Source organism: Leptodactylus fuscus, chromosome 5 (assembly GCF_031893055.1).
Source record: "Leptodactylus fuscus isolate aLepFus1 chromosome 5, aLepFus1.hap2, whole genome shotgun sequence".
Classification (NCBI taxonomy): Eukaryota; Metazoa; Chordata; class Amphibia; order Anura; family Leptodactylidae; genus Leptodactylus; species Leptodactylus fuscus.
This window is the reverse complement of record NC_134269.1, coordinates 63,716,558-63,787,462: the sequence shown is the minus strand read 5'-3', so window position 1 is coordinate 63,787,462 and position 70,905 is coordinate 63,716,558. Positions and strand designations below refer to the sequence as shown.

At 41.8% G+C, this 70,905-nt stretch overlaps 1 protein-coding gene across 4 annotated transcripts; it reads left to right on the top strand.

The window, feature by feature from the left end:
• Positions 1 to 35,655: 35,655 nt before the first annotated feature.
• On the top strand, positions 35,656 to 68,063 carry MFGE8 (milk fat globule EGF and factor V/VIII domain containing). Of its 4 annotated transcripts, none has more exons than XM_075273285.1 (10): positions 35,656 to 35,811; positions 47,765 to 47,887; positions 49,381 to 49,512; positions 53,804 to 53,917; positions 55,797 to 55,978; positions 58,868 to 59,023; positions 59,735 to 59,879; positions 62,219 to 62,403; positions 64,941 to 65,096; positions 66,756 to 68,063. In XM_075273285.1, exons 1-10 carry the CDS (start codon positions 35,748 to 35,750, stop codon positions 66,897 to 66,899), a joined length of 1,401 nt encoding a protein of 466 aa, XP_075129386.1. In that variant the 5' UTR covers positions 35,656 to 35,747; the 3' UTR covers positions 66,900 to 68,063. The 4 variants fall into 4 exon arrangements, with proteins under 4 accessions (XP_075129386.1, XP_075129385.1, XP_075129384.1 ...); XM_075273284.1 differs by having other exon boundaries at positions 62,219 to 62,407; positions 64,945 to 65,096; XM_075273283.1 differs by having other exon boundaries at positions 62,201 to 62,403.
• Positions 68,064 to 70,905: the final 2,842 nt, after the last annotated feature.

Sequence of the window (70,905 nt, the reverse complement as noted above, 5' to 3'; positions counted from 1 at the left end):
GGTCATAATACAATTGCTTAACTAGCCATTACCTATACAGTGTTACAAATGCTTAACTAGTTCTTCCCTCAAACAATGTATTGCTGCATTCCCGGTTATTCCTGTGGATAGAGGATGTGTCTTTAACACAACAACCCCCAATTATTAGTATCTTTTTTTGGCTACAATTGCTTAACTAGTTCTTACCTAAATAGCAACATAGTTATTAGACTAGTGCCTCCATACATTATGACATGAAAGTTCTCTCATGACCTAATTCCCTACATTAGTTATTAATACGAGCTCTTCCCTCATTCTGCAGATGATATTTATATTTTCCATAATAACAGATGACAAATATATTCAGGATATAGAACCACATGCATAAAGTGATACTGATATGAAGTTATTATGCTTATTTATACTGCACACTTATTTTTGTAGATACCTTTGCAGACTACAGTTGCTTAACTAGTTCCTGCCTTAATAATATTGTAAGTGTTTTGTTGGTTCTCCCCATAAACGGTTATAATATGGCTAAATTCACTTATTTTAGTCGTCGTTTCCACTATTTAGTCGGCACAGTACTTTCTTTTCCATGTGAAAAATAAAACAAAAAGACAGAATAAAGCTTTAGTCTTGTTTTTATCACTAAAGCTAATGATTTCGGATGGGACAGAATGTGCACCATGTGTATTCATCGTTTTATTGTTATTTCAGTTCATTGTCCTGATTCTACAACGTATCAGGGCTGCGGATTAAATAGCAGAACTTGGTCTAATATGAAAGGTCTCAGGAATTTTGATGCCGTTGTAGTAATATTGTTACTATTATGGTGTCCTACTTGTATGGCTACTATGGGAGAGATTTATCAGCAAAATGTGCCGGAATTCGTCCACAATTTGTGGTCAACATGCTATCTAACTGTCTAACATGCTGTGGCCTAAGTTGCGACATCATGCGCTAAATAAATGTCAACTAATAAGCATTTTGCCTCTGCGCACTCTCTATGATGTGTTTTTTGTATATTATATCCTTATTAAGTAATATGTTTTCTAGTTAGGGGCTCACAATGCAGGGGCGAACCTAGCTTTTTTGCCACCTGAGGCGGACGACAGAAAGCCGCCCCCCCCCCCCCCCGGGAGGAGGGGGCGGGGCGGAGGGGGTGGCATTAGCAGGCAGAGAGCAGGCAGGGAGAGGACCTGCTCTCTGCTAAGCGTGAGGGGAGGCCGCTGGAGCAGCGCTGTGTCCACAGGGCCTCCCCAATCCACCGCTCGCTTCCCGTGCCGGGCTGCCGAGACGGTGACGCTAAGCCAGTAGATCAGCAAAAATGCCGCCCCCCCAGGGCCCTGGCATAGCGCCGCCTGAAGCAGTCGCTTCAGGTCGCCTCATGAGAGGTGCGGCGCTGTCACAATGGCATGAGGAACCTTAACATTGGTTTGTGCGCTTGCATATTTTGACAAAAAAAATAAAATTGACAAATTCCTCATTGTTATTTAACTTTTTTGCAAGATGTGACCAGGCCCTGTTTTGTTTGCAGGGTGCTGGTACTAGTGGGGTGCACATATATTGGTGCTGGACAGCCCACCTGATCTAATTGTAAGCGGCCTGACCAATTGGCACTGTGCACCTCAGATTATCATATGACCAGCGCCTTATGTGAGTTTTCAGACACTTTGATAAATCTGGCCTAGTTTAGGAGTATCTAGTCTAAATAGCCATGTTATGTCACAGACCATATACTGTGCTATGTAAGGGTGCATTCACACTAAGTATAAGCTGAGCTGATTCTGAACGTAAAACACGTTCAGAATCAGCGCGTACAAAGCAGATCCCATTCATTTCAATGGGAGCCGGCATACGTGCGCTCCCCATAGAAATGAATGGGCTACTTTTTTCACTATTGGTTTCAATGTGATACGCGCAGGTACAATGACAAGACTTTACTCCTATCAGATAAAATGGCACCAAATGTTGACAGATATGAAAATTGTCTAAAAAAACCCATGTTACCCATAGCAACCAAACACCATGTAACTTTAATATCTCATAGTTTTCTTGTCAAACGAAGGCGGAATGGTGATTGGTTGCTATAGGCAACAATATTTTTTATTGTAGACAAAATCGAGAAGAGTTGATAGAATATACCATTCATATACCAGAGCTTTGTGTGCTGGCACAAGATGTTTCTTGAGGATTCCTGTGCACCAGAAATAGAATGTAGATTTCAGCTTTAACTTGCGCTTTTTTAGTCATAGCAAGGCCGGAGCTTTACATGGTGTAAATGCCGTGATTCGCCTGCAGCGGAAACGTCAAGGGAAAAAAATTGTGGCGTTTTACAGTCAGAGCAAAGTTAATTGGATTCTAGCGATGCGGACACGCCGCAATTTCAGACACAGTATTGGAAATAGCAGTATGTCAATTATACCTACGGAAACGGTTTCCCCATAGGTATGATTAAAACAGAAAGTCCACAGAAGAAACCTCTGTGAACTTTCTGTCTAAAGCACTGCGGGAAGAACCACAATGCTTTGCCGCCATGGTTTTTCCCGTAGCGCTTTTTTGCTGCGGGCCTTAGCGTAAAACTATTGAGCTGAGGGGTTCCCTTGATCTATCCAGTTTTAATAAAAAGTAGGGAATGGGGTGCAAAAGGCAAACATTTTTATGCAAACCCCCTATTGTACGGCAGACAACTGGCATACAAGGCACGAGAAACCAATAGTTATGAGTGTGGCGTATTCCTATGGCCAACGCTTCCTATCTCTTTCTGCAGTGACTGAAAAGGCTCCTGTTTTTCTGTACTTTTACATCAATCTCCTCAGAGAAGGGCAGGGGAGCAAGCTGCTCAGGAATACTCTGTAACCCTAGTAGCCAGATGGCAGAACATGTGACGTTTTAACTACTAGGGTACAATCTGTAGCTATACATCGGGCAACACACTAAGGCTGGGGCTCCACATGGCGGAAACGCCGCAGCAAAAAACGCAGCGTTTTACAGTCCCTGTAATCCCATCCACACATTGCAGAAAAATACGGGCAGCGTATATGCTGCAATTTTCAAAACCGTTGCTGTTTTGGAAATCGCAGCATGTCAATTATACGTATAGAAAAGCTGGCGGGTTTATCTATAGGTATAATGGAAGCAGAAACACTTTCTGTGAGAATCGCAGCAGGAACAACCACAATGCTTCAAAAGTCACTATGCAGCCTATAAGCAAGCAACATGTTTTTCTTTTGTTGTCATATTGGTGTATCAGGAGGCCAGGGCACAAGATGTGTTCTCTATGCATCATACTATTACTTAAGCTTGATATACTTGTTCTGCTACATGCTAGTATACACGATTAGAGATGAGCGAGTATTATTCGAAACGGCCGTTTCGAATAGCACGCTCCCGAGGAATGAATGGAAGCGGCTTTGCCGGTGACCAGCCACTTAACCGCCTGCGTGCCGGCTGCGTCCATTCATTCCTATGGGTGCGTGCTATTCGAAACTCCCGTTTCGAATAGTACTCGCTCGTCTCTATACACGATTCACTAGAAGGCTGAGTATATACACAAATTGTTTTTGTTGTCTTTTAGATCCAATTGTAACAGTTATCCAATTGTGCAGAGCTTGGGACACCAAGTGATATACAGGTATTTTCCCCTCCTTAGCACCTAACCCATCATGGCTTTTGAGAAACAGTTTAAGAATTAAAAGCTGTACATATATAGTTGATCTCTCAAATACAGTTTGGATATATATATATATATATATATATATATATATATATATATATATCACCCTAAATTATGGACTCCCAGAATGGCTCTGTTCTAATACTACTACTCTTACCAGGCTCCATCCCCTGGTAATCCTGGATTCTTCCCATGCAACTCTATGTAACCATATTCCTGCTGCTGATGCACCTCTGCACGCCTCCCTCTCATCAACTTCAGAGTTAACATGTACACCTGTGCACCTCCCAGCCTATCCCAGAATCCTCTGGTCTTCTTAGACCTGCTCAATTCTCTACAGAGCCTGAGCAACATGAGTTCTTAGATATCCATCAAGGGTTTTGTGTTTGTGCTCCCACTTGATCTACCAGTTAGGGAACTCGGCATGATTTCTGACTCAGTTCCTGATATCCTGCTACTCTGTGTATGACTTTTTGACTCCCCACGACCCTGAATTATTGCTACCTGCACCTGCTATTGGACTGAACTCAACTACTCTTTTGCTTGTGCTTTGCATCGGTATCTCTCTGTCCTTTGATTCATCTCTCACCTACTCCAGAAATACTCATAGTGCTAGTGACCTGGTGGTCCCCCTGCAGAAAAGACTAGAACCCTATATAAGGTTAAAGGATGAAAACTGGAGGACCGCTTAGACCAGGGGTGGGCAATTAATTTTCCCATGGGGCCGCATAAGAAATTGAAACTATTCTAGAGGGCCACGCGCGCCGTGGCAAATTTAGCTCCACCCACTCCTACATTGACTCCGTCCATTCTCAATCATCTTTTCATGTGCCCCCAAAAGTATAATCCTCCTACAGTCACCCGTACATTATATGCCCCCACATTATAATGTTACCTTCCAACTGCCCCATTGTATTAAGTCCCTCTCCTGGTGCTCCAGTTTAAACTGGTGGAAACTAGAGGGGACATGAAACTCGGGCAGCGGGAAGCAACAATTAAACCATAGGGGTAGCTGGAGGGTGACATTAAACTGGGGACAACTAGAGGCAGACAGGTCCCCCTCGCGCTACATGGATGGATTAATGCCCCCTCCAGTTGTCCCCAGTTTAACGTCCCCCCAGTTTAAGTTCCCCCTTCATCTACCCCCAGTTTCATGCCCCCCCATTTCTCTACCAGTTTCATATCCCCTTCATCTGCCCCATTTCATGTCCCCCCTCCATCTCTCCCCTAGTTAGTTTCATGTCCCCCCTCCATATCTGCCCCAGTATAACATTCCACCTCTATCTCTGCCCCCAATATAGCATTCCCCCTCCATATCTGCCCCCAGTATAACATTCCCCCTCCATATCTGCCCCCAGTATAACATTCCCCCTCCATATCTGCCCCCAGTATAACATTCCCCTTCCATCTCTGCCTCTAGGTTCCTGAGACACAGGCACACACTCTCTCCACCCTGCATATCACATCCCCTCTCCCTCCCCTCTCAGTACCTTAGGACACACACCACACGTCTCCATCTTCTTGCACTGTCCTGCCGACACTAAGACACGCCTCCCTAGACACGCCTCCCTAGTCAAGCTATGCAGGCTGGACTGAATCAGTCAGGAGGCTAGATATGGCCCACGGGGCGTACATTGCCCAGGTCTGACTTAGACAATGTCCTCATGAGTAGCCCTGTGTGGGTGATCCTGGCCTGGAGCAGATAGCCTGGGACTAGAGAAGAAAGTCTAATTAGCATATTTGGGTGCTGAAACTAACAGCACTGAATGCTTAGGCATGGTGAAGGCTACAGAAGAAAATTCCAACTGCGGCGAAATCAGTGGAATCGACCCCTATTGAAAGATGTAAAGATGTAAAGATGTAAAGGTTGAGGTGCCATGTTGCGGAAACATATTTTTTTTTTTTGTTGTTGCACTGTGTAAACACTGCTCTATTACCTATCCTTTAATTGAATTTCCACCACACCCATCTCCTGCACCTTGTTTCCCTCTGCCCATCAAATAGTTAATCTTAGCCTTGCTTGTGTGATTGACAGCCTGTCTACCAATCAAGTCTAGGGCTGGTCTTCTACTTCCTAGATACAGGTCATCAGCCCACACAGGTTTGCTGGCTATTGTGACTCTGTCCTTAGACTTTGTCTAAGGACAGAGATCCTCTTTCTGCTACTATTGTATTACTGACCTCTGACCTTTGGCTTTCCTTGGGATTACTCTTCGGATTACGATTTTGTACTGCGTTGTCTCTCTGATTTTGACCCTTGGCTTGCTGACCTCGCTCTTGTGTTGTTTTGTCCTGTCTTACTCTGTGTGACACCTATTTCAGAGAAGAGACCGTCGCCAAGTTGCTCCTGTCACTGGGACAGTGTGACAAGCAGGTAGGGACAGGGGCTGTGTCAAGTTTAGGGCTCACGTTCTTTGTCTTCCCTTTTTCCTGGTTTCAGCAGCAGCTCTAGAGAATTGCACAACTAACAATTCCCTTACAAAAATATCATACTCCCCTGTCCCCGGTGCTCCAGGGTCTTCAACAGTCTCAGCAGGCCTCAGGAGGAGACCCGTGATGTCACAGGTAGTCACATTGCATGCACTTTGCTGAAGCGGCTGATTGGCCTCAGTGGTCACGTGTGACTGGGACTTCCACCACATGTAATTACATTACTGAGAAGACAAGACAATGCTGGCAGGTACCAGAGCACTTTGGAAAGGAGAGTATGAATTGTTTTTATTTATTTTTTTCACTGCCCCTGGCTGATTTAAACATTAAATGGGTTGTCCATTTTTACCTGGACAACCCCTTTAATGATCGGCAGCATGTTTTTATTGTTCTGTTTTTTTGTCCTAAAGATGTGTCTGCAAAAGTATAGTCAAATACTAGCCAAATGCTTATCACACCTAGACTTATTATACACAACCTCATTTCCCACAAAGCAAACACGCAATGCTTATTGTTAGCACAAATGCTGAAGGCAAATACAAAGTCAACAACGACCTGATGAACTTGTACTTGTTTACTATGAAGAATAAGTACAATGTGTGCCATGTATCTGTCTTCTCTCTGGCTTGGACTCGTATACTTTGTTCTGGATATGTTACATCGCCATTTGTAATAACTAAATGCTCATATATATGTTGTGGTGGGACCCCAGATTGAAGAGGCTGTGTGGTCTTAAAGGGAACCTGTCACCTTGAAAATGCAGTGTAATCTGCAGGCAGTATGTTGTAAAGCAGGTGAAGCTGAACATACTGAATGTTTTATGGAAAAAGACACAGCATAACTTGTCATTTACTATTGATTTCTGTCTTTTCTATGATTACAAGGAGCAATAGAGTCCAGTGGGTGGTCTTAACAGTGATTGACAGTATGCACAGTCATAGAGGGCTGGCTTTCAATCACTATTAGGACCACCCAATGGACTCAATTACACCTTGGGGGTCCATTCACATGGAGGAAAATGCTGAGGAATTTGGTGTGGAATTTTCCACTCTGAAAATATACCCTCCCATTGATTTCAATGGGTTCCGCTAGCAGAATTTTCCAATAGTGTTTCAAGAGAAAACACCAATGGCCCCAGTCCGGAGTGTGGGTCTGCTGCAATTGGGAACACCCTGAGACAGCACATTAAGCACTATATTACTATGGTCAGTAATTGGCAGAAGTCACATATTGTAGATGCGGTTTCATTGCTAAAGCCAAGTAAACAAAGTCCACAGGGAAAACCAGATTTTACCAGGCAAGTAATAGCTTGTTGAAAAAAACCCCAAAAACAACCTTTAGCAATCACTGTCCCGAACCTAAAAATATCATAATAGTAACTGTCTTTAGATTGTCTTGTCTTTGGGTAGATTTACCTTTAACTAAACAAACAGCGTCTAGATCTGAACTTTTGACAAATATCTTGGGTATTGTCCTCACCATACTGTATATACTGATAGTACACTAAGGTTAAGCTCGCACATGAGTTTTTTTGGACCGGACTTTGATGTGGAGGCCGCCTCAGATACCGGTCCAAAAAATGGACCAGAGCACCAGCATCCAGTCACGGCATTCCGCTCTGGATTAGGCCCAAATGAATGGCCCTAGTCGGCAGGGAGGTGTCGCAAGGTGGACATCCGCGGCTGAATCAGGTCGCTTTGTTTTTCCGCGAGCCCAAAAAACCCTGTGTGAACCCAACCTTAGAATAGCTCACTAGATGTAATAATGAGGGAATTCTATGTGCTAAACTTTTATTCACAATTGAAGTCAAGGGTATTTGTATTAACAATAAGCATTGCATGTGTGTTTTATCAGAGTTAAGGTTGTATATAATAAGTCTAGTTGTAATAAGGATTTTACAAGTATTTGACTATACTTTGAGCAGGCACATCTTTTGGACATTGGACAAAAAATATGACAGAACAATAAAAAAAAAGTGATGTGGGTCATGAAATTATATCCTATCCCATTGGTAGCGGATAACTTCTAAAGTGTATGGTATACAACTGCAAACTTCTGGGTTATTCTTTTGGCATATACAATATATTGGGAGATTTTTCATATACACCAGATGTACATACCAAACGAGTTGTGAACAGAGACTAACCTTTCTGCATTCTGTTCTAATACACTTGAAACCAAGACACTCCCTCCTTGTTTGCTAAGGGCTCCTCGTGCCTCTCACCATTGCTGCCTTTTTGTTTTTTTACTAACAACAGAGGCATGCATGAAGGATATCAGGCCCCATTAAAAAAAAAAAAAAAAAAGGCGGTAAGGTTATCCAATTGTAAAAAAGTTTTATTGTTCTCAATAATAGAAAAAATCCTTATATCTAATACCTCACATGAGGAAGAGTTTAGTGTTTGCTGGGTATATTGTGAGGCAAATGGGATTGCTTCCAAATCTGTAGTACAACCAGAACTGCTAAGGGCAGTGAGTGTCACGTAAAAACAACAACTATGTCATGGCAAAACTAGAAAGTGATTTTTGGCATCCTGCTTCATCAAACCTTTGGCTACATGTATGATAACCTGACTATCTGGACAGAATCAGAGCAATAATTAATACCATTTCATGGAAGATTCAATTTAGTCAGTCCCACCATGAACCTGATATTGAATTATTCCCAAAGAGAAATCAACTTTTTGGACACCACCATAATAAAACCAACGTGGTTCACCTATTGAGTGGTTTTCATACCTGAGATGGGACAGCTCCTATTCCAAACAGATAAAAAACTCCACTGTATACAGCCAGGCCATCAATCAATTGTACTTGTTCCAGTCTAACAGACAAGGTTTAACAATTGAACCATCTTAGGCTCCACGTAAACTGTAAACCGCAGTAGCAATGCGTTGCTGTCTTTCCTACAGTGCTTTTCACGAAAAGTTCACAAAGATTTCCTCTGTGGACTTTCTGCTTCCATTAAAACTATAGGGAAACCACTAGCGTTCCCGTAGCTATAATTAACATGTTTTGATTACCAAAACTACAGCATAGGTGTGCATGGTATTCGCTCTAAAACACTGTGTTTTCCAACATTTCTGCCATGACTATATCATACCATATCTATTTAAACATTAAAACGTCTCATAACTGCAAGGCTGCTAATTTGTTTCTCCAAGGTTAGTACTGTGCATGTGCCAGGTCTGTGGTTAAACGACATAGACAATGGATGATATCAGTGAGCTCAGGTCACAGAAGTTTAGCTGCCAACACATCCACTGAGACTACATGTTTTGTGCCAACAACTCTTGACTTCATAGAAGAATGCTGGTGATCACTTAGATCAATGTTGTGTATACAATGATCAACAAGTCAGAAGGTTTTTTCAATACTGGTTCAATTGCTTAATACAAAAAAAGTCTAAACCTGCAGCAATTTATCAAGTTAATGTTCATCACTATTCAACAAGTTATATATAGAATTAACCTACATGAAAAGTTGAGTAACTATATAATCACACTGCATTATGTAACTGAAACTTCCATGTTCCAGGATACATTATAGTCTAGTGATGCATTCACAATTATATAACAAGGCACAGTACAGGAGGTGACAGGCGAACATTGCTATTGGAGGAATCTTACTATCTTTTTAACGTTATAAAAAACTTGCAGTTATGTGTTGAGAATAGCTTATTATTATGCAATGTTTCATTCCCCTTCTATATATTCAATGTATTTGATATATTGCTTATTCATGGGATGTCTAAAGGTTTGTGATCATGCTAGAGCCTACCAAAGTGCAGTCGAGCATGAAACTATCATTGTCTAGAATAACCAACGCCTGTATCAATGACCTCCAATAAAGGAAAGTAACTGACCCGTGGGTGAGCGCTACATTATCGCTTCTCACAAGTAGGCAGTCACAGTCATGCTGACTGTAATTGTAAAGAGTCGACAAACTTGTCATCAGATACACTCCTGACAGTCTGACTGAGCTCCTACAAAATATTGGGAGAGAGAGTTTTTCTTACAGATCAGCACAAAGTTCTGATATAAAGAAAAGGACACTAGAATACGGATCACCAGGGAAAGGTCCATCAGAAATAAAGCATTTCTGTACAGGCAGGATTCCAATGACAGATACCAACTTTATATACCGTCATGAGAAAAACAAGCACATTCTATTTCAATTCTATATTTTTATGTATCAGGATATAATTAAAAATATGGTCCTTAGAAAGTCTTAACAACATGTGACAAATTCCACCATGTCATTACCTAAAATAAACTAGGCCAAAATGCCAATGCGGAAAGACATCAGCAATAATCTTAGAGAAGCAATTGTCACTGCCCATCAACCTTAGAAGGTTTATAAGGCCGTTTCCAAACAAATGAAGTCCATCATTCTATGAGAAATAAAGAATGATTCACAAGGGAAGACAATCTTTCTAGGAGTGGACATCCCAGCAAGTTCACCCGAAGGTGAGGCCATGCTATGCTGAGAGAAAGTGCAGAAATCCAAGATCTACATCTAAGACTCTTCAGACCTTAGCACAATAAAGTGCTCATGTTCATGACAGTACAATTAGAAAAAGACTGAAAAAAGTGGCATCTTTGGAAGGGTTACCAGGAGATAAACTTTTCTTTCCAAAAAGAACATGTCAACACTTTTTGCAGAATTACATCTGAAAAACCAAAAGACTGGGGCAGATTCGCATGTTAGAATTAGCAAAGGGCCTAACACTCACAGGGAACGCACGATTTCTAAAGAGGCTCAGCCGCCAGAATGGAAGTCTACACTAGTCAGGAAATGGCGCAGGCACTAAGGCCCTCAGCAACCTGCTATTAATTCATTGTTACTAGCTAGGTTAATGGGCTCAATACATATCTATTTGTTGGCTGTATTCTTAGTTATTCTTTGGCTTGTTTTACTGGATATCCTCTTGTTTACTGATTTTGCTTTTTTGTGTACATTTGGACTTGACTTTGGCTTGGACACATTATTCTTTTGATTCTGATTATTCTGTAGTTTCATCATCCAGGTCAGTGTGAAATTTAGATAGCTTCTGCTGCTCTCTGATATCTGCCAGTTTCTGCAGTTTTGGGAGTTGCTTTAGCGGTAATTCGATAACAGATTTCACGCAAAGATTTTCCATTTTTGCTTATTTTTGCTAAATAAATAATGACATGATGGAATATGTTGTGCGTTGTTAATTTGAGTTTGTATTTACCTACTTTTCAGATCTTCTATGGATCAGATGGTTTTATTATGTGTTTTCTTTGATACATAAAAGAATATAATTCAAAGAGGATATACTGTTTTCCATACCTGTTACCGTATACTCTAACATGGACATCACAATTGGCAATGTACTAGTCATTTTTTAAAAGGATGTCACATGATCAATATGACCGTTTTGATGAATCATCAAAAAATAGGTTCTATTTCTGTCTGTTTTCACAGATCCATCCATACAGCCAAATGTATGGGGGATCTGTGCAAACGCGTACATTTTTTACGTCCATTTGCACAACATTTGTGTGAATGTAGCCTTAATAAGATGGGAGGTTCTGTGTGATATTCCTGGTGTAGCTGTTTAAGTATTATTAATAATGAGCATTTAGGTGCTTCACGCAGTATAGAATACTGTATGAGCTCAGTATTTACTAATTTTACATTGCAATCCTACGGATTCACCTTTCGTATTGAAGGATACATGTATAGTCATAAAATCACACTGACCGTTGAACTGAAATGTGTTGTGGCCTGAGCTTTAGCCTGTGACAATGTTTTCAGATAATAAAGTTATGAATCACTGCCAACTGCATTGCATCATGTATTCTATGAAATAAAAGAAGTTTCCTGTAGTCAGCATACCTATGACCCACATCTGATCACCAGATTCAGCAGGGAAGAGTGATACAGTAGTGCCACCTACCAGGTGACTTTATGCAGGTGATAGAAAGTACATCTAAAAGTAAAATGTAACATCATGCCAGTATTAAATACAATAGTAACTAAAACTTGTTCTAACTATAGTGTACCAAGCAGATTTCCTGCACAAGAATGTGCTATAAATCTGCATCAAAATATGCAAGAAATGTCTGGAAAATAATTATTAGCAATGTGATGTGGACGTTCTTTATCTTTACCGATTTCACAAAATTATGAATTTATTCAAAATTCCAATTCCTGGACAACCCTTTTAATGAAAAAATTCCAGTAATCTAAGAATATACAGTGCTGTAAAGAGCAATTGACTAAAGGGGCGTTCACACTACCTTTGCTTTTGTCCATTGCTGTCTTCTAATGTAAATAACATGATTTATAAGCGAAGATAAAGTCGTGCATGCGGGACTTTATCTTCCATTACAACAACCTCACAACAGCTGCGTATGGGACGCTTTTTCTTTTGGAGAAGTTTTGCTGGCTTGGCTATTATTCCCAGATTATGCCTTAGGTTTCTTTGAAAACCAGGTATTAATCTATAGGGAGCTATCTTCCAAAAAGTGGTGGTGAAGCTTATTATTTTTTCCTACCAATTAGGCTTTATTTGCATATTCCTTACCTAGATTTATTAGCAGGGCATCCATGATCTAATACGTGCATGTATTGTCTCTCCTAAGGCTGGTCTTACACGGCCGTAATGTAAGTCCGCAAATGGCCCGCCATTGAGGGTTTTCAATTGCGAACCATTTGTGGACACATTATATTCATTGTGGCCTCTTACACCACCAGATATTTTATGCGTGTTGTGGCCGGGCCGCAACCGTGGTCCGCAATTTGTAGAACATGTCTGTAATGGCCGTGAATTGCGGCACTGCATGGACTCGGCCATAGAACTCTATGGGTGAGTGCGTCAGGACACGGACATCTGCGGAGTCTATGTTGCCGATCAGCAACTAGTGTTGCTGATCGGCAACTTGCGGACCATGCATTCAATACAGTCATGTAAGACCAGCCTTAGTGAAACACATTACTCCCTACTGATTAACTAAAAATTAGTATGCACTGTAAAGCAGATAATGTTAATATTACTTTAGGATACTGTGAGGGACAGAATATCTGTATAAGACAGACATTGGTTCATTCAGCCAGCTTGTTCTGTATCGTCCATGTTTAACCTTTGTATAAACTTTCTTGGCATGTAGAGGTAGAATTTTCTGAAAATGTTGATGAGTGCAGTTTCCCATCAGAATATCTTGAGAAATCTTGAAGCCTTTGAGAATCTTCCAATGCTCCCTATTCCTGGGAGGGCATGGAGATAAGAGCTTGTCCTAATTAAAATTGTTGTGTGGAGCATCCTTGGAGACTACTGGCTATAATGAGTAGAATGATTTAATGTTGAAAGGTGTTCAAGATGGTGGACGCGGGAATTCATGTGTTAACTCATGGGTGCACGTGCTCGTCATCTGTAAACGCCCATTATATTCTCTGACCAACTATAATACATATTTTTATGTGATGTATTCGGTGATACTTAAGCTGGCATAAAGCCATTATTTTCCTTTATAATCCTTATCTTTACTGTCTTTATCTTATCTGTACGGCCTCTCCGCTCACTTTCTGTGTCTACCCCTCTCCCTCATAGACTGTAAACCCTTGCGGGCAAGGCCCTCTATCCCACTGTGCCAGTCGGTCATTGCTAGTATTATATCTGTTTTTATATTTTGTGTACTGTATGTATGTGAACCCCCAAATGTAAAGCACCATGGAATTAATGCTGCTATATAAATAAACAATAATAATAATAATAATTAATAATAATAATAATTAATAATAATAATAATAATCTTTGTAATAAAGCAAAATGTATCTTGGAAACAATTGCATGTGTCTGTGCCTCTGTATATCTCTTGAGCGCTCGATACTTCACCACACCTTCCTTTAATTCGGCACCTTATGGCATATATGGAGATTGGAGAAGTTGGGGTATTCCCCCGACAGATACATAGTACCCAGTAAACCACTGCTCATTAAAAAAAATTATATACAGCACTTTGATCTCATACAACAATATTTCCATCATTCTTAAGCTGAAACATGGAGTGTATACATATCTTTCCATTACACTTTTCTCCATTTATGTTTCACTTCTGTTTTTGCCTAAAAATACTGTTACAAATCACTGACCAAATACAGACCCTATGAAAGAGGGCTAATATTCAAGATGCAGAATAATGCATAACAGAGCTTTATCCTCTATGAATAGGGAATTGTGGAACCTCTATGCTTCTATCTACATGCTGGTCATGTTTTTAATGACTAGCATGCTGTTCCATTATTTTCTTATGGCTCCAAACACACTCCTATGTATTATTGCAGGTCTATGTAGGGGGTTGTAAGCCCAGCGGCAAAACTTAGCACAGGTCCTATTCCTGTCCAACCCGTTTTTTGTGCATGTAGCCTGACAACAGGCCGTATCCTTGAGAGATACTCCCTAGCACATAAAATATGAGCCAGAAATAGCTTGCTGTAGTTAGCAGAGGAATGTTCAGCAGAAATGATAAGCAAACCCTTGAAGCATAAACTAAAACAGGAAGCCTATGACTGAAGGCTAAAATGAATTCAGAATTGTAAATCATATAGGATATACAAACAAACAAGGATGAAATCCTAAATTCAAGGGTATGTGGCAACAAATAAAGGATGTGAAAATGTTCAGCTAAATAGGCATAGTACCATGGTAAATGTCTGGGCCTATGCCCTGCAAGAAATGTCACAGACACTTCATATAAGAACCAGAAGCTTGCTTGTTACAGTCAAGTCACTTTCAATGGCTACGCTTAAAAATAGGCCCTTGTCATTGATCAAAAAAAACTAGACTGCAGTTTGCCAAAATGTACACAGATAGCCAAAATCCTGGACATGGACAGCTGTGACCAAGTTAGAGCTTTTTGGTAAAGCATATCAATCTCCTGTTTACTGAATAAGGGATGAGGCCTACAAAGAAAAGAACACAGTACTAGCAGTCAAATATGTTGGAGGTTCAAAGATGTTTTGGGTTCTTTTACTGCCTCTGGCACTGGGTGCCATTGATTGTGTGCAAGGCATCATGAAATCTGAAGATTACCAAAGTATTTTGAGTCACAATGTAGGGTCCAGTGTCAGAAAGCTGTGTTTGTGAACTAGGTCATGGGTCTTTCAGCAGGACAATGACCCCAAACATACTTTTAAAAAACATCCAGAAATGGATGGCAATAAGGCGCTGGAGAGTTTTGTGCGGAGATCTTAAAAGTACAGTTGGGAGAAGTCACTCTTCAAATATGAGAGACCTGGAGCAGTTTACAAAAGAAGATTGGTCCAAAATTCCAGTTCTAGAAGTGTAAGAAGCTTGTTAATGGTTATAGGAAGCGATTTATTTCAGCTATTTTTTCCAAAGGAAGTGCAACCAAATATTAAGCTGAGGATGCCAGTAAGTTTGTCTGGCTCGTTTTTGGAGTTTTGTGTGAAATTATGATTTTTTTGGCTTCTTTTTCTCAGTTTTTTTGTGTTGTTCCAATGCACACAAAGGAAATGAACATGTGCATAACAAAACATCTGTAATTGCAATCTATTTATCTACATACCTTATGCCTATGGCCCCTCCATGATACCTTACCTAATAACAAGGATAATATACATTATATAGTTTTATTAGATAGAAAAGGAGCAATTTTATGGCTTTGATACTTTCATGTATCCAGTTGGATACTCTCTTTTTCAAGAGGGAAATTTGGTTGTCTTCTCCCCTAGGAGGTGGTACATATCTGATCACTTGAAAGTTCACTGTTAAACATTGTGTTTATGATTAGTAAAATGAATCAGAATAGGCAATGTGTTGATTTCAGTTCTAATGGTGAATTTATCTTTTGAGATGTGTTCTACTGCTAGTGAGCCCTTGCCATGTTCTATAGAGGTATAAATTCTGCAAACCTCCCAAGTAACTAAATAACTATAGAGAATTTTTTTGACTATGATACTTCTTTTCAAGTAGTGCTCTAATCTCAAGTAGTGCTCTAATGTAGAGAAGATATTTTAATGACTTTGGTGGTGGATCCTTTTCTAGAGGTTTGTATGTCTGGGGCTTCACAAATCTCAGATGAAGCTGCTGACACCGTGCTTTTAGAGCACTCCCCAGCATCACCCTGAATGAAGTATATTTTTATGTAAGTTGGTAGATGGCATATTTTTCAACCCACTAATACACAGTATTATTAAAACTCCCTCATTGTTTTTAAGGATTTGCACAATGGGACACACTGTGGCACACTGAGGCAAACAATTGTATTGTATATACCGATACAGGAAACTGATAGATTAAACTTGTTTGGATAAACCTCCACTAATACAATGAAGGGAAAATTACTTTTGTCTAATGAATATTTGCAGCGCTTTACACTTCATTGTGTATCATAGACTCTTATAACTGACATGACTCTGTATTTCCTCTCTTACGTGCCCAGCTTATTATTGTTTCCTGCTTGTAAGACAGTGCCAAAGAAAGCCACAATTTCCAAGGCATAACCGCAATATGAGCAGGCATGAACTGTGAGTCATAGCCCTAGCAAGGAACCAGAAAGTACAAGCTAAAGAGTGAAAAGAAAGTCAGACTGGAGTAAACTGCTTCTACAAAAACCTTAAAAAATACATTGCATTACTCCTATTATGTGTCACATGTATTACAGAATCTATCTATCTATCTATCTATCTATCTACTGTATAATATGCTGTATAGATTTTGCTGACTGGATAATATAATTGTCTTATTGCTTAGAATTTATGCAGCTTTTATACTAAACATGATAGTATATTCATGAAAAAAGATCTCTATCAACCTTTCCGTTATACTGTTTCTTCATTTTGTACCTATTTTTGATTTTGGTTCAAAAAAGTGCCCCAAGATCTGTATCAAAAAGTGCAAAAATGTTGCATGTGTGTGATTCCAGCCATATAAATATGAAAGGTTCTTTTTATCAGAGATTTTCGCAGGTTTTGGAACATCATTGTGGAACCTATGCCTAAGAGCTTATGCATTCGATTGTATTACAGATTTGTAATCAGTGGTGTAACTAGGAATGGCGGGCCCCGTGGCGAACTTTTGACATGGGTCCCCCTCCCTTGACCGACGCCAAAGACCTTGACCAACTGACCCTCAACCCCCCTCCCCCCGCATTTCTGCACACAATATAATGCCCCATAGTGGCCCCTGCACACAGTATTATGCCCCATAGCGGTCACTGCATACAGTATTGTACCCCATAGTGGTCCCTGCACAAAGTATTATTACCCATAGTGGCCCCTGCACACAGTATTATGCCCTATAGTGGTCCCTGCACAGTATTATGCCCTATAGTGGTCCCTGCACAGTATTATGCCCCATAGTGGTCCCTGCATACAGTATTATGCCCTATAGTGGTCCCTGCACAGTATTATGCCCCATAGTGTCCCCTGTACACAGTATTATGCCCCATAGTGGTCCCTGCACACAGTATCATGACCCATAGTGGCCCCTGCACACAGTATTATGTCTCTCAGTGGACCCTGCACACAGTATTATACCCCATAGTGGCCCCTGCACACAGTATTAAACCCCATAGTATCCCCTGCACACAGTATTATGCCCCATAGTGGCCCCTGTACACAGTATTATACCACATAGTGACCCATCATATAGTATCATGCCCTATAGTGGTTCCTGCACACAGTATCATGACCCATAGTGGCCCCTGCACACAGTATTATGCATCATTTTGGCCCCTGCACAAAGTAGTATTCCCCATAGTGGACACCATGAACAATTATTATACTCTGGGGTCTTTTCAGACTCCAGAGTATAATAATCGGAGACCGAGGGGGGATTCAAATATAAAAAACTACTTTCCTATCTCCCGGCTCCGCTGCATTCAACCGCCGCTGTCAGCCATCTTCCGGGACGTCATGTGACTGGGGGGCCTGCGTCGCAACGCATATGGACGCAGGTCCTGGGTCATGTGACGTCACGCAAGTAGGCCTGAAGCATGCCTGGATCGTGGAGAGGTAAGTAACAATGTTTTTTATGTTCCCTTACCTCTCCCGGGCCTCCGATCGTTATACTAAGGGGTCCCCCGAGTATAATAGTGCTTGCGGGGCCCGCGACCCCTAATGTCTCGGGCCCTTTGGCAGCTGCTACCACTGCTACCACGGTTATTACGCCACTGTAATAATGCACCTATAGACTACGACAGACCCATACTGTACAAGTTTGTCTAATTTGTCTGCTGCATCGTTGTATTTTGGAAAATATGATGTTGTTTGATCGAATCTCACTGGGATTTGCTACTATGTTAGGGAGCGTTCACACTACCGTCGGTAGTTCCTAGTGTCCGCTCAAAATCTGGCACGGACATTGGGAGCGGACACTAGCTGTGTCCGTGACACCTGTCATTTATTTAAATAGACATCAGGTACGTTTTTTTGCACTCCGTGCCCTTCCTTCCCTGTCAGCAAGTGAAGCTGTCCGACTTCTCAAGGACAGCTTTATTCTTAGGACTTATTCTTTGCCTGATGAGTTGTACTTTCATTTGCCACCATTTTGGGGTAGCATATGATGTTTTGTCAACCTTTTTTTTGGGGGGAATCCTTGTGAAATTACCCACAATTCTATACTAATCTTTTGCATTTCGTTTTTACGGCGTTCACTCTGCATTATAAATGACATGGCAGCTTTGGTGGGTCATTACGATTACGGTGATACCATTTTTATATTAGTTTTATTATTTTTTTACTGCTTTTACAAATTAAAATGTCACTTTTTGAAAATGAGCAATTTTCCTGGGGTCACTGTATTTTGACTTATAACTTTTTTACTATCCTATTGACAGAGATGTGTCAGGGCTCTTTATTTGTGAGGCAAGTTGCACTTTTTATTGATAACGATATTTGTACGTATGACTTTTTGATAGCTTTTTATTGTTATTTTTGGGGGAAAGCAAAGTGACCAAAATACACTAATTTGCATATTGCAGTTTTTTTTTTTACATCACTCACAGTATGGGATAAATAACGCTATTTATGGTTAGTGGAGATTTAAACGCTCATGGGAAAACCTAACATGTCCATTTATTTTTTTTATTTATGCTATGTATTTTTTAGGCCTGGTTCACATCTGCATTCAGTATTCAGTTTGGAGAGTCCGCTTGGGGACCCCCTGAACGGAAAACCGAATGCATTGATAAGCCATGAGCAATGAAAGCAAACGGACCCCATAGACTATAATAGGGTCCGTGTGTTTTCCGTGCGGTGTTTGCACAAGTCATGTGGAGAGGAAAGTAGTTCATGAAGTATTTTTCTCTCCGCATGTTCCATGTGGACACCTCACGGAAAACAATGTTCCTGGGCAGCTGACCTGAGCTTTCTACCTTTGCACTACACAGGTTGCAGGTGAAGACACAACTGACTTGCTGAGTGCTTGAAACTTGCAATGCAAGACACATTGTGGTGTGGGTCTGTTTCTGCAGTGTGTGGATGAGGTTGGCTTAAATCCTATCCTCTACACTGCTACTGTACTTTGCAGAAGGTTAGATGCCGCAAATATACAATATCTTAGTTCTAGTCCAAGTAAACAAACACAAAACCTTTGCAATACGCAGGACTTTATCTTTCATCTTTCATTTGAAATATAAACAAGACGGAATAAAGCTTCCATCTTGTTTTTTATACCAGACATTATGTGCTACCCTGCAACCTTCGTTATATATTATGGATCAGAACAATGGACTGATGTGTACCTAGCCTTACTTGAGATCCTTTTATCCTTGATCTTTTTATGTTTCAAATTGCAAAGCAAAAAAATGTACTAAATTCTCCTTCTTTAATGTCATGAAGCAAATATTTTGTTTCCCTCTCTTTCTCCGCCTTCTGAGCTTAGGTGAACAATAGGCTTGTAAAAAGTTCTGTTTTATTTTATTTTGTTTCTGGCTGTGAGGAAGTAGGAACCAAAGACTAAAGATCCTCTTTGTAAGTGATGATTGGAGTCCCTGATTCAGATTTTACATTGGGGTCCTGGAGCTCAGACCTTTGATTACACAAAAAAGTAGATGCAAAGTCAATATTTTGTGACTGTTCACAGACAGTTCACATTATTTTACAGCTTGAGAAAAACAAGTTGATTCCAATATTTACAACTATAGCAAGAATACAAGTTTCAACAAAAAAAATAATTATTTAACGGATGAATTATTGCACAGGAATTATTATTTCTTGCACAGGCTTAGACTGGTACCTTTCTGTTATTCTCTCTGTTTCACAGTTGTTTTAGGTTATGTTCATACTGTCAATCTTGCTTTAAAGTGGACCAGCCCAAAACTTCACTCACCTTAACATACCTCAGATTATACAATTTACAACCCAAACACATAAAAAGGCCATAGTCTCAAAATATTACATACAATCCTACCAAGAAACCTAGAGACAAATTCCTTAAATCTGTCTGATATTTTGCTGATCTGTGGGGGTGCCAAAGCATAGGGCATTCAAAGCTAATGGTTTATAGGTTTTATTGTATGTCATGTTGTATTTGCATATGTCATAGGGTATGACTTGCAGTGTGTATTGTATTTATGAGTACACATCACTTAGCTGCTACAGGTCATTATGAAGTTGCTGCATTGGAGGTTTCTGAAAGCCATATCGTGCCATGGCTCTTAATAGGCAGAGCAGTTTTGTATCTTCTTCACTGCAGGAGAAGTTGTGGTGTTCTCCTCTGGTGCAACCCACCTATATCAGGAGTTCTCCAGACTACCCAGGGCAGGAAGGAGCACACGATTTAAGAGCATATTCCTATGCTTGGGATTGAAGAAATTAGAGAGGGGGCAGCAGTTTGCTGCTCAGAAGTCAACATGAAAGGCTTGGATAACCTAGGAAAAAGAGCACCAATACACCAAGACGCCATCCAATTCCCAAAACTGGGACACCACTGGTATCCTAGGCAGCAGTAACACAGGTAGGCACATGTCACATCCCCCATACTAGCAGAAGCATGGCCTGATGAACTGTTCATTGGTTCTACTACTACTTCTACTGTTCACCTGTGTCATTCTGTCTGCTGTTGTGAACACCTGGTGTCCTGAGTGTGTGTTCTTCATTCCACTACTGGGAAGTTCTAGATGGAAATCTGCAAAGAAGTGGTGAGACTAGGAAGCTTCTCTGTGAAGATCGATCACCATGGTATTAGCAGTAGCTAGGTTAGTTCCATTTTGCACACTGCCCCCCAGGATACAATGGTAACACTACTTTAAAGTCTATAGCAAATTATATAAAAATCTACAAACTCATTTTGGTAGTGGTGTTGTTGCATGCACCATGTTCTGAGTATTGTGTTTTGTCTGCAAGGCTGGGTTCATACTACCGTAGGTGTCCGACAGCTAGTATCCGTAGCTAATGTCCGCACAAGATTTTAGCAACGGACACTAGCTGTGTCAGTTTACAATTTCCATTAATTTAAATGGGATATTATGTTGTGTCCTTTAGTGTCCGTGTGTGTCCTTTAGTGTCCGTGTGTGTCCTTAAGTGTCTGTTTACAACCATGTCCGATTTTTCAAGCGGACAGAAAAATCCTACATGCATGATTTTTCTGTCCGCATGAAAAATTGGACTTGGTTGTAAAGGGACACAGTTGTAGGTCCCCATGTCTCTGGTAATATAGGCAACAGTCAGTGTTTCTCACTATAGTTCCTAGTTTGTACTTTTAGTTTGATATGTTGATGGGATTTCATGTATATGTCCTTTATACTGACACTATTTTGTAGTTTATATTTATTCATTATTGGTGCATATACATGTTAGTTCATATAGAAATCATGGTTTAATATATACTTTTTTATTAGCCTGTATTTCCATTGCATCAGGTTTGGGTATTAGTTGTTCTTCCCCCTTATTTGTTATATATATCTTTGTATGTCCATTTTCTGTCTTATTTTTAATGACACCAATAAAATGATGGTTTTATTACCTTAGCTGGGTGTTCTCTCTTAAAAAACTGCAGCAAAATCTATAACAAAAAAAGCTGCATTTCCATAACGCGAGGCCTCAGCCTTAGGTTTCATTCACATTGAAGTGAATGGGAAGTGCCGGTGTGTACGGCAAGCTCTGCTCATGCCGGAGCGTACACGCCGGCACTTCCCATTCACTTCAATGGGACTGCTCGGAGTGAAAGAAGCAGCCCATTCATTTCTATGGGGAGCGCTTGTATGCCGGCTCCCATAGAAATGAATGGAGCTGCTTTATACGCCGCTTATTCTGAATGTGTTTTATGTTCAGAATAAGCTTCAGTATACGTAGTGTGAATGCACCTTACACTCTGAAACCATCAGCTTCTGGTGTGTGAAGACTCCTCCAACCACCAAAGCACAGTGGGGCAGTTTTACTATTGAAAATTGCACCAGAATTCTGGTACAGTTTGAGCCAAAAATGGCTTCTCTTTTCTCTCCCCTGTGACTAACAATGGGCCACATGTAGACATTGCAGTCATAATCCTGCTTGTATATTACCGCCCTGGGCCCTCTTCTTTCTCTGTATAGCTGCCACATGACAGTCGATTTGGCACAGTATTAGGAACATATATCTGCCCCTGTTGTTTCTTTCTGGCATGTGTGTATTTCTTCTGAGATAAAAATAACATACAATAGACAAGGGGAACCAAATTCATGCACTATGAAACATACGTTATTCTCGCAACGCAGTCCACAGGTGTAATGTAAACATCTGTTTTACACATTAATATCTACCCAAGTGAGCATAAGACGGAAAATATGTCCATGTTTTCTGTGTGATCTGCAGCCAGAATTGGGCGCATGTATATAGTGCATACCGTATATAAAGAGAGGGATATCTACAGTCACTGACATACATCACTGGCTCTTTTCTTGTGGCCTCAGCAGTCAAGGACTTTGGGGATTTGCTTCATAGTGTGGTAGAACACACAGTGGTGGTGGATAGAGATGAGCGAACACTAAAATGTTCGAGGTTCGAAATTCGATTCGAACAGCCGCTCACTGTTCGAGTGTTCGAATGGGTTTCGAACCCCATTATAGTCTATGGGGAACATAAACTCGTTAAGGGGGAAACCCAAATTCGTGTCTGGAGGGTCACCAAGTCCACTATGACACCCCAGGAAATGATACCAACACCCTGGAATGACACTGGGACAGCAGGGGAAGCATGTCTGGGGGCATAAAAGTCACTTTATTTCATGGAAATCCCTGTCAGTTTGCGATTTTCGCAAGCTAACTTTTCCCCATAGAAATGCATTGGCCAGTGCTGATTGGCCAGAGTACGGAACTCGACCAATCAGCGCTGGCTCTGCTGGAGGAGGCGGAGTCTAAGATAGCTCCACACCAGTCTCCATTCAGGTCCGACCTTAGACTCCGCCTCCTCCGGCAGAGCCAGCGCTGATTGGCCGAAGGCTGGCCAATGCATTCCTATGCGAATGCAGACTTAGCAGTGCTGAGTCAGTTTTGCTCAACTACACATCTGATGCACACTCGGCACTGCTACATCAGATGTAGCAATCTGATGTAGCAGAGCCGAGGGTGCACTAGAACCCCTGTGCAAACTCAGTTCACGCTAATAGAATGCATTGGCCAGCGCTGATTGGCCAATGCATTCTATTAGCCCGATGAAGTAGAGCTGAATGTGTGTGCTAAGCACACACATTCAGCACTGCTTCATCAAGCCAATACAATGCATTAGCCAGTGCTGATTGGCCAGAGTACGGAATTCGGCCAATCAGCGCTGGCCAATGCATTCTATTAGCCCGATGAAGTAGAGCTGAATGTGTGTGCTAAGCACACACATTCAGCACTGCTTCATCAAGCCAATACAATGCATTAGCCAGTGCTGATTGGCCAGAGTACGGAATTCGGCCAATCAGCGCTGGCTCTGCTGGAGGAGGCGGAGTCTAAGGTCGCTCCACACCAGTCTCCATTCAGGTCCGACCTTAGACTCCGCCTCCTCCGGCAGAGCCAGCGCTGATTGGCCGAAGGCTGGCCAATGCATTCCTATGCGAATGCAGACTTAGCAGTGCTGAGTCAGTTTTGCTCAACTACACATCTGATGCACACTCGGCACTGCTACATCAGATGTAGCAATCTGATGTAGCAGAGCCGAGGGTGCACTAGAACCCCTGTGCAAACTCAGTTCACGCTAATAGAATGCATTGGCCAGCGCTGATTGGCCAATGCATTCTATTAGCCCGATGAAGTAGAGCTGAATGTGTGTGCTAAGCACACACATTCAGCACTGCTTCATCAAGCCAATACAATGCATTAGCCAGTGCTGATTGGCCAGAGTACGGAATTCGGCCAATCAGCGCTGGCCAATGCATTCTATTAGCCCGATGAAGTAGAGCTGAATGTGTGTGCTAAGCACACACATTCAGCACTGCTTCATCAAGCCAATACAATGCATTAGCCAGTGCTGATTGGCCAGAGTACGGAATTCGGCCAATCAGCGCTGGCTCTGCTGGAGGAGGCGGAGTCTAAGGTCGCTCCACACCAGTCTCCATTCAGGTCCGACCTTAGACTCCGCCTCCTCCGGCAGAGCCAGCGCTGATTGGCCGAAGGCTGGCCAATGCATTCCTATGCGAATGCAGACTTAGCAGTGCTGAGTCAGTTTTGCTCAACTACACATCTGATGCACACTCGGCACTGCTACATCAGATGTAGCAATCTGATGTAGCAGAGCCGAGGGTGCACTAGAACCCCTGTGCAAACTCAGTTCACGCTAATAGAATGCATTGGCCAGCGCTGATTGGCCAATGCATTCTATTAGCCCGATGAAGTAGAGCTGAATGTGTGTGCTAAGCACACACATTCAGCACTGCTTCATCAAGCCAATACAATGCATTAGCCAGTGCTGATTGGCCAGAGTACGGAATTCGGCCAATCAGCGCTGGCCAATGCATTCTATTAGCCCGATGAAGTAGAGCTGAATGTGTGTGCTAAGCACACACATTCAGCACTGCTTCATCAAGCCAATACAATGCATTAGCCAGTGCTGATTGGCCAGAGTACGGAATTCGGCCAATCAGCGCTGGCTCTGCTGGAGGAGGCGGAGTCTAAGGTCGCTCCACACCAGTCTCCATTCAGGTCCGACCTTAGACTCCGCCTCCTCCGGCAGAGCCAGCGCTGATTGGCCGAAGGCTGGCCAATGCATTCCTATGCGAATGCAGACTTAGCAGTGCTGAGTCAGTTTTGCTCAACTACACATCTGATGCACACTCGGCACTGCTACATCAGATGTAGCAATCTGATGTAGCAGAGCCGAGGGTGCACTAGAACCCCTGTGCAAACTCAGTTCACGCTAATAGAATGCATTGGCCAGCGCTGATTGGCCAATGCATTCTATTAGCCCGATGAAGTAGAGCTGAATGTGTGTGCTAAGCACACACATTCAGCACTGCTTCATCAAGCCAATACAATGCATTAGCCAGTGCTGATTGGCCAGAGTACGGAATTCGGCCAATCAGCGCTGGCCAATGCATTCTATTAGCCCGATGAAGTAGAGCTGAATGTGTGTGCTAAGCACACACATTCAGCACTGCTTCATCAAGCCAATACAATGCATTAGCCAGTGCTGATTGGCCAGAGTACGGAATTCGGCCAATCAGCGCTGGCTCTGCTGGAGGAGGCGGAGTCTAAGGTCGCTCCACACCAGTCTCCATTCAGGTCCGACCTTAGACTCCGCCTCCTCCGGCAGAGCCAGCGCTGATTGGCCGAAGGCTGGCCAATGCATTCCTATGCGAATGCAGACTTAGCAGTGCTGAGTCAGTTTTGCTCAACTACACATCTGATGCACACTCGGCACTGCTACATCAGATGTAGCAATCTGATGTAGCAGAGCCGAGGGTGCACTAGAACCCCTGTGCAAACTCAGTTCACGCTAATAGAATGCATTGGCCAGCGCTGATTGGCCAATGCATTCTATTAGCCCGATGAAGTAGAGCTGAATGTGTGTGCTAAGCACACACATTCAGCACTGCTTCATCAAGCCAATACAATGCATTAGCCAGTGCTGATTGGCCAGAGTACGGAATTCGGCCAATCAGCGCTGGCCAATGCATTCTATTAGCCCGATGAAGTAGAGCTGAATGTGTGTGCTAAGCACACACATTCAGCTCTACTTCATCGGGCTAATAGAATGCATTGGCCAGCGCTGATTGGCCAGAGTACGGAACTCGACCAATCAGCGCTGGCTCTGCTGGAGGAGGCGGAGTCTAAGGTCGGACCTGAATGGAGACTGGTGTGGAGCGATCTTAGACTCCGCCTCCTCCAGCAGAGCCAGCGCTGATTGGCCGAATTCCGTACTCTGGCCAATCAGCACTGGCTAATGCATTGTATTGGCGTGATGAAGCAGTGCTGAATGTGTGTGCTTAGCACACACATTCAGCTCTACTTCATCGGGCTAATAGAATGCATTGGCCAGCGCTGATTGGCCGAATTCCGTACTCTGGCCAATCAGTGCTGGCCAATGCATTCTATTAGCTTGATGAAGCAGAGTGTGCACAAGGGTTCAAGCGCACCCTCGGCTCTGATGTAGGAGAGCCGAGGGTGCACTTGAACCCTTGTGCACCCTCAGCTCTGCTACATCAGAGCCGAGGGTGCGCTTGAACCCTTGTGCACACTCTGCTTCATCAAGCTAATAGAATGCATTGGCCAGCGCTGATTGGCCAATGTATTCTATTAGCCTGATGAAGTAGAGCTGAATGTGTGTGCTAAGCACACACATTCAGCTCTACTTCATCGGGCTAATAGAATGCATTGGCCAGCGCTGATTGGCCAGAGTACGGAACTCGACCAATCAGCGCTGGCTCTGCTGGAGGAGGCGGAGTCTAAGATCGCTCCACACCAGTCTCCATTCAGGTCCGACCTTAGACTCCGCCTCCTCCAGCAGAGCCAGCGCTGATTGGCCGAATTCCGTACTCTGGCCAATCAGCACTGGCTAATGCATTGTATTGGCTTGATGAAGCAGTGCTGAATGTGTGTGCTTAGCACACACATTCAGCTCTACTTCATCGGGCTAATAGAATGCATTGGCCAATCAGCGCTGGCCAATGCATTCTATTAGCGTGAACTGAGTTTGCACAGGGGTTCTAGTGCACCCTCGGCTCTGCTACATCAGATTGCTACATCTGATGTAGCAGTGCCGAGTGTGCATCAGATGTGTAGTTGAGCAAAACTGACTCAGCACTGCTAAGTATGCATTCGCATAGGAATGCATTGGCCAGCCTTCGGCCAATCAGCGCTGGCTCTGCCGGAGGAGGCGGAGTCTAAGGTCGGACCTGAATGGAGACTGGTGTGGAGCGACCTTAGACTCCGCCTCCTCCAGCAGAGCCAGCGCTGATTGGCCGAATTCCGTACTCTGGCCAATCAGCACTGGCTAATGCATTGTATTGGCTTGATGAAGCAGTGCTGAATGTGTGTGCTTAGCACACACATTCAGCTCTACTTCATCGGGCTAATAGAATGCATTGGCCAATCAGCGCTGGCCAATGCATTCTATTAGCGTGAACTGAGTTTGCACAGGGGTTCTAGTGCACCCTCGGCTCTGCTACATCAGATTGCTACATCTGATGTAGCAGTGCCGAGTGTGCATCAGATGTGTAGTTGAGCAAAACTGACTCAGCACTGCTAAGTCTCTGCATTCGCATAGGAATGCATTGGCCAGCCTTCGGCCAATCAGCGCTGGCTCTGCCGGAGGAGGCGGAGTCTAAGGTCGGACCTGAATGGAGACTGGTGTGGAGCGATCTTAGACTCCGCCTCCTCCAGCAGAGCCAGCGCTGATTGGTCGAGTTCCGTACTCTGGCCAATCAGCGCTGGCCAATGCATTCTATTAGCCCGATGAAGTAGAGCTGAATGTGTGTGCTTAGCACACACATTCAGCTCTACTTCATCAGGCTAATAGAATACATTGGCCAATCAGCGCTGGCCAATGCATTCTATTAGCTTGATGAAGCAGAGTGTGCACAAGGGTTCAAGTGCACCCTCGGCTCTCCTACATCAGAGCCGAGGGTGCGCTTGAACCCTTGTGCAGCCTCGGCTCTGCTACATCAGAGCCGAGGGTGCGCTTGAACCCTTGTGCACACTCTGCTTCATCAAGCTAATAGAATGCATTGGCCAGCACTGATTGGCCAGAGTACGGAATTCGGCCAATCAGCGCTGGCCAATGCATCCCTATGGGAAAAAGTTTATCTCACAAAAATCACAATTACACACCCGATAGAGCCCCAAAAAGTTATTTTTAATAACATTCCCCCCTAAATAAAGGTTATCCCTAGCTATCCCTGCCTGTACAGCTATCCCTGTCTCATAGTCACAAAGTTCACATTCTCATATGACCCGGATTTGAAATCCACTATTCGTCTAAAATGGAGGTCACCTGATTTCGGCAGCCAATGACTTTTTCCAATTTTTTTCAATGCCCCCAGTGTCGTAGTTCCTGTCCCACCTCCCCTGCGCTGTTATTGGTGCAAAAAAGGCGCCAGGGAAGGTGGGAGGGGAATCGAATTTTGGCGCACTTTACCACGTGGTGTTCGATTCGATTCGAACATGGCGAACACCCTGATATCCGATCGAACATGTGTTCGATAGAACACTGTTCGCTCATCTCTAGTGGTGGACACTGGAGGGTTTGATCTTTTTATTGTTATATTTCACCTTTACCTCCAGGATTTCTGAATATCTTAGACAACCCCATTAAAAATTAGCAATGATTTTCTTTGCATTCTGCAGTGTATAGGGGGGGGGGGGGGAGCGCATGCACTGCTTTACTATGGGGGTATAATGCAGCACACATATCTCATACAGAATCCGTGAGAAAAAATGTCGGCATGGCCTAATACATACTATAGCACAGATTTTTGCATTGCCTATAGGGTAGACTCCAGTGCTATGGAGGTAGTATATATGAAGGTAGAAAATACATCCGAGGCAGAAATATCTAATCTGCCTTAATAATAAGTACTTTGGATGCAGATTTTACATTTATTATAATTCCCATTTCTTTTGTAGCCATGTCTGGGTTTTTAGAAGAATCAGTGCCAATAAAGGACATTTGTTTCTTTCGTTGGTAAGGATTTGAGGTGCAAAATTAAATCTGAGAAGAATTCAAGGTGAGCAAACCCTATGGCAGCGAACACAGCACCCAGGGGTCAGTTGTACAGAACTATATAGTCCATTGCATATTGATCCTCCTTGACTGTACATCTTGTCAGAAGGTAATATTCATTTGGTTGCCAGGTATCCAATTTCCTTGTCAAAATTGGCTTACTTCTTAGAGAACAGTGTGGATGTAGAATATTGAGAACACATTCATTCCAATGTGTATTTACATGTCCACTTTATTCACAGTTTTCATAAAAACTGACACGGTCTATTTTTAGTTGTTTTTACAGACCCACAAATCCAATAGAAATCTATGGATCCGTTTTTAACTGATGTAATACTGATGAAAATATTAGAGAGTCAATGGGAGGCAATATATTAAGACTGGTGTTTTGTACACTGGTCCTTGGATAATCCCTGCAGCACCATAAGACAACTGCCCACCTACGCTACTATATCAGGCGCATCCTGTAACAGGTCTTGCGTCTATACTGAAATGTAAACCAGCTATGAGACTTTAGGTATCTGGCACAAATGAAGGTAAAAATGGTGGCAATGACTCCACTCACTCCACACCTTCTTCCAAGACAGCATTGAGGGTGGCATTAAACCGTCATTTCAGACAAATAGTGTTTAAATAGTCACAAGCTCCTGATTGGTGACGGTTTTATGTTACAAAAGTGTAGATTAATGACTAATGTGCACTTGTTACATGTCAGTCATTGTACTGTATGGAGACAAGCAGTTGTTAATAATCATTTGTCACTCGTTTATATCAGGGAATATGCTGCTGACCACAATGGGCTTTATTTGAGCACTTGTTAGCTGATCTCTGCCATATTTACACAGGATAAAAACACATTGTGTAAAGCGGCCCATATACATCAGATGGTTCTGATCTTTAGTTCTCGGCCAGATAAGGAAGGCTTTCTCCCCTCTCCCATTCTGTTTGGCCAACCCAACTGTGCATCTGCATAGGGAGTCGGGAGAGATATTTCATGGCTATGTCCACTTTTGTTTCCATTGTTTTTGCTAATCTACCAATTGTAGAAGAAAAGGTATGAACCCTGACTCAATATGGCAACGTAGCCACAGCTTTTATTTCAGATGCATCCTCTCAATACAAATCAAATTAAAAAGAGGGGGGGAGTTGGAGTCGAGGGGGAGAGTATGGGGGGTGGGGTGGCTGATTTGGGGTATAACAGTCCATGGAGTCTCATCTTCCTCTTAGTTGGTGACCGCTATATGGTGGGGTGGGGCGGGTGGTTTGGGGTATAACAGTCCGTGAAGTCTCATCTTCCTCTTAGTTGGTGACTGCTATATGGGGAGGTGGGGTGGCTGATTTGTGGTATAACAGTCCATGGAGTCTCAACTTCCTCTTAGTTGGTGACCGCTATATGGTGGAGAGGGGTGGGGCGGGTGGTTTGGGGTATAACAGTCTGTGGAGTCTCATCTTCCTCTGGTTTGGTGACAGCTGGACACGTATTGGGCAGCGATCTCCAAAGTGGCCTCTTCTTCTCCCAGTAGGATGTAGTTTCCTCTTCTCATCTGCAGATATGAAGTCTGGGATGTGGGCAGAGAGTCTTTGGTAGTAGACGGCCCTCACAGCTGAGTATTTGGTGCAGTGTAGCAGGAAGTGAGTCTCGTCTTCTAGGGCCCCCTGGTCACAGTGCTGGCACAGTCTGTTCTTCCAGGGCTTGTACGCCTGCCTGTATCGCCCCGTCTCCATCTCCAGGTTGTGGGCGCTCAGTCTGTACCGGCTCAGGGTCTGTCTGTGTTTGGGGTGGAGTATTCTCTCCAGGTATACAGATATATACAGATTTGCTGCAATCTATAAGCCGAAACACTGCTGTCCCAGTCCCGATGCAGTGTTGGTACGACTCCTTGCTTTACACCTTCTGGGACAGTGCTGTGATATACATATTTGTGAATGAACAGAAGCTCTTTTGGGTAAGATTTTTTTTTTATCAGACTGACTTTATGTTTAGCGGTTCTGTCATGTATGAGAAATGCTTTCCTTTTGGAACTTGCAATGGGATGCATTCCTTACATTATTTTCCCAGACCTTCATATCAATCCTACAGCAAATGTTAACAATGCCAAAAATGTTCAGAGTCTTCTCTGTGGTGTAAATGAATGTACTACCCCCTCCCCCAGAATTCTCAATGTAGCAACTTCACTTTTACAAGCCCTGTTATTATCACAGATCCAATACAGAGATATCAATAGAAATACAAAGGAGTTCAATGAGAGACATTTGGTTTTATTTGACTTGAGGGGATATGTCTATTTTCTAAGATACAAGACACGTTTTGAGGCGGGGTTCACGCTGGTTGTCTTTTCTTGCATACTTGTTTTGGATTTTGAAACCACAAGAACACATTTTTCATTTTTTTGGCGCATGATGAATTAAATATTGCAAAATAAATGAAATTTTGCATTTGCAATTTTATAAAATCCCTTCCACTACTCGGTCTGGATCTAAACAGCTGAAACTCTTGCATATGAGTCATATATGAGTCACACGTTACAGCTTTTTTTTTGCACACCCTCAAGCAGAAACTGTCAATAAAGTGTCAGAAATAAAAAGTAAAAGGAAATAAAAAATACAAACAATATTTAATTATGACATACTGGGGTAATTTGTAACTACTGGACTTACAGCAATTTGTCATATTTTCTGTGGTGATTCTTCTTTGTACAGAAAGGCAGCAGACAGTGTCAGCTGGAACAAAGCTGTAAGGCCGGTTGCAGACGACAGTGTTGTGGGTCAGTCTGCTATCTGTGTATTTCACGGAGTGCACACTGTCCCATTCTTTTCTATGGGCCCATGCATACAATGGTTATTTTGACGGTCCCATGTGTGGCCCGACAATCTGGGTCGCATCAGATAGGACAGGTCCTATTTTCCTATTCATTTAATGAAAGGAGCTGTGGAAGCACGGCCCGTACACAGGCTGCACACGAGGACAACCCCATGTTCATCGTGTGCATCCCATGCTTTTAAATCACGGCAGGCCGGTTACAGCATGGTTGTCTGCAACCAGCCTAAGGGGGTGCAGAGATAGCAATCGCTACCTGGCCCTGGAGCCACCAATAATCAGCATTATAGAAAGCTAATGGTAACTGGGGGCCCTGGAGCTACATGTTATCTATACATGTTACTATATCAGCAGATCTTACTATATCAGCAGTAAGATCTGCTGATATAGTAATGTATATTGGAGCAGCCTGACTCTCCCTTGATGTCAGAGGGGGGTTGTCCCAGGCTCTTATGGTCAGGGTGCAATATAAAGAACACCTCCTTGGCTCATATTAGTTTCCTTCCACATTGTGGCAGAAGACAACATGAGGATAACATGTAAATAATATACAGCACGTTACATGACATAAGAAATAAGGAGATTTCGTACATAAAATGACATTGCAGGATACATCCACAGAGCAGAGGTAGACAAGATATGAAAAGAAACTCTTGACCCCAAGAGACTTAGCAGGATGTATTGAAGAAAATATACCTCATATTATGAAGTTTAGTACATTTAGTATCATGTTTGTTTAGCAATATTTACTAAATGGGATATAACTCGTGTAAATATTAGGCTTTATTTATATCCTGCTTGGGTCATTTAGCTGAGCTTTCCTCTTTTAGGCTAAGAACCCGTGTAGGGGGCTGGAGCCAAATAGCACTGCGGAAAAGACCGTGTTGGAAACGCATTGTTTTTTTCCACAGCGCTATTCACAGAAAGTCCACAGTTTTCCTCTGCGGACTTTCTGTTCCTATTATACCTATACGGAAGGAAGGTATTATAATACCTATAATAAGTATAATTTACGTACTGCAATTTACATTAACTTTTGAAATCGCAGCATTTCCACTGTGGATATTTTTCTAAAATATGAGGATAGGATTACCCAGAATCCCATCCACTTTGCAAGTACAGTAAAACTGTATTTTCGCTGCATGGGGGCACTGGCCTGTGGAAATGCAGATTTTTTTGTTTAAAGAGGACCTTTCATGAGTTGGGCACAGACAGTTCTATACACTGCTGGAAAGCTGACAGTGCACTGAATTCAGCGCACTGTTGGCTTTCCTGATCTGTGCCCCGGGTAAAGAGCTATCAGTACCAATACCATAGCTCCTTACAGTCAGAAGGGCGTTCCTGACAGTCTGTCAGGTACGTCCTTCTCCACAGCAGCGCCTATCGCGCTGTACAGTGCTCGTCCATAGACGAGTATTATCAGGAGGGGAGGGGGCGTTCCTCCCCGCTCACACTGTACAGTGCAATAGGCGCTACTGTGATGAAGGACGTTCCTGACAGACTGTCAGGAATGCCCTTCTTACTGTAAAGAGCTATGGTACCTGTACCGATAGCTCTTCACCCGGGGCACAGATCGAGAAAGACAACAGTGTGTTGAATTCAGCGCACTGTCGGCTTTCCAGCAGTATATAGAACTGCCTGTGCCCCAGACCATGAAAGGTCCTCTTTAAGTTTTTGCTGTTGTGTTTTGAACCAAAGACAAGAATGGCTACAATTCTGCTCAATACACTCCCGACTTTGGCTCAAAAACACACAGCAAACCCTGCAACAAAAAAGCTGCCCTCAATGTTAGGCCTCAGCCTTAAACTATATATGGAGAAAAAAAAGAAAAAGACATGGACCGCACATCCCAATCTAATACATTGATCTAATGGTTTTCCGCAAAATCTGCAAAAATAAACATGAGGCTATGAGTATACTGCATCGCAGTTCTTCCCGTAGTGCTTTAGACAGAAAGTTTGCAGAGTTTTCCTGTGGACTTTGTGTCACAATTATACCGATGGGGAAACCGCTATCATTTCCGTAGATATAATTGACATCCTGCAATATCCAAAACTGCACTGGTTTTTGAAATTGTGGCATGTTAGCACCACGGTTTTCACCACAAAGTGGGCATGGGATTCGCTGGAATCCCATCCACTTTGCCCTGACTGTAAAACGCAGCGATTTTTCCCACATCTCTCCCTCGGCAGGTAAATCCTGGCATTTCTGTCCCATGGGGCCCCGGCATTAAGGTCACTCTAAGGGTGCATTCACACTACGTTTCCTGAAGCTTATTCTGAACGTAAAACACGTTCAGAATAAGAGGCGTATAAAGCAGCTCCATTCATTTCTATGGGAGCCGGCATGCGAGCGCTCCCCATAGAAATGAATGGGCTGCTTCTTTCACTGCGAGCAGTCCCATTGAAGTGAATGGGAAGTGCCGGCGTATACGGCAAGCTCTGCTCATGCCGAGCCGTACACGCCGGCACTTCCCATTCACTTCAATGGGACTGCTCGCAGTGAAAGAAGCAGCCCATTCATTTCTATGGGGAGCGCTCACATGCCGGCTCCCATAGAAATGAATGGAGCTGCTTTATACGCCGCTTATTCTGAACGTGTTTTATGTTCAGAATAAGCTTCAGGAAACGTAGTGTAAATGCACCCTAAGGGTGCTATTACACAGCAGCTTTCTGCTTGCATTAACATATGTGCAGTTTCTCTATACCCATGAAAATTGCTAAAACTGATCAAAAATGCTATATATCTGCAAAACTAGAGATAGTGAGGTGCAAAACCCTACCTACATGTGACCACCAATGAGTGCAAAATTGTACAGGTAAATATAATTGTACACATGTGGCTGCTTCTACCTTGAAACACAACCTAAAAGGCATAATAGCTGCCCATGTAATAGACCCTTAGGAGTTTGTATAAGAAGGTTGAATCAGCTTTGCATAGTATGTTAGATTAGGCCTTGTGCATGCTATGGCGACATAAGGGGATATGTGTGGCCGGCTAAACTCACTGTCGATAAATTGGAGTTGCTTAAATAAAATGTCCAACCTCTATCCCACAGCGAGCACCACTCTGATGAATATAGCCTAACGTGTGCATGTGGGGTCTAAGTTTACATTGTTTAACTAAAACGCAGGCTAAGTGACTTTGCCCCAATGTTCCTGCATGTTTGCCCATTGCACCCTATGATAATCTTAGAGATCTGTAAACACGTCTTCAATATACAGACGTAAAATAAACGTATACAGTGTGAACAGAGCCCATACACCTGGTAATACTGTAGAGTCTTTAGGAAATACAATCTCTGGAAGTTGTTGTTCAGGTTTGGTGTAAATGCAAACGGTGCATAGGAAATATACAATAGGAAGGGAATGTGAAGACTAGTAAGTGGAGCCCAGAGGAGCAGACAAGGTGCAGGTGGAGGAGAGCTGCTTCTTGTCTTGTTCTTAGAGGAGCAGGCTGCAAGTTAGAGACTTGTGTGACAGGAGCCAGACAATGATAACAGCATGGAGCGCGGCAGACACAACAAGCCCGGCCGCCTCCCTGCTCTCTGTATCCACAGCTCGGCTGCCTCCTCTGCCTCACAACCCGCGCTCATTGGCTGAGGCCCGCGGTCACATGACCCTAATCTGCAATCTCAGGCTCGGTGTACAGTCCTAGTGTGAAATCCTCCCGGAACAGCCAAAATCCAGCAGGAGAGCAGCAGAGAGCACCGGAGACCGGCTCAGCACCATGCGCAGCTCCCCCGCACTTCTCACCACTTTCCTCACTTTCTGGGCTTGTCTCAGAGTGCAAGGTAAGTCTGCCTCACGTCACCTCCTTTATTTTTGGGACCATGGTCACTTCTTGGCAGGACTCCTGTGCTGTATCCATGTCCTGTGACTGCTATAACAACACTGTATACAGATCTGGGTGGCAGGCATGTTTACTGTTGTGTTAGACTTTACTAATAGATTGTAAGCTCCTCTGGCCATTAACACTACATGGGATAACTTGCTTTATAGTAGATCATTTATTCTTGGGACACACACGGCATATACAGTGTGTGTGTGTGTATATATATATATATATATATATATAATACTGTGTATGACACTAAACTAAGAGTCTTAATTTTCTTATTGTATTCACTTGCACTATAAAATATATTGCTTGCTGTTATCAGCCATTTCAGGTTATTCTAGTATGACCTTTAGTGTTGTGCAAAAGGGTAACTACAGGAAGTCCATGTAGATGTCTGCCCCCTGGTGATCGCCCATTGTGTTATAGATACATATGTGTGTGGAAATGATGACACACACACACACACACACTCGTAGTATTGTAAGTTTTGGGTTAATGCTCCTTTAAGGGTTCACTTCCTGTGTACAAGGTGTATCCCAGGACAATCCGGTACTTTAGCTTAGGCAATGCAGGTGTTAACGCCTCAGGGTGGATTCACATATTGCAGATTATATTGCAGATTTCATTGCAGCACCTGAAAAGGATTGTTGTGACACAGGCACTTGGATTCTGCGAGCCCAATTCTTATGAATGGGACAGTTGCAAAACCATCTTCCATTTGTGAAACCACCCTATTAATGGAAAGCAACAAATAGAATTGGAACTGAAGGCATCTACTGCCTACACTCACCTGTATTTCTTAAATGTGAGGTCCATTGCCCTTTAGATCAGAGCTATCAGCTGCCAAGTCTTTCTCTTCATCCATTAATTGGTTCTAAATGACTTTAGCATTTTGTGTGATCTTCCACCCCTGGTTATTTTGGGAGCTAAGACTAATTGAAGTAGTGTAGCCACTTCTCACGTGCAGTTTAATGAGGTTTAGTGCTTTGTTACTTTGTTTACAAGGCTTTCTATGGGACATCTATTATTCTTGTTCCATAGGATAGTATGTGATTAATAAACAAGCCCCGCCCACTTGCAGTATACAATTACTCCGCAGTCCAGTATAGGTTAAAGGGTATTGAGGTTTATAAAAACAGTCACTGATATCTTCCATTTTATGTATTGTAATGTTTCTGCAGGTGATAAGGCCTGGCTATATGTGAGATGAAGTCCAAGTGCATTTTGTGACCTCCTCCTACATTCAGCCTAGACTGGCTGATAAAAGAGAACAATAGATTTATACTGAGTTGAACTACAAACTTCAATATTAGTGCCCAGATAAGTCATCCTATAAAAAACAATAGCATAATATAGACTGACCCCTTAACGTAAACATATATACATGGATGGAATTTAGGACGGTTCTTTCTTCTTTACTTCCATACAATAGTCATTTTTCCTAATAATGTGACTTGAGTTACAAGTACTAGACATGTCCATCATGGGATTAATAAAGGAGCTGCTAGAAGAGTTTAATAAGGATGGCTCTCCGATGGGAGAGGGAGTTTTCACCAGTGGGAGTTTGTTTTCTAGCATCACTGACATCTAATGGGCGTTGTGTGCAAGAGAATGAGATCATGCTAGAAGCCAAGCAGCCTATAGGAGCAGATCAGCAAGCACGGACCTGATATTCTGCTTAGTAATACAGTGATATATGCTGGCTCTTAGCTTACTGATTCTAGGAAAGGATAGAACAATGTGTGAGTGTATCATTGATAACGTGCCCACCGGATACAACCGCTCTGTTATTATATTATAATCGCCCATTGTTAGCAAGTAGTATAAATATTATCTCCAGATCTGTTATCTATTGCCCCGCACCCTAATAGCCCACATAATCTTGTCTAGACAGAAAGAGCCATTCAATGGCATTACTGCACTTTAATTCACTTAAGTGCTTTATTTTTGTAGCTCTTATCCTTAGTTCCACATTTGTCTTTGTACGTTTTAGATTTCGTTTTTTTCTCTATGTATTGTGGAAGTAAAATTCGGTGGTTTAGAGCCGCATCAAAGACTGTGGGAAAGTGTTGCTTAGATTGCAGTTTTATTATCACATATACACTTTACCCTTCAGCTATCTATATGCTAACTATTCCCTGATACCTTATTCAAGGAGGCCAAACTACTTGTGCCCTTTCAATGGATTATGGAAGTAATGATAGAAGTGGTTTCAAGACATCAGAATACAGGCTGCCCTTCTACAGTAGTTTATTGGCAGAACCAATCAAAATCAGTGGGGTCTGAGATATCTCTATATTGTAGGTCCAGCGCCGGATACATCATATGATTGACACCAGGAGTGCCCAACAGACTCCGTTGACTTTATTAATACTAGTAATACTGTCTTGGATCTGTTTTGTTGGCCATCATATTGACTGGAAGAATATTACAGCGTGCTATTCTGGTTTTCCTATCAAATATGACAGAACCTCTGATAGAGGCTTCTAACAAAGAATTACAGAAAATGCCAATTGGAAAAATATACAAATTAATATTTTCTCGAAATATTTCTAAAGGAAACTGTCTCTCGAGTTGGCTACCATCTAAGTAATGGCTAACCCATTCACATGGCTGAGTTCAGGTTCGGTTGTGGCAGAAGCGAAGCAGCATACTGGTATTCACCACTACACCGTTTGTATCACACTTGAGAAAGGGCAGGTGCCCGAAACGCGTCGTGTTTAATAAACTGTTCAAGATCATACTTTGGTGTGCGCGCTTACTCCCTACCCCTCCACTCCTGTCAGGCTTGCCTGAGGAATCACCTATCATTGAATAGAAGGAAATGTCATGGACTTCTCGCTGTAAAGTTTTTATATTTCATCGAAGCAACATATCAATTTAATCTCCTTATACTGGAAGTCTCATGAATTTAATGAACTAATAGTTATCCTGTACATTTGGCATTTTCCGTAAAGACTGTCTTGAAAACCACATTTTGTCCTAGACAAAGTTACGGTATTTAAGTTTCAACAGCAAAGTTGCAAATGTCAGTGATTTTCTTGTTTTTCCACTTGGTAGAATGTAGACGGTGACCACTATTTCCTGTAATTTTTTTTTTTCGGTGGGTTCATGATCTTTGTCTTTGGTGACAGCTGCTCTTCTTCACCGCTGGGCTGTTTTAAGAGTTCATTCACATCAGCTTTGTTTAATCTGTTTTCTTGTCTGTCATAGGACCGGAAGAACAGATTAAACAATAAAATGTTGTCAGTCATTAGATGGATGCAATGGAATCCAAGTAACCTCCATGACTCTAACGGAGCCCATCGGGTATTTATTTTGTCTCTGACGTCATCGAATGAAAAAGTCAGATTTGCAGGACAACTGCAACTTCAGGTGGGCTCTGCGCTTGAAGAACTCAGATGCAGATGTGAACACAGCCTTAAAGAAATGAGTTATTTAGCCCATCTTGTCAATATGGTTACCAAATTACAGACTTGTGTCATAGGTAAAGTCTGAAATCCAGCTAATATAGGCATAGATTTCACTGTAAGAGGAAGGCCTGTCGGAGGATGGACCTGATTTATGAGGAGGCTTGCACCTTGTTATACATTAGGCCAATGCTTTGTTGGGGTAGCGATTAGCCATACATACAAAACACCAGTCTTGATAAATCCCCCCCTAATTATATTATTGCACAACAAATTACTATCCTACGAATCAGTGCACATAGGGAGCCGGAACATTCTATAATAATAACTTAGTGTGGAATGTCCAGGTGCACATGTAATATCCAGATGTACAGGCTGCCTAGATGATCTATTCCGATAATAACAAGTGAAATATCTGACAAGTTACTGGAAAGGGTGGCTTTCATAATGATATGTGGTATGTTTCACAGCTGTCCTGGCCTGTTGTTATGGAAAGTGACCGCGCTACAGCTGTTAGACTTGGTTCAGCTACTGACTTTTTTTTTTTTTTTTGCCCTCTTTCATTGATAGTAATAAGAATATGTAATAATTATTCAATTCCCCTCTTTCCTACCTCTGTGGACACTGCGGTACCCACATTTTCCACCAGTAGTTACAGCAGGGTCCCCACAATCCCTCTAGGGTTAAAGATGCACCCACTTACTAGTTGAGGTGTCACTTTAGGTGATGCAGAGGTATCTGTCATACCTAGACCATTCCCAGTACTGATACCAATACAACTAGCTAGGGTATCCCCGCCACTCTCCACCAGCAATCGCTATTGCTAACAAGTAATAGTGCAACAGAAGTGCACTGCGGCTGTCACCATGAAGGAGCAGCTTGTGACTAAATGGAGGCCAAATGCTGTCACTTACAAAATAAGTCTATGTATATATTCTGCAAGAAGTAGAAGAGTTGCAAAAATATACCTTAGCAATAGTATTATGCCATTACTGAAAGGGGTTTTCCAGGACTGAGATGTATATGTATCAGATATGTTGGGATCAGATACTTTTGACCATCATTGATCAGCTGTTTGAAGCAGCAGCTCTTTATAGGCCATTGATGTTGCTTTCATTGGTCACATGGCCTCCATTCAAAGAAATGGAACTAAACTATAGTACCAAACATCGAATATATATGTGTTTTCAACCAGTGAGATCTCTAGAAATAATATATTTCCTTAGTATCATATGAAAGTTTGTACGTTTTTTTTTTTATGTCCAAGATAATACGTTTTGAAATGACCCTCTAGAACCATAATTTTCTCTACATTTTACAGCCTTTTCTCCAAGCCTGTACCCTATACACAGTAACATTCAGTGAGAGGCAGAAACCGCTGTCAATACAGAAACAAGGGAAAGCGTGAAAAAATACAGGATTTCACCGAAAAAGAGTCAAAATTTGAAATATAAGTACATAACAAAATGTATTTATGACTAAATACTGCCAGAAAATCAAAACTTCTCTGAAAGTTTAGTTACACTTTAAGTCTCCAAAAACTGCTTGAGCGAATTGGGGTTATTCCTGCAGCGCTTTAAACAGAAAGTTTGCGGAGTTATTCTCCGTGGACTTTCTGTTACCATTATACCAAATGGGAAACCACCACCGTTTCTGCAGGTATAATTGACATGCTGGACTTGGTATTCGCTAGAAAATTTAAAATGCCATGGACAAATTGCGGCGTTTCCGTCCAATGGGGCCCCAGCCTTAAACTACATTTTGGAATTTCTGTCTTTAAAAGTAGGATCAGTGCTATTAAAACAACTACTGTTTTTTCTCACTAGATCTCTCACACAGGCCAGGGCCCAACGGGTTGGAAGCGCCGCAATTTGTCCGCTGAGGAAATGCCGCAGGAACAACCGTGGCGATTTACAGTGACTGCAAAGTGGATCGGATTCTTGCGAATCCCATGCCCACTTTGTGGTAAAAACCCCATCGCAGACATGCCATGATTTCCAAAACTGGCACAGTTTTGGGAATTGCAGCATGTCAATTATATCTACGGAAACGCCGACGGTTTCCCCATAGATATAATTTGAACAAAGTCCACAGAGGAAAACTCTTTTTAAAGTACTGCGGAAAGAGCTGCAATGCGTTGTCGCCGCGGTTTTTCCCACAGCACTTTATAGCTACGAGTCGTCCTGTGGGGCCTCAGCCTTAAAAGGGTTATATGGCTGCCAAGATTGGAGGCTTATCCTCAGGTCAGGTCATCAATATTAGATCTGAGCTGCCCACTCGTCCTGTAGCAGCATTACAGTAACTACACTTCACTGCCTTTGGACTGGTGATCTGTAGGGGTCCTGCGTGACAGACCCTGCAGAACTAATATTAATGGCCTAAGGATAGGGCATCAATCTTAAAAACTGGATAACGCCTTTAATACTCAAAGTAAATTCAATAGTAAAAGGAGTATGGAGTTTCTGTATATACATTCCCCAGTATATCTGTTTAGCTAAAGGTATTCACTTGAACAGCGTTTATCTTCTTATGTCACCCCCTGGATCCTGAGAGTGATGTTCAGGCGTGATACATAATAAAAGTCGCAAGACATTGAAATATCTTTCAGAGTACAAATAGCATTTCCCAAGAAACGTGCTGACCATTTATGAATGTTCTCTTTTGCTCTTGAACAAGAGGACACAGCTGGACCTTGAAATGGCTGAACACAATTGCCCGACTATAGTCAACAGTGCGGCCTTTATTTGCTTGCTAAAGACAGCTAAAATGATTTAGAAGCCCGTAATTGTTCTGCAATCCATAATTTGTTCAGGCGGTATTCATAGATCACATTTTAAATGTGGTTTTCACAGGTTTTCTAAGACGTTTTCTTTTAGAATTCAAGGGACCCTCTAGAATCCTGTTTATTAAAGATTTATGCCATGAAAATTGCTTATTGGTAGGGGTCTGACTGCTGATGCACTCCCCGATCCCGAGAATAGAGGGTGTTTTTCTCCCATTGAATATGTAGCTTTACATGCAGATGCCCACCCGCGTCATTCGGAAGTACATCATATGTCTATCTTTGGTGCTCCCATCGAAATTAATGGAGCGGGATGGGAGGGTGTTTGCACCCACAGCTACATTCTCATTGTCAGTGGCTGGATGTCTATGATAGGAAATTTAGTAGAGAATAAATAATTTTATGACATAAGCCCTTTAAGGCTCCTTTACCCCAACACATGTGGTGACTACCTGATATTCATCCTTTTCTCACTAGTCGTTTAGTTTAGTCTGTAATAGACTTGTAACTCCGCTTCACAACAAGATAGTCCAGTTGGCACTACGGTCTGGCTCTAACAGGCATGCAGTCTATAGTTACTTTGGGCAGAGTTGCTTTCACCACAGGGAAAATGGTGTATCCACATCGGGATCTATGGTATTGGGCCCCCTCAGCCGACCCAAATCGAGTGGAACAGTTCCTCATTTTGGAGGCTATCCCGCTGTGTTACGTGGCTGGTACGGATTTCAACTCTGTGTTCTTAGTACACAGCATTGAACACATTGGTGTTTGGCTTTACTCCATTATTTGGTAATGTGTGATAAGCGCTGAGCCTCAGACGCCATTGTAGCCAGAACCTGCAGGCAAGCCCATGGGAACCAGGTTAGGGGAGTATAGCGCTTTTTTTATACTGGTGACTGAGGGGCCTTATGTAGGGACTTTTTAAGGAGACATTAAATTGTGTTGTAATATTTTGAGCAGGGCCCATTATTCTATTAAAATAACTTCGGGAACCATGGTGCTCTAGTAGCTTAGCAGAAAGGTCTATCCGCATCCATGCATTATAAGAACAGAACGCCACAACATACACTTGTCTTGCTTTATTAGCTCTCAATTTACCTGTCTGTCTTATGAAGTGTGAATGTGCACAGAAAACCTTGTGTCCTTTTATTGTAGACTGTACAGCTAAGAGCAACAACCTTTAGGCAAAAGGTTTTGTGCACTTTAACACTGTCTGATGCACTTAGTAGGTGCAAGCAACAAGGAACAATGGGAAGATGCAATGCTGAATCTTTCTGTTCTTCTTTTCTGTTTTAAAGACTTTCAGGTCCAAAAATGTCTTTTACTCCTACAGTAGCTTTATATAGAAGCCTTTAATACAGTCTTTCTCAAAGTGGGCGATAACGCCCCCTTGTGGGCGCTGGAGGCCTATAGGGGGGCAGTAAAGGGCACAGAGAAGATTGGGGGGCGTTGAAGCGGTTTAGGGGGGCGATGGCTAATTTAAAGAGGTGGTATCATAATGATTCTATCTATACTGCTTGTTAATGTGGATTTAAGACTTTTCCTAAATACATTGCTTCAGCAAAACTGCTTTGTTTGTCCACTATCTTACTTTATTCACTTCATTATGGACAGTAAGTGCACCTGGCCCCCTGCTCATTGCTGAGGGAGCCACATGACGTAGCTCCCTGCTGTGTGGGGGGAGAGGGGGGGGCGGCTGAGTGTACGGAGCCAGCCTGTGTCTGCACCACACATACACATCACATACATCACATACACATCACCTAGCTCCCTGCTGTGAGATAGAGGGGGGGGGGGGGGGGGGGTGGTGGAATAAGTGCTGCTTTCTTATATAAAGCAGTCTAAATCCTACTGGGCTAAAGGACCTGGTCTCTCTGTTCACTAGGATAAAGCTTTATTATATAGAGCAGGCTGCTAGTGGGCAGAGGAGCCAGGTCCTTTAGGAAACTCCGTACAAGGTAAATCCAAGTGTACAGGACCTTTTGATGACATCACAGGCCCTTCAGTCATCCCATAGGATCACGCTATGTGGTGGGCGGAGCCACACGTTAATTTGGGGGCGGGGCTAATTGACGCGAGCAAACAGGAAGAAAGAAGATTTTTAGGCAGCTTAGAAGGCAGATCAAGCTTCATGAGGCTACCCCTTTAAAATTGTTTTTTTGCTTTTAACACAAACTTTACCACTCCTTTACGTTTAACGCGCGTTTCCTCGTGTAACGCCATCTAGGGGACTAGACAGTAACTATTTCCTGTCCAAAAGTTGTCAAACTGTACCATAGATGGCGGTAAGCTTCAATGCGAAGCGAGAAGTTTCTAGTCCATTCTCGAAAGTACTAGGCCCGCCCGCTGCCTCATATAAAAGCGCACGCGCCATCATGTCACAGCCAGTCATGTCATTCGACGATATTATGAAAACAAGTGAATTTAGCCGCTAAAAAAATTTGGGGGGCGCTAGAAAATAATTAATTCTCGAAGTGGGCGGTAGACAAAATAAGTTTGAGAACCTCTGCTTTAATAAAAGCAGAAACATACTTTTGTGGCCACAAACCAGTGAAGCAATGCATGCAGGTACCTCAGAGAATTGCTGACCCCATACTTGTGTTTGACATTTTCAGCCTCTGCAAACATTACGACTGTCTTTGGGCAAACTGTGCTCATCCCTGATGCAGTTGCAGATTGACTTGCATATTTATTGAACGATTGATACATTACTTTATTGGTTTGTGGCCACAGAGGTATATCGTGAGGGGGCTCTTGTAATGATGGCAGCCAACAGACTTTTCAGAGCTTCCACTAGTTGTGCTATAGTCAGTCTAGTAAGCAAGAATCCAAGACCTCCTGAGATACAGCTGGGGTCAAGTCATCCAGTACAAACATGAAAGCCAATCCAATGATTAATCCAGAGGAGCAGTTTGGGCTTACGCTAGGGTCAAATGATCCAGAGGAACAACACCATCACAAAGATACAGTCACTGGGAAGCTGGGTATTATAGGTAAAGCTAACTAGGTCAGGTTGATGGGTGTATTCAGTCTGTGAAATATGGAACATATGTTGACTTTATTCCTTGGACTAAACACACTCCAGAGATGCGGTGTCACAGCATCCTAGTCATCTGTAATACTCTGTCGCTGACTCACCGCGGGATTACTGTCACACACTCAAAGCATGTTTACAGAATGGGACAGTAGTCGTGTGGTGAGGCAATGACTCACAGAATGAGTACGATGTTGTGAGACCTCTTTCCCAAATAGTATTTTGTCCAAGAAATTGAGCCAACATATGGTCCGTATTTCACAGACATAATACATCCATTTTAGGTTAACTACACCCTTAAACAGCGCTATCATTACATAATAACATAGATAAGGTTGGAAATAAAACACTGGTCCATCACATTCAACCTATATAACCCTACAATGATGATCCAAAGGAAGGCAAAAAAAAACCAAAAACTCCATGAGTATGATGCTGCTTGCCCCATATTATGCCACTGCTTATGGGCCCCCCAAGGCTCTGGGGTCCGGATGTGATTGCACCCTCTGCACCCCCTCAAGTTATGCCCCCATCTTGGAGGTATTTTGATCCTGATAGATTACCTTTACTTTTATATCCTTGTTCTGGTCACCTATGACATATGGCTTCTCCTGCCATTTGGAATATAAGACCTAGAGACCTGCTAGCATGGTGTTTATTAAATTGTGTGCGTGATTACTGTGTCGTATTTTAGTTTTGTTTTTTTTTCTGATCATTTGTATAGTGATATGGGGAAAATGGGAAAAATGCATAAATAAACAATGTTACTACTATATGGTCATACCTAATTTCTGCACATAATGTAACATGTTGATAAGATTTCATGTCATGCGGTCAGTTCATAATCTAATAAGCTTTGCTGAGAAATCCTTAGTAAGCGCATTACTTTTAGAACTGATCCATAAAGTACAGGATGGCTTTCTTCCTACAGAAGAAGCAACGCACAATGCCATTAAAACATCAACTTAACCCACAAAGCCTAGAAGTGTCCCAGGCCAGTTTTGCACTCCAATGGCCAAACATGCTTTTCTTGGCTATTTCCAGTAGCAGTCGCACATATAACTACCTGGATGTTATCTTTATACCCATATCACCCAACATTTTAGTCCCATCCATGTAACATTTAAATCTCAATCTAGTTCAAGAAAGACCACCAAGCTTCTCTAAAATGCCCATTGTGGGCTCGATTACACAATCCTTGTGACTTTGAGGTCTATTAGAGTGGTAAATCTCATGAAAAATAGATGAGGCTACAAGCCTTCCAACCGTCCTAATAGTCAAAGTCAAGGACATATAGGGTACTGATCTTCACATTCTCTATTTTTCATGGAATGTTACAAATTGAAACTTTGTAAACTTTGAACAAAGACTTGTCTTCACACTGTGATCCACATATTCTGGATCTGCAACTGAGATATTTAAATGAAAATAGTTGGCTAAAAAAGAAAAGTGTGAAGTGTTTGTGTATATAGAGTGGTATCATGTGCTCATGTGCCTCTAATCCTAGTACTCACCAGTGAAATAAATAGCCGTATCCTCAAGGATATAATTGTACATTGTGTCTGCTGCTCAATCCTTCTCTCTTCTAATATTGGGTGAGAGTCAGGAGGCCCCCAGACAAATGAGACAGCTGGTTTCACTAAAACTGGTGGATCTGTCTGATGTACAAGAACTGTGTAGTACCACCTTAAAGGAGTATTCCCATAACCCTTGTTCACCAACCTGCAGGCTTTGTGCTCTGTTCACTTCCTGGTTTTCTCGGCACATTGGTGGGCGGGGTTTCACTTGCTCTGCTATTTGCTATGTTTGCAGTCAGTAATGAGGGATTGGTTGTAAATGAATTACCACAGTATGAAGCTGATGTAGCACATCTGGATTTGAGTCAGCTTGCATTACATACAGAGGTACTGGACTCCCTATCTCAGCCCTTATCAGCCAAATTCAATTAAACCAGAATCAGAAATGCTGGGGCTCTCACCTCCCCCCTCTCCTATCTGAGGAGCTCCGTTACTTGTCAGACATAAGCAGCTCAGAGCTGCTGCCGAGCACTCAGCCCCTCCCCCCTGAGAGCAGGGAGCTACTTGGGAACTGAGCAGATAAGCCCCGTGGCCATAGAAACTGAGTGTAAACAATGAGGTGAATAAATTAAGATAGCAGCCAACCAAAGCAGTTTTGATAAAGCAATGTATTTAGAAAAAGTCTTAAATCCACATAAACTAGCAGTATAGATAGGATGCTTTTCATGGGACAACCCCTTTAAGGCTTTGGCCCCACGTTGCAGAAACACAGCAGATTTTGCTATGTTTTTTTGAGCTAAAGCCAGGAGTGGATTGAGCAGAAGAGAAAAGTACTGTATAAGTACTTCCTATACAGTATACTTTAGCTCCGAGATTGTTCTGATAACTGATACTGCTTCTCCTTTATATTGGCCCCGTGAACCGCACTCCACATCATATAGAGTACTGCAAAACTTAACAGTTTTGAGGATTGCAGTTCAGTATTCTGTATGTCCAATACATGAAAAAGTTTTTAACCATGTAAAATAGCTGTTGTATTATGTTAGTGTAGTAATCTATATTACATATAATTTGCACATAATTACCTATACACTATGTTGTTGCTTGTACAGCTGGAATCTCCTTTATAACTTTGTTTTTATTGTGTTTTCTTTCATTTTCAGGTGAGGAGTGCGAAACAAACATATGTCTAAATGGAGGAGCCTGTTTTGTCAGTGCAAGTAAAGAGCAGTTCTGCATCTGTCCGGATGGCTTTACTGGCACAGATTGCAGCATGACAGAGAAAGGTAAGTCATGTAATGTAAAGAGAATGCTCAATATTACACCTATCTAACATTAGAGGGGCATTTACTTCTACTCTACCAAGTAAAAACATCAAGTCATTTAGTTACTTTTGATTGCTGTTTAAAGGGGTTCTCCCATCTCAGTGTCTCAGCTGTCTGCCTGCAGTGTCTGCTTCTCATTTCCTGAATTTCTCTCCCCCCCACCTCCCTCTTGCTGAACGGGACACAGAACACTTATGCAGATCAGATAATACGTAGATGCTTGTACATAATGGACTCAGTGTTATCTCTGTGTTTGCAGTTTGCTGATAAAGACCAGTCTGTTATCTTTCTATGTAATTAGCTGAGCTGATTGCCCTGCTGGCAACAGCAGTTGTCACTTGTCCTATAGGTTCTTGGTTATAGCAACGCAGTGTAAACAATGGGAGGAATAAGGTCAAATAGCAGGAGAACAAAGCAGAATTTCTAAAGCAATATATTTAGGAAAAGTCTTCAATTTATATAAGCTACCAGTATAGATAGCATGCTTGAGATGGGACAACCCCTTTAAGTGACACTCTATTATAATCCATGGGGTCCACGGGTAGCCGCTTTTTAAACGGACAGGGTTTCTGTTTTTAGGATCCCCAACCCGAACACTAGTGTGAACTTAGCGTAACATGAACAACATTTATTATCTTTCCACACGTCCCAGGCCTACTCCTGATTATGTAAAATTTCAAGAAATGGACCTATGGGCTTTTAAAAAAGGTTAAGCAGCTGAAACAGTTTCCTTTTATTATATTGTATTATCACTATTCTGACTTTTAAAGGGATCCTATCATTTAAACTCAATTTTTTTCTGTCTATCACGTAGGAATAGCCTTAAGAAAGGCTATTCTTCTCCTACCTTTAGATGTCTTCTCTGGGCCGTCGTTTGGTATATAACCCAGTTTTCGTCGATATGCAAATGAGTTCTCTCACAGCACTGGGGTTGGGCCCCAGCGCTCAAACAGCACTGGGGGCCTCCCCAATGCTGCGAGAGAAATCCCCAGCGCCGCCTCCATCTTCTTCAGGAACGGGTCTTCTTTGAGTCTTCTTCCGGGGGTTGGCTTCAAACTTCTAGGCCTCAGGCCTAGGGCAAAGCCAACTGCACATTGTTTTGGGGCAGATGTCTTGACTGTCCCCCAACAGCAGATATGTATGAAAGTAGGATCAGGTTGTTGAATGTCCTTGTTAATGTTTTGGTCCTCAGGGGAGATAAGTCACTCCTAGAGTTTTGTGACCACAGCTTTTTCTCTATTCAGAACACATGCCCATTTGGCAAACCAAGTAGGCACATGTGTTGGGTTGTGTGGAGGAATAGCTGCTGGACATTAGCTTTCTAAAGTATATAGTCAGCTTTATGGAGTTATTTGGTACCAGGATCTGCACAATGCACCTAAATTATGCAGCCTGACAAAAATCAGGCTTCAGGATAAGTCGCGTTTCTTTAACCTGTACCTTGTTTCTTTTAGGACCCTGTCAACCAAATCCTTGCCATAACAATGGAGAGTGTCTGGAACTGTCCCACAATCGCAGAGGAGATACCTTTGCCCAATACTCCTGCAAATGTCTTCCTGGCTACTTTGGAGAGAACTGTGAAAACAGTGAGTATTATGTATGCATTTGTAGTGCATGGATATAATTTTGGCTGGGTATGGCTGGTACTGTAAGTATACTGAAAGTATTTTAGTATATGGTATGAAACAATATCTGCTGTGTTCAGTGGCGTAACTAGGAATGGCGGGGCCCCGTGGCGAACTTTTGACATGGGGCCCCCCCGACCGACGCCGAAGACCTCAACCGACCCCCTCCTACGCATTTCTGTGCGTTCTATTATGCCCCATAGTGGCCCCTTAACACAGTATTATCTCCCATAGTGGCCCCTGCACACAGTATTATCCCCCATAGTGGCCCCTGCACACAGTATTATCCCCCATAGGGGCCCCTGCACACAGTATTATCTCCCATAGGGGCCCCTGCACACAGTATTATGCCCCATAGTGGACACCCATAAACAATTATTATACTCTGGGGTCTTTTCAGACCCCAGAGTATAATAGTCGGAGACTCAGGGGGGAGAAAAACATAAAAAACTACTGTTACTTACCTGTCTCCGGCTCCTACGCGGTCTTCTCCGCTGCCGTCCTTGTTTAATGACGTCTGACTCACATGACCCAGGACGCAGGCCGGGTTCATGTGACGTCAGAAAGGACGTCAGGCAGGATCGTGGAGAGGTAAGTAACATGTTTTTTATGTTTCTTACCTCTTCCGGTCCGCCAATCATTATACTCGGGGGTCCGAAAAGACCCCCGAGTATAATGATAGCGGCTGTCACTGGGCCCCTAATGTCCCGGGCCCTGTGGCAGCTGCCTCCGCTGCTATGGCGGTAGTTACGCCACTGGCTGTGTTCACTAATTCCTGTTACATGGTGGAGTTTCTACTGCAGAGAATAATGAAATGACACAAATGGTAACTCTAGTAAATGATATAAATGACTAAACTGAGGTTCATGGCACCTTAATACTGACATTGCATGTATGTTTAGACGGCATCCTACAACCCTTGTATTACAAGGAACAATAAAGCAGCAGAAAAGAACACGTTGTCTTTCTGTAATCCAGATTTTTGCGTTCCATGTGCTATAAAAGTATTTTTGGATTCAAGATATAAACAGGCTGGGAAATAGAATCTGTAGCAATTCTCTGACTGTATGACTCATGACAAAATGCTTTCCGGAAATATCGCCAGTCTGGATTTATGAGCTCCGTGTGCCTTTTTCTGTGGCTTAAATTCTTTGCTGGGTTAGTGAAAATTTAAGCAGACTCTTCAGTGCCCACCTGTTTTTAGCTGTTAGATTTTTAGCTACAGATGTGTCTTTTCATGGCTTTAATTCTAATCGCTTACACATGTATTTGTTCTGTTCTCAGTAGAGTTTTGGATTTTACGTAGGTTATTCCATCAGGACAAATTTTTTTTTGTGTGGTAAATCATCTGTCCGTCAGAGACCAGATGCTAAAATTTGTCTTGGCAACTTGTACATGATCGTGCGGGGTCCCCCAGAGTAAAGGTGGTTATATATGATATGACCTTAAAGCATCACTCTGGTGATTTTTTATTAAATCTATCGTCTTGCAATACAGGGCATACTTCTCTCTTTGGAATGATGGGTTTACTCACCTGGCTGCTTCTTTCTATAATGCAGTCGCAAAACAGGTTCTCCAGCCGAATGTGCGGTTGCCAAGATTCACACAACAGCCAGAAGTCCATGTTTTCTGTGTACATGAGAGTTACGTCCAGGCATACACTTATAGAAATGGTGATATCTGTCTGGTGTGTGAATAGGTCAGTCAGTCTGTTGGGTGACATCCCCATTCATTAGAGAGAGCATTATACCCTGTTCTACAGCGTATATAGATTAAAAACCATTGGAGCGATACTATATAGGGGTAATCCAGTATCCTGTCCTTAGTGGTAAAAATGGGTGCAGTCAGATACCTATTGATCTTAATGGCCCATCCTAAGGATAAGCCATCAATTGCAAAGTCTTCAAAAATCCATTTAATGTTCGCAAAACCCACAGATTTTGGCAGTGTTAGGTGTTTTTTTTTTATTATGTGTGGGTGTGCCTTGACTTCCCCCAACTATAGTTGGGTTCACACTGGGTTTTTTGTGGACCAGAACCTGACTGCGAGGCCGCCTCATGTTCTGGTCCAAAATAAGGGTAGCATCCAGTTGTGCACTCCGCTCCATATTAGGCCCAAAGAATGGGCCTAGTCCGGAGGAGGGAGTGTCTTCAGGTGGATTTGCGATGCGACTCTGCCTGAAGAATGAGCATGTCTGTTCTTTTTTCCCGGGAGCTGGAACAATCCTCTCCCGGAAAATGAACTAACCGGCTCCCATTGATTTCAATGATTTCAATGGGAGCCTTCTTTTTGGTCAGGATTTTGAGGCGAATTCAGCCTCAAAATCCTGACCAAAAAATTCAGTGTGAACTCGGCCTTAAAGGAAGAATCTGGCTATTGGATTTTTAACACCCCTGATCCTTTTATTTTTTTAGGGGAGATAAGCCCCTTCGATTTTCAATCAGATACTGCAGCAGAGTAGAGATGAGCGAACACTATTCGAAACAGCCGTTTCTAATAGCACGCTCCCATAGAAATGAACGGACGTAGCCGGCACACGGGGGGTTAAGCGACCGGCCGCCGGCAAAGTCTGCGTGCCGGCCGCTTCCATTCATTTCTATGAGAGCGTGCTATTCGGAATGACTGTTTCGAATAGTGTTTGCTCATCTCTACAGCAGAGTAATGGAGACTCCAACGCAGATGTGAACGTAGCCTTAGTCATTCATTGGATAATAGAATTACATCTGATCTTTTTATCTATGTGTATATCAATTACAGTTGGTTTTTACTAACTACTATATTCATTAAAATTTTATATTTTTTGAGCAAACTAAGAGGGGGGCAAATGTTCCTGGGGAGGTTAGTGTTGACAGGTTCATATCTTTATAATTGCAAAGTTAATCTGAAAATCAGAGGTAATTGGCAGAATTGCACTTGAAAAGTAGCGGCTCTGACCACACTGTGTTTTCTTAGTTTAAGTTTCCTCCCTTGTGAGAAACTCCAGAGGGCTTTAGTGAAGGAATGTGCCGAGAAAATTCTCTCCTAACATAAACTGAGGCTTTTCCTGGGGCCGGTAATGATGTGAAATGATTACAGTATGTGCCGAGGGCCACAAGAGGACAATCTGATTGAACTCCACGTACAACTCCAACAACCCGCTGGAGATTACAGTCCCGAAAAATAAACTTTTCTTTTTCTAAAGTCCTTCACATTCATTCCTGAAGTGGCGATTTGTATTTAGCATTTAACTGAGCTTGATTGTTTTACCTGAGGCAAAATGGGAGGCCAAGGGATTTTTGGTTTTCACAGAAAGCATTCCCAATTTGCTGTGCTTAAAGGAAAACTCCACTTTGAGCATTTGAAAAGTATTTCATAGTTTCCAACTTAGAAAACGTGCGCTCAATGTTTTTTTGGGTTTTTTCTAACAGCCCAGCACATGGTGGTCCAGAAATCGTGCTAATCCAACACGCTATAAAAATAGTTTCACACTGGCATTGCAAGAATTTACCTGCTAGTCTGGCACTTTACATTCTTATTAGTGCCACCGAGAGATTGTTGGCGCTTCTTAGTTCTGCGGTGTTGCACGGATATTTACATGTATTCTAATTAATGATTAAACATGTCATGGATCTCTAACTTTATCTTAGAAATCTACATATTTAAATAAGTAGTATTAGTAATGGATCCACTCCTGAGCTGCCAAAAATAAGAGAGATGTTGTCCATCCTGTCTCTGTGCTATCAAATCTTATCCATTCCTGGCAAACTGCATTAGAAAGAACCTCCCCATCTGCTCTGTCTGCAATTGCTGATCAAGTAGGCCAAACTCATCTTCTTTAATTGGGTCCCACCCCTTTAAATTAATCTACAGCAAAACAAGATTAATAGGTGATAGACACAGCTTATTTCCTCTTAAGAACACCAGATTGGGCATGTTAAAAGTCCAACATGTCCAGTCCTTGTTTCTCCTAACTTCTCCCATTGGAGGATATTCAGATATTCCGGACTCTCACATACACATTAGATAGTGCAGCGGTAAAATAAAGCAATTGAATATGGTGTTTTTGTCTCCTTTGCTCATATGCATCATCGTTTTAAGTAGTTCACTGAATATCTTGCAGATTAACCAGTCGTTATCTCTTTACTTACGGTTTTTAATATTCCTGACAAGTAGCATAATAGATAGATCATCCATCGAATTCGCATGTAAATTTTGTATTATTATTATTTATTTTTTTTGTAATTTTGTCCTATTTTCTAAACTTTTCTTCTAGGTGAGAATCACTGTTCTTCATATCCTTGTAAAAATGGAGGAGTCTGTAGTAATATTGTCAATGATTACAGCTGTAAATGTGCATCACCTTATATCGGAAAAGGCTGCCAAATCCGTAAGTTATTGCTATTATTTTTATCATTGTCGTCATTATTATTATTATAATTTTTTTTTTTTACAAAAGAACAAACATCTGTTTATTGGCTGTTTGTATAAAGCACATAAGATTATCATTACACCTGACACTTGCCAAAGCCAGATTTGTCCATAAGTCTGCCATATAGTGAAGTGTGATTTTATCACTCCACAGAACACATTTGTACTGCTCCAGTGGTGGTTGCTTTGCAAGACTCCATCCAAACCTTGGCATTGTGCTTGGGGATGTTATGCTTGCATGCAGCTTCTCGACCATGAAAACCCAGGCCATGCAGCTCTTGGTGTACACATTTTGTACTGAGGTTTAGACTCTGCAATTATTGGTCTGCTGAATTTTCGTGGTTCCTAAACACTTTCTCTTTTTACCATTCACAGTTGATCATGGAGCTGCCTTGTTGCAATGGTGGCATCCTACTACAGTACTAGACTGGAGTTCAGTGAGCCCCCTTTAGAACAAACCATTGTTTCAGAAATGTTTGTTAGCTTCTGTTCACACATAGCAGCAGCTGCATGGGATGATCATTGGCAGTCACATGCAAGCCAAGTTTTGTCCACATGTGGTAGAGGCTACATTAGAACCAAGCCTAAAGGCAGACTGCATGGCTAGGTGCAGGCACTAATACACCTGCTACAATGGGTCTGAATGAAACACCCAAATTCAATGAATAACAGCTGGGGCCTGATACTTTTCTCCATATAGTATGAATCAGTTAAAATTCTTTAGGATCCCTTGCAAAATGGATATTATCTCTTGTTGGATAGTTTGCACTACTGCTGAAACTATAGTAGAAAAATTGTAGGGCTTGAACGATACCGCAAAGTGACCATAGTGTCTGAAATACATTACACTTACTATTTGCCAAGGATCTAGACTGCAGTAGGGTGCTGGAGATTGTAGTTGTACAACGTGTGCCGAGACACGGGTTTCATGTAAGGTGAATTATATTTACAGAAGTATAACTATTTTACATATGCTGGGAAAACTGCAGAATTTTTTTCAGTAACCATTTACAATCCTTATTGATATTCATGACATTGCAGGGGTTTTCCAGTTTTCTTTAGAGATATGTAGTTCCCTAATACATCATGTTTCTGCATCTTTATGGATCTTCTTGTGGTCAGTGAAATTGAACACTGTTTATACCAAGAGATTGGAGTCTAATACTTTCCACAGATATGAGTTTGCTGCAGTTTTATCCAGTCTAGACAGTACTATCTGAGCTAAACGTATCAGCAACATCTTCCATCTAACTCCTGTCCTGATTCTTTTCCATAACTGTAATGTCACGTTGCGTTTTACAGTGTCCGTTAGAGGTGTAAGTCAGGAGGTTTCACCACAGTGTAAGTCTCTGATGGTATTCTTCTCCAATAGTCTCATATTGTCTCCTGTGTGTACAGCAGAAACAATTGAGGCCACTCAATGGACATGTTCATGGTCTCTGTCAAGTGAATGGAGGCATATGGGTATGCAAAGGGAGTTTTCCCTTCTCGAATTCATTATGGCAAACATAGTGTGAAAACACCCTAAAATGTGCCCTATAGACTAAACGGGCTAAATCACAAGGATTGCCTACACTGGATACAATTCTAGCTAAGTCTCAGCTGTATTTCTGTAGGGGATTTTAACCTTGTAACCAAGATTTTTTTTATTCATTGTGTAAGACGATGGCTCAGTAAGCAGGGTTCTTGAAAGTGGTGAGAAATGGAAACCATAGGTAATAATAAGTCTTAATTTCACAGCTTGAGGGGTATTGTCATAAATGCATTGGAAAGTTATATTAGTGTTTTATGTCTTTTATTCTGTCCTATAATTTTGCCCCATCTGTTTAACCACCTAGGTTGCGCAAATGCATTAGGAATGGAGGGTGGCGCCATATCCGATGCCCAGATTATATCTTCTTCGCTATACCATGGATTTCTTGGCCTTCAACGCTGGGGTCCTAATCTTGCCCGACTGAACAATAAAGGATTAGTTAATGCTTGGACTGCAAGTAGCTATGACAAGCACCCATGGATACAGGTATCTGCTGATGGTTTAGTATTTGGTACAATTATAAAATACCAAAGGTGATTGATTTATTTATTTTTGTTTGTCTTTTGTATAATTTACATTATAGAAGACTTGAAGTGTAAAAAATCCAGTATTACCTTCAATAAAAAATGAACTTTTAATGAAAATCCAGTTTAAAATTCAAAGTTCTTATTCAACAAGCATTATGTATTAATAAATTGGTGCCTAGAGCCACATAGTGACTAGCTAGAAGGTAATGCTGGATTTTTTACACTTCAAGTCTTCTGGATATATGTTTTAAAGCCGTGGAAAGCATCCGTGCATACACTTTCTTCAGGAACGTGAGTCAGAAACAATTTTTTATTGATTGCAAGTTGAACCAAAGGTTTTTCCCTTCCCCCGTTTTGTCCTTCTTATGTATATAATTTACATTATGCTTCAATGTGTGCAGATGTACTTTAGTATAGTCGACACATAAAGACAGTGCTGCTCACATTACAAAGTCCGGCTCAGAGATGCAAAGCGGCTCCACTGGAGGATCCCACTCACTGAGCCAAATATATGCAAAAGTAGAAAAGCTGCAGTAAGGATAAAGTAAATCTTTTGATCCAGGCAGGTGTCTGTTTTTGTAGGTCTACTTTAGTAGGATTTTTTATCTCCAGTATGAATGGTACATTCATGGACAGTGTGCTTGCAGTGCCATACCTTTTCTGATATACCAGAAAAGCAAACCTATCATGATTTTGCCAATGCACGAATCCTTAAAGTGAATTCACCCAGTGACCCCGATTCTGAGCCATCCAGAAAAAGCATCTGTCAGGTAATCTCTCAGATCAGGAAATATCATTGGGAGAGAAGCAAATCCTGACAGGACTCCTGAGAGAGATAATGAGAGTCCTGATTATTCTGCCCACACCCACAGTGATTGACAGCCTTCTGTACACACTGATACAAGGAGAGCGGTCAGCCATCTTTTTTGGGGGTTCAATCAGGACTCTAACTGTCTCTCCTAAGGGTCCCATCAGGATTTACTCTGCCCTTTACTCAAAACAACTGGTTCAAATCATATAAACATTTATATCTCCCTTTTTGGTACCTCAGAAGATTTCCCCAAAAATATTGCAAATGATGCTAAAGCAAGGGTTTTAAAAAAGTTGTCTTGTGCAAGGTTCTTTATATTACACCTCGATACAACGAAACGCCAAAGTCCTCCCTGGATGTGCTGCCAAATACCCTAGTGATTGATAGCAGCCCTGCCCATGTGCCCCTCCTGTCACTTTAGTACCAGTCTTTCCACGCAATGACTATTTCGTGAAGAATCCTCAGCTATGTGTGTAAGCGATATTATACTGGTACGTACAAGTGGAACAAAGCTTGGCTGCCTGAAAAATACCATGCTGGGCATCTTCACTAGAACTGACCCTTTACCCCAACATACACAACATAAATCCCTGATCACTGGGAGTCCCTGCTATATTATACTTCATCCCCATCAGTTCCTTCCAGATTCAATAGATTGTCAGTACACCTGTACAAGCATTGCTTCATAGGAAATGGACTCCCCTATTCCTATGATTCCTGTGGGCCCTAAATGTGAGACACCCAGCAATCTGACACTTATGTGATAACTTGTGCTTATGACAAAGGTAAATGGGAGCTGATTTTTGGCATATCAATTTAATCAGAATTGTCTAACAATCTCCCCTGACACCTGTGCTCATAGAGTAAAAAGAACAATGACATGTTGGATTCTAATATTTTGGATTATTTGCTCCCATTGTAGACTATCCCCACATACCTCTATTTCAGGGTTATATACGCCATATGTACACCCTTAGCAGCTTCACCGGGCCAGAGAAGCTAATGGGAAATTGCGACCTCCCAAGTCCACTTCTTTCATGTCTATTGATAACTGTCAGGGTCTGGGGTTGCTAGGTGGGGTGGCATAGACACAAAATTCCAGTTTCTTTAGTCCAAAACCAAAGTAGAGTTTTATTTTCACTCAAAAATATAGTGCAGCAACAAAAGGAAACAATACAAAAATAAATACCTCTCCGGCTAGGCTCTAACTACACACATCAATAGGTTACCTCACCTATGATAGCAGATTCAATAGCAAAATTGAAGGGTACAAGACACAGCTCCCACAGTGTGACCTTCCAGGTGGCCTGGCAGTCCAGCTCTGTCCAAAGTCTTGCTGCTGGAGCTGACCTTTTAAACCTCACTGATGAGGGCAATCCACAGCAGCTGACACGCTGCAGAAATAGCCACAATGTGTGGACTGGAAGGGGGTGGAATTACAGGTCCCACTGCCAATCCTACCTGCCATTCCTAAAAAAATCCAGCCCAATACTGAGCATGTAACAAAATGCTCAGCAGACAAAATCTGTCTGCTGAGAACAAGCCATCTCTGGACTTTCTCTCATCTTGCCCACCTGAGCAGTCTGGGCGAGATGTACACCCCCTCCATTATTTTGCTGGCCATCGGCTTACATAACATTTGAGACCGATCTAATGAATTTCATGGCTAACAATTACTGTTAGTTTGTCAGAGACACATAAGATGGGAGCTGTTGGAGACGCCAGGGTTCATATATTATTCTTGCCCTAAGTCCCCCTATTTTGTGTGTACATCTCTACCTATATAAGAAAGTACAGTACAAGCTAGCCGAATCCTAGCTTATATGTCTGCGATCTGAGATAAATGGCTCTCCAGCAATAAACATTGTGTATGATGAGCATAAGTTTAGTTTGCCCACATTCTGGCCGATCAGAAAAATCAGATGTGCAAAATGTATTGGTCTGTTTAGATGACTAATGCTCTGTAATGAATGGTCTGTTGTTCCACATCTTTCCTACAACTTCCTCTTACCTTGCTGTATTTCCATCTTTCTACAGATTAACCTGTTAAGACAGATGAGGGTATCTGGAATCATTACTCAAGGTGCCAGTCGGATGGGCAAATCAGAGTACTTGAAGGAATTTAAGGTGGCGTACAGTGTGGAGGGACATGAGTTCACCTTTTACAAGGTTGAAGGACAGAACAAAGACAAGGTGGGCGTTTTCTACTATGATTATTTTGCAGATAACTAGTAACTTTTGTTTGCAGTTAAAGTGAAGATGGGACCTGGAGGATTAAGTGGCCCTATAAGCAGCAGCCTCTCTTTATGTCACAGCAATATGTAGCTGTGCGACATAGGATTTTTGTATATTGCTTCTACATCTCATTTCATAATGGTGAACATGGTTACATTGCCACAAATGTAACCCAACAGTTGGCAGAAATCCAACCCCACCAGATGCCTGCACACTACTTGTGTTGGTTGTAACTGGCAGGAAGTCTCTTATGGCACAAGGTCCCTGTGTAGCCCTAGAATATATGAGACTGGATTAGTGGTGACTTGCTTCAACTTTGCAATGTTGCCAAATTTACAAGCATTTATAAAGTGCCATATTAAAGTAGTGAATTCGTATTGAGGATTTATTCATATGGGTACAAGCAACACTTACCTGTCCATCTGTAGGTATCACATGCCTGCATTTATTATCTTTCCCTTTAAAATGTCCCGATGAATCCTCTTGGTTACAATGAGCAACGTAATCAAATAAAACACAAAGAAATCTACATTGTAAAATTGTGTATTTGAGTAATATAAGAAAATAACCTTCTATATCCTCTGAGGGATAAGTAATTACTATGATATGTGACTTGCAGAAAAAAAAAAATAGATGGTAATGAAAACCATACTTCTGTTATTCCTTTAGATTTTCCATGGCAACGTAGACAATGATGGCAGAAAGGCCAATATATTCAGCCCTCCAATCACCGCACAGTACATCCGTGTCTACCCAGTGACCTGCCACAGAGCCTGCACACTGCGCTTCGAACTTTTTGGCTGTGAAATGAGCGGTAATTCTTTTCTTTCGGTTTAACTGAACTTTTTTCACATTTTCTGCTCTTCTAACTTTCTGTTGCGGCGGCTTGAGCACATGTACTGGTAAGGAAAGCTGCTCGCTTCAACATCTATTAAAACTGGTAATACTTGTGAGTCTACATAAAACATTGATGGTATTGAGGACTTGCTCAGTTGGGGGAATCTGACGCTGATTTTGCAGAAGATTCCTCCCCCAAATCCGCATTAGATTCTGCCTGTAGCTGAATTCAATAGAAGGCAGAGATTGGAGAAGGACACTGAATTAAGCGTCCTGTATTATCTTGCCGCGGATATCATGGCCGACTCAATGACAGAGTTCACGACTCCCCACTGATTAGGCCCATTCATCTGGGCATTCTGCCAGGGGGCAGAAAATGAATGCCCATATAGAATTTATTTATTGCCTCCTTTATCTTGTTTTTAGTTACATGATGATTCCATCTCTGGTCACTTCCTATACTAAATAGAATTCTGCTGGTTTTCTGTTATCAAAAAACAGTGTATTATGGAACCTCACATACTTCTGGCTCTGAATTACGCTTCTTTTTAGAACAATCTTTGCCTCTCTGAATATCTGCCATCTAGGGAAGAGTAATACACACTGGTCAGCAGGTTCACCCTACACTTAACATGTACGACCAGCTTGTTGACCTGGCCAAATAACTAATGTTTTGTAAAGTATTTTTTAAATTTATTTTAAAATCAATATTTTAAGTAGACTTAGTGTGAAATATGTTTTAAAAAACCTTATTCTTGCTTATTATGCCTATCTGTCCATATACTTCATGTAACGTTGACACCTTAAAGTAGGATAAATAGTGGTGGATCTATTAGGGTGTATGTTTGTCATTGAGGGGGTCCTCTGCTCAGGATCCCATAATGAGTTAGAGCAGAGAGACCCTAATGTACAACAAGGCACAACATTAACAGTCAGTACCTGGACCCATAGTGATCAGATGATGGCCTCCTTATAACAAAAGGCTTGTCCTCAAGAAAAGCAGTTACAGGAAGGCCCCTTTAAAATAATACAGATCTATTTAGATGTATGCGGTTCTTTTTTTTTTTACAATGTTTTCTCTAAAATAGTCTCTCTGTAAATGTATCAGCAATAGGAAATGTGATCTGTTGTTTGGGCTGGATTATCATGTTATCAGTGTCTCCATCTAATGGCGTTGAGTGAAATTACACTGCATAAACAGGTTCATGGAAGCCGGTGTACGATGACTCACTTCAGTGTTATGTTGTTATGGGAAAGATTATGGTGAAATCGCCCTGCTATTTCTATCCTATGGTTTGGTGATTCAAAGAGGGTGGAGATTTAGTCATGTTCTTAGAAGAAAGCCAAGTGTGTATATGATCCCTTCTTACGAATAATGTACTAGAATATTTTTGGCCATGTTATCATTAATATCATCCCATTATCTCCAGAATATTATCAGGAAGTGATACGGAAGCATACAGTGATAGAACAGAATGCAGAATGTTGGGGGTCATACCAAATCCAAACCAACCATCAATAGACTTCTATGGGGGAAAAAAGGTGTTTATGTCTTATAAGATTGACATTCATTTAGATTTAGCCCCATTTTACAATATATTTCATCTGAAGACAGCATACCTTTGTCTCCCCCCCCCCCCCCCCCCTTTCATGACCCAAACAGCATGTTTTTGGTAGACCGGGGAGATAGCTGTCATGCGGACAATCGGTCATCTCGTGTCTATATCCAGCAGTACTCTTGTACAGCACTTGGCAGATGAGTGATGGGTTCTTGCTCTCCTTGGTGTTTACCATATGTGACATGGCCGTGACCACACACACGGAGATGATGCCCATCAGTCATCTGGGTTTTACCAGTGTTAATCTCCATGTGATTGATTAGGAACAGATGGCTGCTGGTTCTAGTGATCCGTCTGATCAGAATGTGTAGGGTCACTATTATTCAACATGGTCGGGGCCTCTTATAAAATAGACTAAGACCACAGTTATATATAGTAGTTATAATACCTTAATGCATTTAAAGAATTAGACCTTTTTAGGTCTCTTATCTCCCCGCTGTCTGTTCCCATTTCTGCCTGTACTACTGTATATTATCCATAGCTCCTCTTTCACTAGTCTTGGTTTATACACACGTCACTATCATGTTGAATTTTTCAAAGATTCTCCATGATAGTAGCATGTGTATAAATCCATATATCCAGGATTGTATTGCTTTTGCTTCAGAAGTCACGCTTGCACTGAGCTTGTAATTCTGAGCACTCCTCTTTTCCCACCCTTTTATAAACCGTTGTGTTACAGTGTATTTCAACACGGTAGGTTGCTCAGACCCACTCGGATTGAAAAACCATCTGATTTCTGATAAGCAAATAACCTCATCCAGTGTCTTCAAGACCTGGGGAATTGATGCGTTTACCTGGCACCCGTTCTATGCCCGCCTGGACAAGATTGGGAAAACCAATGCCTGGACTGCCGCTGAGAATAATCAGTCGGAATGGCTCCAGGTATGTACTTATCTGTAGGGACTATGTTATTTATGGGATTCAACATTCTGTTATTATATGCTTTTATGTTCTTCCTATTTGCTACAGGTTTTGAGATATAGATGATCCTGTACTATTATGGGGTTTCACAACATTATTTTAGACATATTAAGTGTCAGAGGGAAAAGGACTAGATGTGAAACTCCAGAAGGAACGTCCACCCCGATATTAAGCTTGTTTCACACCAGTTTTATTTATATGATTCTACTCCGTTATAGGTTGTCCTATATACTATGTTGTACTATTTTGTCCAGCATCTTTTTTTTTTTTTTTTTTTTTTTTTTTTTTTAATCTTCAGTGGAGACAGATGTGAATGCAGCTGTAGTGCAAGCACCCATTGAAGATAAACCCATTTGTTAGAGCACCTTATTACATAGGCCGATGGAAAGTGAATGGGGGAGGAATGATCTCTACTGCAATTGATAGCTTCTGCTGATTATTGGCAGAACATTCCTCTATACACAGGCCACATACTGCCAATAATCTGTGTCTTTTATATTGCACAACATGCAGTCAGCTGATCAGCAAGTGATTTCTTGTGACCTCATTTATCTGCTGATCCTTTACCTTATTGTGTTTTCATTGAAGCTGGGGTTACATGGTATATTTTTGCTTAAAAATGCTTGTAGAGATGTATGTATTTTTATTTGTATGTTCTGCCATACTGCCAGGAGTAACTATGACATGGCAAACAAATAACTGAGAAAAGCCCAAGTGACCACTGAAGTGCAAATCAAGGTGAAATATATGAAGGAAAACCAGAGACCAAAACAATCTATGAGCACAGTCAGAAAAGCTGCTTGCCGTTTGTGGTTAATATCCCATCTGTAATCAAACAAGAAGCCAGAAATACATATAAGTATGTAGAAGACTTTTCTTCATTGTAAGCTGTGAGTTTTGCAGAATTTTCAGTCTTTTGCACAGAGCAACAATTTGCAGAAATGTGTGCAGGCTGTGAGGAGAATCAACCCCCCCCCCCCCCATTCACTCTTTGAAGAAAGAGCAGAATTGCCTCCTTACACTCACTGTGAAGATGTCTTGCTTATCTAATGTATTTATGGACGTACTTTGCTCAGCAGCAGGGACTGAAGTGCAAACAAACTAGAAGGGAGACCCCTAGTGGTAGAGGTTTTTCAAGCAGAAAGCAAACCCATTTAAAGTGCATTACATTTTGATCCAGAATCATAAATATATGTTAAATATTATGGAATATCATCTATAGTACTTCACTTGACTTATACAGTGAAGTTACAACTTATCGTTGTAAAGCAATGTTTGTTACTGTCTTTATAGGAACAGTTTGTGTCTTTTAGGTTCTATATAAACAGGATACATATTTTCTAATCAGTCTATTTATTACACATTACGTACATTGAATAGAACAGCTGTCAGCACCCAGGCGGTTTATACTGACACTGTCGGCTGCGGACAGTAGTTACACCATGCCAGCTGTAAACTATTGTCACTATCTGCAGCATTGCGAAGCTTGATGTGTTTACCCCATACGTGAACGTTACAGTTCAGTGAATGAGATGGGAAAGGTTGTTAGTATAGTATAAGAACATCAATAGAACTGACTATTGCATAGAAGAAGTCATGCGTAGAAGTCAAGCACCTCCACCAGCGTGACAATAAATAATGGCATTTATATCGGGGAGGAAAACACAACTCAAGTCAGTCAGAAATAAAAGTGATGATGTAGAGAACCTTTGATATACATTACCCTCTTTGGCTTTTCCCAGTGTTTTAGCTCTTTCCATGGCTGACAGCAATCCTGTGTAAATAAGTGAACACTGATGTCCCAAGTGCTGTTTCAGCTTGAAAACAGATGTTATCTCGCTGCCATTTGGATTGTTGTGATATGGTCCCTGGCCTGGTTTTCTTCCGGAACTTCATGATATGTGATGAATAAGGGAAAGTTCACACTTTGAGTATTTGTTCCGGAATTTTAGTTGCAAATTCCAAACTAAAATCCATGTTAGTGAATGGAGTTAGATCAATACCGTTAAAAAAAAAAATACCCATTGTATGAACTCACACCTATCTGGATCACTATCTGACTGTTTTTCTGCTGCATTTGCACCAAAATGGAGTCTAACATTTGTGCTGTGACACAAATATATTAACCATTTGTTTCGAATGTAGAGTTTGTGAAAAGTAAATGCTTGGACAGGTTGCAAACCTTGTCCAAATCAGAAAGAACAAAATGGTGTCATTTTAACCACTGTGATGCATGTTGTTACAGATTGAGTAAAGAAATCATAAATCTGTCACAACATTTGTCAGTAAGGTAGTCTAGTTTTAGATTAACAGTTGGCTACCACTTTTCATAACTTTGGGTATTTGATTCTATTACATTCTACCTCGAGCACACCGGACATCCGAAGCAGATTCCCCTATGGGATTGTATTTTAATATAATCATTTTATTTTGTAAGTCATATAAAATAGTAATAAATAGAGTAATTAATATCTATCTCATTTTCTACCCCTAAATAGATAGATCTATTAGCCCCTAAGAAGATCACCGGAATTATCACCCAGGGTGCTAAAGACTTTGGAAATATTCAATATGTGGAAGCGTTTAAAGTAGCATATAGCAACAACGGCTCAACATGGATTGTATACCAGGACAGCAGAACCAAAACAGATAAGGTATTTCTTCGACCAATGCCATAAATTGAGCAATTTTACGTTATTCATTTATATAGATTTAGCAGGGTTTAGATTGTTTGGTAGTAAACGTGTTCTCAGTATCATAACCTGAACATGCATATAATCTTACTATACTATCTTGGAATCCATTTTATGTACCCCATAAGGGAATTAATAGAGGGATTTCCTTTACTTAAAATCCTCACACCTTGACCAGAGTGTCTTTGCAGTGGAGGACCTTTCATGTCCTGTGACTCGCACCACCCATCAATATGACCAGGTCCACCTTCAGAACAATTTTTACTGTCCCAATGCAACTAAAATGAGAAAAGAAGCAGTTTTTTAATTGGTCGTAATTGAAAATTTTCAGCATTTTTTTTGTTTGTACAGATTATTGTATCTCCATGGTAACAGACAACAAACCAATCTTGCAAAGTCTGATCCTACAGTCATACTTTTATATATCTGTTCTTTACTTCATGCTAACTATTTTTAGCCTAAAATGGATAGAAATAGCTGGACTGCACACGGTTTGTTTCTTGTCTTTTACCACAGAGATGCATGTGGTACATTTTTGAGACTTCTTACAAAATTGCTTTAATTTTTCGTTGAGGCAATACAAAAAATGTAGCAAAGCCAAACAACTGCTTTTTATTTTACCTGTTGTGGTATTTCCTATCAGGTTTCCCAGATCACAGCTAACCTCTAAGGCTCCGAGTAGGAGGACTCTTGGTCAAAGAACCTTTCTAACAAGTAGGGAGTCTATATCTCGGAATCTCTTTTAGGACAGTTCTTCCTTAAACTCTCTGGAAATGTTGCATGGTGCTTTGTGTAGGTTACAGTTTTACTTAAGGCACATGCACGGTTTTTCAGTTCTTGGCAGACCATCCACACTTAATATCATATTTTCATATGGTTCCTATAATTTTTATAACCTATTTGACAATTTCTACTTTTGCAATTCTCCAATGCAGTCATTGCAGTGGTTACAAAGTATACGTTCATTAAACTATGGACATGCACTTGGTTCAGGGAAATCGAAACACTTGCCCCCTACACCCCATACACACGACTGTAGTTGTTTTCAAGTGCCTGAAGTATGAATACCCAACTATGGCTAGTATAGAGGCCCTCTCATTTCTATTGCCCCATACACGTCCATAGTTTTTACAAATCAGTGTCTGCACCATAGAAACCCATTGAAGCTTCTTCTACTTGCCCATACAGATACATGGGATCACTCAAGTATTTTTGCGGATGCATGATTACAGATGACACTGTGATCCAATGCAGACATGTTTGTTTGCAGAATACAGATCCTTTTTTGCAGATAATAAAAACCACAACAGTCTTGTGCAAAAATCCTTAGGCTAAGTTCGCATCTGCGCTGGAGTCTCCTGTATGGAGGACTTTTCTCCCAGTTCGTTTCAACATAAAAACAGAGGACTCCATTACACATAAGTCTATGGGGTCTGCCAGTGTCCGTGGGTAACCGCTGTTTTGGCGTTCAGACTTAGCACAGACGTGACCCTAGCCTTAGAGTGTTTCTTTGTCTCATTTTGTTATTGATTGGGTGTATCTAGTGTAATGTATAATGTCCTACTTTGCCATGTGTTGTCATATCGCCAATTTCTGATTGCAATGTCTGACATTTTATAGGTGTTTCTTGGAAATACTGATAACTACTCCCACAAAAGGAACCTGTTCAGTCCTCCATTCTCAGCCCGTTATGTACGTATTCTTCCCCAGTCCTGGCATGAGCGGATCACGCTGCGGATGGAGCTTCTCGGATGCGACAACTGAACGCCAGACGAATTAATGACAGTAGCATTGCGCACCATGTGATCATTGAGTCGCCATTTCCTTTATTTACGCCCCTCCTTTCTGCCTGTAATTGTCAATGTGCGTGGGAAAATCTCCGTCAGGGACAGGATCCCAGACTTTGGATAAAACGGAGCAGATTCTAACACGTTTAGGCTGCTACAATTTGGGATTTGTCACTACTCCATTAAAAGCGTCATTAAATCCTAATGTCTAAATTAACCGTAGCGACTGATATAGGGGGTAACTTAACTGTCTGCTGTAAAATATTTGTGAGCTGTAATATGTGTCGTGATTCTATTGTCACTGTGTTTTGTAACCAGTTCAGTATTTTAAAGCTTTGAAGTGCACTGTGTAGAAACCGCAATGCTGCTACTCCAACCACTGGCGCAACAGCATTGAACAACTTAAGTCCATTGTATTTCAGCATTTTAGTTCTCTCTGCAACTTTTTAGAGCGAGTTGTAAACAGTTAATACCCAGAATTTGTGTTTGGAAATTTTAATGTCCATGTGACTTCTCATTTTCGTAACGTCGTTCAGACAAGTGATAGTTGTTTACCACTATACTGCACATAATGTCACCAAATGGTTTACACATCGATATAAGGCAGTATGGATATAGTCGACGAGGAGAGAATAGGTCAGTACATACAGCACTTGACAGGGCCTGTATGACCGCACATGGAGGCCATACAACATCGCACTCAGGAGACATCAGGACTTAACGCACACAACACTGCCATTCGCGTGAAGCCTGCACGGCGCCGGAATAAAAATGTTATTTTATTTGTTATTTTATGCTAATATTCTGATTTGTAAAAGGATATGATTGCCTTGAAACCTGCAAATAACACTGTCTGGATTGATTATACAGAATCTTTGTTGCTGTTTATGGGTGGTAATGGGTAACCAGAATTTCTCTGTTACAAATTGCCACGACTACTTTCTTTACAGGAGAGATATGAGGTCATGCAGACTTGTTAATGGACGAAACGGATAACATTTTATTATATTGCAGTGAATATTCACAAACATGGAGAATTGGTTATCAAACACCTTTTTATAAAGTCACTGTAAGGAGCACTTTAAATAACTTAAAAGTTATGTACTGTTCCAAAAAAGCTTAATAAAATAATTAAATATTACCTGTATTCCCCGTTCTCTATTCTAATGGATGTTTTGTCATGTGTCCTGGAAAATGAGATGTTATACATGAGCTGTAGTTTACTACAGTATAAAGCACCAAAAGTAATTTATATTTTGCTGAGACCTTTAATATTGGAGAACTATCCTATTAATATTATAAATGTGAAAGTTTGTGAGTTTGGATGTTCAGATGTTTGTTCCTCAATCAGGGCTCGTTCACATCTGCGTTGTTCGGTCCTTATTGCAGGTTTCCGTTTCCTGCATAAAACAGATGCAGGAGACGGAAGCCTGCAGGAGACGCTCACCCATTCATTTGAATGGGTGAGAAAGCTGTCCGGCCGTGCGCGGCAGTGAGCGTTTTGCGCTCTCCGCCGCGAAACCGGGTTTTATAATCCGGACACAGAGTCGGACATGCACTACTCTGTGTCCGGATAAAAAAAATCCGGTTTCGCGGCGGAGAGCCTAAAACGCTCACCGCCGCGCACGGCCGGACCCGGTCTATGGTTTCCGTCTTCTGCCATGCAGAAGACGGAAACCATAGTACGGAGACATGAACGCAGGTGTGAACCCAGCGTCACGCAAAACCCGCTTGACCGATTTGGCTGAAATTTTCCACAAACATAGTTAATACACCCGATTGCGCAATAGGCTACTTTTCGTCACAATGCCGCACATACGTTTGTGCCAGGACCCCCACAAAACCCAAACTCACACCACCATCTCTGCAATCTCACACACTTTGGACCATAGCAAGCCACAAAATTCATATTGCCCTCTACAGCAGAGGTCAGCAACCCCACACAATCTCATATACATATACTTTACCACTTTGCCCCTCACCTTAACGATACTCCAGGAGGCGCTCTATAACGCTCCGGAGCAGCCATGTTTGCCAACCCCCACCGCTCTGACAATCCGCGACACCGCCTACCCATGTCAATACCCCTAGGCGGTCTAATAAATGCAAAAAAAAAGTTTAAAAAAATAAAAAACAAATAAAAAGGATTAAAAATTCAAATCACCCCCCTTTCCCTAGAACACATATAAAAATAGTTAAAAACTGTGAAGCACATACATGTTAGGTATCTCTGTGTCCGAAATCGCCCGCTCTACAAAGCTATACAAATATTTTTCCTGTTCGGTAAACGCCGTAGCGGGAAAAATGGTCAAAAGTGCCAAACCGCCGTTTTTTCACTGTTTTGATTCTGATAAAAATTTGAATAAAAAGTGATCAAAGCAATAACATTTCCCGAAAATGGTAGAACTACAAAGTACACCCGGTCCCTCAAAAAAAGACGCCCTATACATCCCCGTACACGCACGTATAAAAAAAAGTTATGGCTGTCGGAATATGGCGACTTTTCAAAAAAAAAAATTTTAAACACAGTTTTGGATTTTTTTTTAAGGGGTCAAAATGTAAATAAAACCATATAAATTTGGTATCCCCGCCATCATAACGAAACACAGAATACAGGGGACATGTCATTTTGGTTGCACAGTGAACGCCGTAAAACCAAAGCCCGTAAGAAAGTCGCAGAAATGCATTTTTTCTTCAAATCCACCCCATTCTGAATTTTTTCCCTGCTTCCCAGTACAATATATAGAATAAATAATGGCGGCATCATGAAGAAAAATTTGTCCTGCAATAACTAAGACCTCATATGGCTCTGGGAGCGGAGAAATAAAAAAGTTATGGGGTTTAGAAGGAGGGGAGTCAAAAACAAAAATGCCATCGGCGGGAAAGGGTTAACTTCAAATACTTCTGTCCCAAAGTCACTATGTAAAGTTTCTCACAACACCTATATACAGATTAACTTCAACACAAAAGTCTCACGTATTCTCTGAATTACAGAAACAACAAGATACAAAGTTACATTTCATATCCCATCCCTTATACACAGTACGAAAACCTTACCCGCGCCTGTATATACCCACTCCTACAATCACCGCAGACGAAGTCGCGGGTACCAGCTAGTATTGAATAAATATCAGATTTTGGTGGGGATTTGATTCCCGACATCCCCACCAATCAGCAGATTGCAGGGACGACCACAGCCCTCAGACTGCAGTCTCTTTACTCTGTACCAAATACTTCAGCACTCTTCAACAGTGCGCCAAAAAATGGAGAAAAAGCACAATGAAAAGTGTGTCATTTTGTATACAAATCTGCATATGAAGGAACCCTCAGGTCTTTTATTTTGGAAGATGCTACCATGTAATGAAAAATCAGGAGCCTTAGGCTGAAGCCCCACCTTTTTTGAGCCAAAGCCAAGAATGGCTACCATAGGAATGGGGAATATATAGGAAGTTCCTATACTTCTCCCTTCTGCTCAATCCACTTCTGGCTTTGGCTCAAAAAACCGCAACAAAAAAAGCTGCGTTTCCACGATGGTCATAAAAGTTCCAAACCAAACATGGCTGTGACCACAGCAAGACTGCAGTGACTGAGCTTGGTCTATATCATGGCTGTAACACTTTTCCTAATAATGGAGACATATTTTGGAACACTGGTCAGATCAAAGGCAGAATTCAAAAATATCTGGTTATAGTATCCTGATATGACTGGTGTTGACGCACGTTATTGCAGTGCAATCTACAGCGATAGGACGGTGTGACAATTGCGGTTCATGATATTGAGCGTAGACCTAACTAGTCAGATTTTCTCTGTGGGAGTCTGGCAACCCACTTAGAAGCTGTAATTGTGACTATACTGGTGGTCACCCAGTTTATTCCAGCATCTAATAAAACAGAAAATTGTATTTTGTACAACAACTTGACAACATAGGACGACTCAATGAACTACATGCAGTAAATATAAGTTACAATAGCTGGCTGAAGGCT

Coding starts and splice junctions, on each gene's coding strand:
- MFGE8 (XM_075273283.1), top strand. CDS start 35,748: ATGCGCAGCTCCCCCGCACTTCTCACCACTTTCCTCACTTTCTGGGCT. Junction 47,888..49,380: donor TTGCAGCATGACAGAGAAAG/GTAAGTCATGTA, acceptor TGTTTCTTTTAG/GACCCTGTCAACCAAATCCT. Junction 59,880..62,200: donor TTTTGGCTGTGAAATGAGCG/GTAATTCTTTTC, acceptor GTTGTGTTACAG/TGTATTTCAACACGGTAGGT.